This window comes from Eubalaena glacialis, chromosome 3, assembly GCF_028564815.1.
Source record: "Eubalaena glacialis isolate mEubGla1 chromosome 3, mEubGla1.1.hap2.+ XY, whole genome shotgun sequence".
Lineage (NCBI taxonomy): Eukaryota > Metazoa > Chordata > Mammalia > Artiodactyla > Balaenidae > Eubalaena > Eubalaena glacialis.
This window is the reverse complement of record NC_083718.1, coordinates 23,374,276-23,446,364: the sequence shown is the minus strand read 5'-3', so window position 1 is coordinate 23,446,364 and position 72,089 is coordinate 23,374,276. Positions and strand designations below refer to the sequence as shown.

Genomic DNA, 72,089 nt, shown 5'->3' with positions numbered 1-72,089 from the left:
GCGGCCTCTCTTGTTGCGGAGCACAGGCTCCAGACGCGCAGGCTCAGCAATTGCGGCTCACGGGCCCAGTTGCTCCGCGGCACGTGGGATTCTCCCAGACTAGGGCTCGAACCCGTGTCCCCTGCATTGGCAGGCAGACTGTCAACCACTGTGCCACCAGGGAAGCCCTCATACAGTATATTTTTTGTGCCAGACCTATAATAATACATTTTTCTAAGGTGTCCTGATTTTTTTTTTAATTGAAAAATGGTATTATAAACCAAGTTCAGGGTGTTAGGTGTGTTACTACTTGGGCATCACTGTTTCTAGGCCCTCTCAGCTGACACAGCAAAGAAATTTATGTTTGTACACTAACTCTTGTATATTCATATATCTAGAAATATTTCTATATGCAGCCATCTACATTAAACTAAACATATATTCAACTGATGTCTTCAACTCTATTACTATATGGCTCATTTTAGCATCTTCCCCTTGCTTGACTGTAACCTCTCACTCCAACAATGAGAAAACTCGCTCCCCTCATGTGCCATCCTATACTTTATTTTATATATATCTATGTAGTAGAATCAGAATGGTTAACCTTACTCCTATTGGAAACTATGAACTAGGGTACAGTGCTTATAAACAGTTTCTTTTGCCTTTAGTCTTACAGACTCTACTCATTTCCAAGTTTCCTTAGGTGAGCTCCTTTTCCTCCCACTCTCAGTGAAGTTGTTTCACACATTTGCAACATAGTTTGGTCGCATTATGCATTCCATCCCAGAATCCCCAGACCTCCTAAATTATTTTTTTAAATTGCATACATTAAGGTTCACTCTTTTTGCTGTGCAGTTCTATGGGTTTTAACAAATGTACAGTGTCATGCATTCACCATTACGGTATCATACAGAATAGTTTCACAATCCTAAAAAATAATCTCTTGTGTTTCACCTTCTCTCCTCCCTCCCAACCCTTGGCAGCTGCTAATCTTTTTACTATCTCCATAGTTTTGCCTTTTTCAGAATGTCATTTAATTGAAGTCATACATTGTGTAGTCTTTCCAGACAGTCTTCTTTCACTTAGCAATATGCCTTTGAGATTTGCCCATGTCTATTTGTGACTTGATATCTCATTTCTTTTTATCTCTTGAATAATATTCCATTGTACCACAGTTTGTTTATCCATTCACTTATTGAAGAACATTTTTGTTGCTTTCAGTTTTGGGCAATTATGAGTAGTCACTATAATCATTCATGTATGGGTTTTTGTGAGGGCGTAAGTTTTCAAATATGTTAAGTAAATATGTGTGAGCACAATTGCTAGATTATATGATAAGACCATGTTTAGCTTTGTAAGAAGCTGCCAAACTGTCTTCCAAAGTGACTGTGCCATTTTGCATTCCCACTAGCAATAAATGAGAGTTCCTGTTTCTTTATATCCTTGCTGGCAATTCCTATTGTCAATTTTTTTTTTTGTCATTTTAATACTTGTGTAGTGGCATCTCATTGTTGCTTTTCCTAATGGCAGATTATATTAAGCATCATTTCATATGCTTTTGTGAGGTGTCTGTTTATTTTTAATTGAGTAGTTTGTCCTTAGGATTTTCTACAAACAGGATTATGTGGAATGTGAATAAAGACAGTTTAACTTCTTTTTCCAATCTAGATGGCCTTTCTTTCCTTTTATTGCCTAATTGCACTGGCTAGAACTTCCACTACGGTGCTGAATGGAAATTGTGAGAGACAGCATCCTTGTTTTGGTTCCAGTCTTAGGGGAAAAACATTTAGTCTTTTGCCATTAAGCATGAGGGTAGCTCCAAATTTTTCATAGGTCCCTTTATTAGGTTGGTGAAGCTCCTTTTGATTCCTTTTTGCTAAGAGTTTTTTAAAAAAATCATAAATGGTGTTGGATTTTATCAAACACCTTTTCTGCATCTATCGAGATGATCATGTGGTTTTTGCCTTTTATTCTATTATTATGGTGTTACATTAATGGATTTGGGGATGTTAAGCCGAACATACATTTCAGGAATAAATCTCACTTGGTCATGGTATATAATACTTATAAGTTGTTGTTGCATTCAGTTTGCTAATATTTTGTTCAAAAGATTTATTACTATATTCACAAGGGATATTGGGATGTAATCTTCTTTTTTCATGATGTCTTTGTATAGTTTTGGTATCAGGGTGATACTGGCCTCATAGATTAGCTGGCAAGTATTCCCTCTTCTATTTTCTGGAAAAGTGGTAAAGGGTTGATTTAATTTTGCCTTAAATGTTAGAATTCTTCAGTGAAGCCATTTGGCCCTAGGCTTTTCTTTGTGGGAAGTTTTAAAATTCCTAATTTCAATCTATTTATTAGTTATGTCTATTCAGATTTTATATTTCTTCAGTTCAGTAATTTGTGTCTTTCTAGTTAGGTGTCCATTTCATCTAAGTTATTTAATGTGTTGGCATATAGTTGTATTCTCCTATAATCCTTTCATTTTTGTAATGTTGGTAGTTATGTCCCCACTTTAATTACCAATTTTAATAGTTGGAGTGTTCTTGCCTTTTTTCTCTTGGTCAGACTCGCTAAAGATTTGTCAATTTTGTTGATCTTTTCAAAGAATCAATTTTTGTTTTTGTTGATATTCTCTATTCTTTTTCTATTCTCTACTTTCTTTTTTCATCTTTATTACGTCCTCTTTGTGCTTGCTTTGGGTTTAGTTTTCTTTCCTTTTTGTAGTTTTCTGAGGTGGAAGCTTAGGTTATTTATTTGAGATTTTTCTTCTTTTTAAAATATAGGCATTTATAGTGGTAAATTTCCCTCTAAGCACTGCTTTAGGTATGTTGTGTTTTTGTTTTCATTCATTTCAAGGTATTTTCTAATTTCTCTTGTGACTTCTTCTTTTACCCATTGGTTATTTGGGAATGTATTATAAAAGAAAAGTTCCACGTATTTGTGAATACTCCAAATTTCTTTCTGTTATTGATTCCTACAGTAATTCTATTGTGATCAGAGAACTTACTTTGAATGACTTCAATCCTTTTAAATTTACTGACATTTGTTTTCTGGTTTAGCATATGGTCTATCCTGGAGAATGTGTGCTCCTGAAGATGCGTATTTTGCTGTTGTTGGGTGGAGTCCTCAATATATGTCAATCAGTTGAAATTGTTTACAGTATTGTTGATGTCTTTACATTCTTGTTGATTTTATATGTAGTTGCTCTATCAATTATTGAGAGTGGGGATACTGAAGTCTCTAACTACTACTGCTACTGCTTATTTCTCCCTTCAATTCTGTCAGTTTGGCTTCATGCATTTTGGGGCTTAGTTGTTAGGTGTGTACATGTTTATAAGTGTTACATCTTCTTGGTGATTGATCCTCTTATCCCTTTTTTCTCAGTTTTTTAAAATTGAATAAAGTTGCTTTACAATATTATATTAATTTCAAGTGTACAGCATAGTAATTCAGTGTTTTTACAGATTATACTCCATTAAAGGTTGTTACAAGATAATGCCTATAATTCCCTGTGATATACAATATATCCTTGCTGTTTATCTATTTTATACATAGTAGTTTGTATCTCTTAATTCCATACCCCTATTTCGCCCCTCCCCTCTTCCTTCTTCCCTCTGGTAATCACTAGTTTGTTTTCTATAACTGTGAGTCTATTTCTGTTTTGCTATATACCTTCTTATGTTTTATTTTTTAAAGATATAAGTGATATCGTACAGTATTTGTCTTTCTCGGTCTGAGTTACTTCGCTAAGCATAACATTCTCTAGGTCCACCTAGGTTGCTGCAAATGCCAGAATTTCATTCTTTCTGTGGCTGAGTAATATTCCAATGTATATGTACACCACATATTCTTTATCAATTCATCTGTTGATGAACACTTAGGTTGGTTCCATATCTTGGCTATTGTAAATAGTGCTGCTATGAATATTGAGGTGCATTTATCTTTTAGAATGAGTGCTTTTAGTTTTTCCAGATGAATACCCAGGAGTGGAATTGTCGATCACATGGTAGTTCTATTTTCAGTTTTTTGAGGAACATCCATACTGTTTTCCATATCGACTGCACCAATTTCATTCCCACCAACAGTGTACAAGGGTTCCTTTTTCTCCATATCCTCATCAACACTTGTTATTTGTAGACATTTTGATGCTAGCCATTCTGACAGGTGAAGGTGATATCTCACTATTGTTTTGATATGCATTTCTATAATAATTAGCGATTCTGAGCATCTTTTCATGTGCCTGTTAACCATCTGTACGTCTTCTTTGGAAAAACGTCTATTCAGGTCTTCTGCCCATTTTTTTTTTTTTTTTTTGGACTGGGTTTTTCTTTTTTTGATATTGAGTTGCATGAGCTGTTTATATATTTTGGATATTAACCTCTTATTGGCCATATCATTTACAAATATTTTCTCCCATTCTGTAGGTTGTTTTTTCATTTTGTTGATGGTTTTCTTTGCTGTGCAAAAGCTTTTAAGTTTAATTAGGTTCCATTTGTTTATTTTTGCTTTTATTTCTTTTGCATTAGGAGACATCTAAGAAAATATTGCTACAATTTATGTCAAAGAGTGTTCTGCCTATGTTCTCTTCTAAGGGTTTTATGGTTTAAGTTCTTACATTTAGATCTTTAATCCATTTTGAGTATATATTTTTTTGTATATGGTGTTAGAAAATGTTCTAATCTTGTTGTTTTACAGACCCACTTATTGAAGAGATTGTCTTTTCTCCATTGTACACTCTTGTTTTCTTTGTCAAAGATTAATTGACCATAGGTGTGTGGGTTCATTTCTGTGCTCTTTATTCTGTTCCATTGATCTGTGTGTCTGTTTTTGTGCCAGTACCATGCTATTTTGATTACCATAGCTTTGTAGTATAGTCTGAAGTCTGGGAGGGTGACACCTCCGGCTTTGTTCTTTTTCTCAAGATTGCTTTGGCAATTCGGGATATTTTATGCTTCCAGTGGGGTGTTACAGTCTCCTAATATTATTGTATTACTGTCAGTTTTTCCCTTTATGTCTGTTAGTATTTGCTTTGTATGTTTATGTGCTCCTATACAGGGTGCATATATGTTAATGAGCACAATAATATCCTCTTCTTATATTGATCCTTTTATCATTATATAATGCCCTTCTCTTCTGTTATAGTCTTTGTTTTAAAGTTTATTTTATCTGATTTGAGTATTGCTACCCCCACTTTCTTGTCATTTCCATTTGCATGAAATATCTTTTTCCACCGCAACAGTTTCATTCTGTGTGTGTCTTTCGCCCTGAAGTGAGTCTCTTATAGGCAGTATAGAAAAGGGTATTGTTTTTTTTTATTCAATCAGCCACCCTATGTCTTTTGATAGGAGCAGTTAGTCCATTGACATTTAATGTAATTATTGATAGGTGTGTACTTATTGCCATTTTATCACTTGTTTTCCAGTTGCTTTTGTAGTTCTTCTCTGTTCTTTTCTTCTTTTTGTTTCTTCCCTTGTGGCTTGATGATTTTCTTTAATAGTATGCTTGAGTTTCTTTCCTTTTAGTTTTCGTGTATTTATTGTAGGTTTTTTTTTTTTAATTAATTAATTTATTTTTGGCTGTGTTGGGCCTTCGTTTCTGTGCGAGGGCTTTCTCTAGTTGGGGCAAGTGGGGGCCACTCTTTATCTTGGTGCGCGGGCCTCTCACTATCGCGGCCTCTCTTGTTGCGGAGCACAGGCTCCAGACGCGCAGGCTCAGTAGTCGTGGCTCATGGGCCTGGTTGCTCCAGGCCTGATCTTCCCAGACCAGGGCTCGAATCCGTGTCCCCTGCATTGGCAGGCAGATTCTCAACCACTGCACCACCAGGGAAGCCCTATTGTAGGTTTTTGATTTGTGGTTACCATGGGGTTCATATGTATTGATCTATAACTACATCTACTTGTTTTAAACTGACAGTCATTTAAGTTCAAACACATTCTAAAAGATCTACATTTTTTACTCCCCTTCCCCACACCTTGTGGTTTTGATGTCATATTTTACATCTCATGTTTATCCCTTAAATGTTTATTGTAAAGTTGCTTTTACAATATTTTGTCTTTTAATCTTTGTACTGACTTATTTAAGTGGTTGATCCTCAGTCCTTACTACATATTTGCCTTTCCTAGTGGAACTTTGCCTTCTCTATAGCTTTTTTACTTCTTTTCCACTTAGAGAAGTCCCTTTAACATTTATTCTAGGGTAGTTTCAGTATTGATGAATTCTTTTAGTTTTTACTTCTCTGAGAAGTTCTTTATCTCTGCTTCTTTTCTAAATGATAATCTTGCTGCGTAGAGTATCCTAGGTTGTAGGTTTTTCCCTTTTGGGACTTTAAATATATCATGCCCCTCTTTTCAGCCTGTAAAATTTTCTGCAGAGAAATCAGTTGACAGCCTTATTGGGATTCTCTTGTATATGACTCTTTGGTTTTCTCTTGCTGCCTTTATAATTCTCTCTTTATCTTTGCCTTTTTAATTATGCTATGTCTTGGTGTGGGTCTCTTTGGGCTCATATTATTTGGGACCCTTTGTGATTCCTGTACCTGGATATATGTTTCCTTCTTGAGGTTTCTGAAGTTTTCAGCCATAATTTTCTCAAATACATTTTTGATCTCCTTCTTTGTCTCTTCTCCTTTTGGGACCCCTATAATGCGAGTGTTGGTATGCTTAATATTATTACAGATATCTCCTAGGCTGTTTTCGTTTTTAAAAATTTGCTTTTCTTTTTGCTGTTCTGATTTGGTGATTTCCATTATTTTATCTTCCAGATGTCTTATGTGTTCTTCCGTATCACTTAGTCTGTTATTCATTCCTTCTAGTGTGTTTTTCTTTTTCAGCTATTGAATTCTTCATATCTGATTGGGTCTTTTTAATATTTTCTAGTTGTGTAGATTTATTCTTTTCCCTAATTCAGTTAACATCTTAATTACCTGTGCTTTGAATTCTTTATCTGTTAAATTGTTTATTTCTATTTCATTTATATTTTCAGGTTTTTTTCCCCCTTGCTCTTTCAAGTGAGAGCAAAAATTCCTCTGCCTTTTCATTTTGTTTGTTTGAATTTAGGTGAAACAGTTATCTATCGTGGTTTTGAAGGGGTGTTCTTATGTGGGAGCATCCCTATATAGACTGTGCATGCCCAATGCCTTTGGCAGGAGAGCTGGATTTCACATGGATGCAAGTCACATCTTTCCTCAGGGTGTGTTGGTAGCTATCACTTTAGTAGGTGGTGGGGCTGGAGTTGGAGGGACTAGAGCTGGAACTTGTGAGGTGAGACTTCCCCTGAGTTCAGTGGCTGTAGCCACCCTCTGGAGAATAGTGTCTGATCCCGCATTGCTGGAGGAGAAGCCCTGACGGTCAGCCCTGAGCTGGCTGTGTTTCCTTTAAGTGTGTATTTTCCCCTCTCCCCATACTGGGACTCTTGCCCAGGAAGGGCCAAGAGCTGAAGCAAGTGGGGCGCTTGCAGGCTCTCAGCTTGTGTTGGTCACAGAAAGAGGCTTGAGCTGTCTCCAATGTGCTGCCTGTGCAGGTACCCATATTTGTTTCCTTCACTCTGCTCAGATGCAGCCTTGGGTGCAAGACCCCTTTGTCCCTCACGGCTGATCACTGCACCCAGCCTCCACTAACCCTGCCTTTTATACTTGTTGTGGAGCCACACACAGGGCTGGCAGGGCCCACATGGATTCTAAAGGTGTAGTAGGAGGTGAGCTGTGGTGGAGCGGCTGCCATCAGAGAACTGGGCTACTTCTGATGCACTGCTTGAGTAAGCACCAACAATGGCTGTCACAGTCTCACTCAGGCTCTGCCCTGGGACAAGGTCACCTCTGTTAATAATTGAAATAAGATAGACAAGATCATAGCTCTTATAGAGCTTTATTCTAAATATGGAGATGGATAGTAAATAAATAAAAATTAATAGATAAGATCAGATAATACTAAGGACTAGGAAGAAAAATAAGGCAGAATAAAGGGATAGAATGACAGGCACTGAGAGGAGGGAAAGGGACATGCTATTTTTGATAGGGGGAGCAGAGAAAGACTGTTGCAGTAGCTCTGGTGGAGATGATGTTCACTTAGATAGGGTGGTGGCAGTTGAGATGCAGAGAAGTGGGAAGATTTGAAATGTATTTTGGAATTTGTATTGCCAGGACTTGTTCATGGATTAAATGTGGGGCATAAGAGAAAAGTGTCAAGAACGAGGGGCTCCTGGGTTTCTGGATAGAGTAGTAGATATATGGTGGTGCCATTTATGGGGTGGGAAAGGTTAGCAAAGGAATAACTTTGGTGGTGGGAAGATTTGCCGTTGTATTTTTGCCTTAATTTTATTTTCCAATTTTTAATTCCTTTTAATTAGTCCTGTACTTATATCTGTTTAAATAAATGACTGTTTGAATAAAGGCTTAATTGTTCTGAATGCAGAAAAAGTCCTTTTTGGAAAAAAAAAAAGGTATGTATTATATAACTAAATAGTTATAAATAAAGTATAAAATAAATAAAATTATAGGCATAAATAATAACTTAAATTGTCATAAATCATGTGATTTTATATAATTGGCTGAATATGTTGGATTATATTTAGCCTTCTGAAAGCTTTTCTCTTTTAAGGTATTTGGGGATTTTCCAAGAATTTAATTTTCATTTGACTTCATGAGAAGTAAAACTTTGTGCAACGACTCATGTTTCTAAATAAATATTCAAGTAATTGTATTATATTTGAAGTCAAGATTCACCTGCACAGATACTGTATTAATACTGAGGATATGCTAGAGACGGTGCCAGATCCGTCATCTTTTTTCACATCAAATGCCTTCCAAAAACAAATAGCACTTTTATGTGCTGATAAATTTCTTATGCAAACTCTTGAGAGGACAAGGATCTTGTCATATGATTCAATGAATATGAGCTTTCATAAATGGGAAGTCTGGATAAATAAAACTTCTGTAAGCAGAGTAGATTTTATTGGATTTCCTTAATTTTTATTTCACAGACTTAAAAAATTTGAAAAATTTAAATTCTTACCAGTAACATATGACTTCCTGGTTGTCGAAGGATCCTTGTAGCTCTTGCGATGTGTTCTATGGCTTCCTTGAAGAACACCATGGAATGAGAAATCTACCAGAGGAAATGAAACAAATAAAATGATTACAGGCATAGAAAAATTAGATGTTCATTGTGGTTTTACATACAAGATATAGGAGTAAGAATGACTATTCTGGTAATCCAGTAATCTAGACCCAAAAAACTAGTTTACATTTATGGAAAATAAATGTGCACAGTGAGAACTGTCCTCCTGCCAGTATTCTGATGAGCAAGATTGGGAGGGGATCATGAGCTAGAGGGAAGAAGATGGAAAAGGGAACAGCAGCATGCAGGCTGCTTTTCTATTGCTCTGTCTTGGGATTGAACAAGTGGTGGGAGGAAGAGTCTTAGGAAACCAGCTTATGGTATCTGATTTTGTTGATGTATGTGTTCCAACACATCTCTGTCCATGACGACAATGGGAAAGGTTGTAAATGAGTCACATCCATATTGCTGCTACTTGTTGCTACTCTGACTCTGTTGCCACAGTGTCTCTTGCATTTCTTAATTTTACTAACTTTAATCATTCGACATTTTACAGCCTCAGTTGTGTACCTTGTATTTAAAATTATACCCTATTAAATGAGACAAAATAAGATGAACAATATAAATCTACATTTCTACTGGTCTGCTTTAAAATTTGAGGGCACACTTCATTTTTTTGATCTCTCTCACCCTTACACACAGACACACATCTTAACAATATTTGATTTTATATACACACACATATATGTGTGTGCATATGTAAATATATATAAATAAAATATATGTGTATATAGTACTCCTTAGATTTTTATACAGTGTATGTCTCTACCTCCAAAAACACTGAATTCAACTTCATTTGGAATTCATTAAGTACTTTGGCAAGTTTATTATAGTTATTGGTATTCTGATAGGTCTTCTTTCTATGAGACTTGTTTACATCCAAGAAATCCACAAATATAGTTGAGTCATTCATCAGTTTTTCTTCGGTCCATTGGATCTATTGCAAGATAATAATTTAGTAGTATCTATTAATAGCACAATTCTACTTGTTATCAAAGCTAATGCAATATACTTGTATCAGAGAACTTCTTGGCTCAATAGATTTAGGCCTCAGGGGTTCCTAACCGTTTTTGTGTTATGGACCCCTTTTGACAGTGAAAACTGTGGACTCCTCATAAGAATAATATTGTAAATGCATATATATAGTAAAATGCAAGTGTTACGAAGGAAACCAAACATATTGATAGAAGCAATACAGTTCTATCTTAGGACTCTCTGAGAGTCTACAGGCCCCAGGTTAAGAACCGCTGCTGTGGGAATAACATGTTGATACCATGAGGTCTCACCAACAATCTGAAAAAGAGAATCTTTCCTTAATTAATTGTTAATCACCACCATAGATCTGCAAGCTTCCACACTTGCTTTCCTGGTCCACTGGGCAAACTCTTGCCGTACCAAGGTCATGGGCTACCCCTTCTTTGAAGTCTGACCATTTCCCTCTCCCCTAAAACCAGGTAGAGAAAATTATTCTTTGTTCCACTACTGTGGTGTGTGCATAGGCCTGTCATAGCACTTACAGAAATGTATTGCACCTGTTAGGCTGTAAGGTGCTTGGAGGCATGGCCTACATTAGTTCCATGTAGGTCTCAAAACTTACCCCACTTGGCGGCTGGCCCTGGAAATTCCTAATAGGCTCTCAGAAGATGTTTGCTTAAGCAAATGGCTAAAGGAAGGCTGAGGGGCAGTATGATATGATGGTTAAGGGAATATGTGGAGTCAGATATCCAGGATTTGAATAATGACTCCACTACTTAACTAGCTGTGTAAACTTGGGCAAATTCTTAATCTCACTCTGCCTCAGTTTCTTCATCTGTAAAATGAGGATAATAACAGGACTTATATCACAGGGATGTTATGAAGATTTAATTGAGTAATGATATGTAAAGCTCTTAAAACAGTGCCTGGCACATTGTAAGTGTTAACTATGATTAGAGTTATCACATTTTACTTTTTAAAAAGCCAACCAGTCAAAAACAACTGATTAAATGGTATTGTATAAACTCAAATTCTTACAGGAGTAATTTACATCCTTATGTCCTTAAAGAAAGTTTGGTTACTATGCCTTTAATTTGGGGTATTGTACCTGTTCTTGCCATCCATAGGACTGACTCCTACTAGGGAAAGACCTGTCTCCCCTAAGTATTTGCTTGCTCATTTCCTACTGCCTCTACATCTATTCCTTGGTCTAGCAAAGTCTTAAAACTAAATTGCAATTGGAATTTACAGGGTGAGAACTTAGGCTCTTCTCCCAGGACAGGAATAAGCTCTCTTTAGATGGTTATTTTAGCAAAGTCTCTGCATTCCTTCATTCATTCCTTTATTCATTCATTCATCCCAGATATATTTATTAAGTACCAACTAGGAGTAAGGGATGATGTTAAACTCTGTAGACTTAGGTAGCGATAAAAATCAATGACTGTGTTCTCATGGAACTCATAGGTTAGAAAGAGAGATAGCAATTACATTCTAATAAGTTCTATGATAGGAAAAGCCCACAGTCTTATGACAATACAAAGAAAAGATATTTAACCTGGAAAGAATGTGATGTTGGCTAGAAAAGGCCACCGAGAGAGGAAGCATGAGCTGAATCTTGAAGGATGGTCAGGAGTGAGCCAAGGGAAGGGACATGTATGTATAAAGGAAGAGGCAATAGAGACCATGCTGCATTGGGTAAAGTATGAGGTGAGATGCTCAAATTTCTGGCATGGATGGAAGCTTGAGTGGTAAGGCTAGTCATTGAGGTAGGAAACACCAGGGCAGGGCATCAAGACCTTATCATTTCCATCGTACCAAATCTATAATTATTTAGACATTTTTAAGTGAAAAATGGAATTGTTAGTCAAGTTTTTAAATTAATATTATAGAAATGTCCAAGGATGTTTATAAAACAACATTTTTGCCCAAGACATCATTTAAAATAATTTTTTAAATATAATAATTTTACCTGAAAATAATTCTCAAGTTCTTTTGAAAGAAACTGATAGAAAAGCCCCTTTTCAGTTTGCTCAATTAAGCAATCATGAAACACTCGGGTGGCTTCATGAACAAAGAACAGAGCAGCCATCTCTTTGGAGTTAACAACAAACTTGTCAGGTTGCAGCAATCCAAGGAGAAGCTATTAGGGATTTAAAAATAACATTAAACAAAAAAAAACCATTATCAGGTAGATTGCAAAGTAAAGCCTCAGTTTTTGCAGGTTTATGTTTCCATAAAAATAGAAGCAATTGTGGAAGGTAAGGCTTGTCAATTCCTGCAAGTGATGAGATGGGCAAGTTATAAATCAGAGAAAACTGGTATAGCGTCACCCTTAGAAGGAGAGGGCTTAAAAACTTAAAAACTTAAAAACTCCTCAGGGGATTGGTGGTGATACAGAGGTGCTTCTTAATGTTCTAAGACTCTTAATTTGGATTTAAAAACTTATAACCCATTTCAAATATTATATGTGCTATTTTGGGCTAAAGTCCCATAGCAAGATCAAACCAAAAATTGTTTTTCTTATTTTAATTCTAAAAATTCTTTGACTAAATCAATAGTGTTGGCAACATTCCCTGGAGTAAAAAAGCAAGGCTTGTGAAAATTCAGCATGCTTATGAAATGCATACATGCTTTCATTTTCTGAGAGCTGCAATAAAATCTCAGAAATAAAGCAAAACCAAAATCTATGTTATAACCTTGTCACTTCTTTCCCAGATGAGAATCTTAGCCAGTATGTAACTGAGCAAGACCCTATGGGGCCTTCCTGGGACAGAACCCTCCCCCATATTCTCTGCTTTAGCTCCTCTCTGAAGTACCTAGATAATAGTATCTGATGCACATTTCCTGAGTTGTTTTACAGATGTTAAAACCCCCACAAAATGGAAGAAATTTACTACTTGATGACCAGGAGCACACAGGCCCCAGGCCTATTGGAGCGTGAGGATTAATAATGTTAAGCCCTGTGACATGGCCCTGTTACGTCACCATCAAGCACTCAGAGCACTGTGCACAGGCTCATCACATTCCCTACTACTCCTCCCCTCACCAGGCTTTTAAAAATGCTTGTCTGAAACCCCCTGGGGAGTTTGGGCTTTTTGAGCACGAGCTGTCCTGGATTCCTTGTGTGGTGCCTTACAATAAACGCTGCACTTTCCTTCACCGTAACCTGGGTGTCAGTAGATTGGCTTTACTGCGCACAGGCAAGTGGACCCAAGTTTGGTTTGGTAACAAATATTATAACAGTCTTAGTGGTTTCATCACTGAATTCTCTGCATGGAATTATTTTAATGATTCTTTTTATAATAACTGGCTCATGGGATAAGCTGCTAATAGATAGCAAAACTAATCAACTTGAATTTCTCTGTTTTTCCCCTTCTAACAATTAGTGTTGACAGTATCAGTGAGTAGGGAAATGGAGAGAAAGAGAGAGAGAGAGAGGAAGTCAATTCAGTAAAATTACGTTTCCTCAACTTGAATTTTAAAATTAACCTAGAGAATGAATTTTAAAACAAACCTTAAATATATCTCGAAGATTAAACATGTAGTGACATTTCACTGGAGTTGGTAACATACTCTGACATACTTGATAGTATACAGCTAGAGAGCAAGATATTATTTGATCCTTAGTTTTCTGAACTTCGGGTATGAAGTTATTGACGGAGAAACACATTCCCAAATGAACCTTTAAAAAGAAAATTTATAATTTAGTTTGCCAAAACTTTTAAGCACAGACTATTTCTAGTTAATCCCTATTAGAAAGGAGAACTATAATGGAATTAAATTTCGTTTTAAGTGTTAGTAATTAGAATCCATTTTAAACAGATGGCAGACTAGTACAAAGACACTCTGGATGTTGAGAACTGAGGAAAATTTCAATTGGTCCTAGTTTGGTGAATGATCTAGAGGCAAGTGTTATGTGTTCTCTGGGGACAATCGATGCCCCACCTGTGCGTATACCAGGTATACTGAAAATTCTTCCATATCTTTGTTGCTCAGCACATGTGACTAGAAGAAATACAAAATGAGAGAACTATTATCTCAGTTAAGATTGGTATATGTATATATTCTATATCAGGTTTTTTTTGAGGTGTAGATTATTGATCATCTGTAGAATTACTAAGTGTTCTTTGAAAAATGGACTTTAAAAAATAATCTTTAAATTTTATGTTATAAAGAAGAAAAAAAAAGTTAGTTTTGAAGAATTTAGTAATCTTGCATAAGATTTATTTTTCTAGTCAAACCAGATTTCAAGTTGAGCCATTTTTCTAATAAGATATTTCAGATTTTTTTCTCTCATTATTTTTTATTCTATAAGGAAATGAAAAGAATACCAGCAAAAATCCAAGTGTACTTGTTAATAATGCAGATTCCTGAGCTCCATCTCAGATATATTGGATTAGAATCTCTGAGAATAAAGTCTTGGGATCTATATTTTAAACATTCGTTAAACATGCCCCACATGTGTTTCTTATGCACACTAACTTATGTTTTTGATATTTAGAGACAAATTATAACAATAGGCCAGAAAATACATGGGAGAACAAAATCCATCCCCTTAAGAGAATTTTCTTTTTATATTAGTGGTTTTAAGTTCTCACATTTTCCCTTGTACTATGGAATTAAATTTGTTTTTCTGTAGAAAATGAATTAGTTGTATTACCTGGAAAATAGTATGTAAGGCAATTTGTGGGAGATGAGGCAATACCAGAATGGAAAAATGTTTGAGCAGACGTGGGCTAATATTCCTCCTACCAACTGGAAAAACACAAGCTGCAACTAGAGAGAGATCTTGGATATTCTATGGGAAGAGTAAAAAGGAAGAGTAACTGAATGTATCTGTAGAAATTGAAATATATACCCATTTCCCAGCTCCAAAAGGACAAAAGATTTTAAAATGTTTAGGCAAAAGATCATTATTTAATGCAAAATAAAAATTATGATGAAACCACAGAAATGTGTCTCAGGGGTTCCAAAGGAGCTCTGATTCTCTATGTCTCAGTGCAGAAAGAATTCAGCGAGAAGACAAAGTGATGGATAAGAAGTGATTTATTAGAATAGGACGCTTCTGATTTAGTTCAACATAAAATAATTGCACAGAAATATCTCTCTGGAATGTTTTTTGACTTTGCAATACTTCTGAAAATCCTGTACATTCTTGGAAATACAGATGCAGAGTAGTCTTACATAGATATTAAGGATGTATTTGTTAAACCACATTTTCACTAGCTTTTCTCATATGCATTAGCTGCTGATACATTGAAAAATTTGATTAACTATTAACGTGCTTAATAATAGTGAACATTTTTTTTGACTCAGAAACTAAACCTATAGGACATACTTGCAATTGTTACTAAGATTGAATCCTACTAAAAGTAGAATTTCTATGAACTCATGGACTTGTGCTGAATTGCTAATATATAATTAGCATGGTTAAATTAAGGTCTAAACTTTGCTCTTCATGTACATCTGACCAGATTTTCTAAATTTCACACTTAACTCACTCAACATTGTTATAAATATTTAATTTATTGTTAAGTAACAATGTTTAACATGAACAAAATCTTAGTATGTACTGCACCTTCCATGCAATTTTTTCAGTATCATAAATTCCTCCCATATCTAATAATTGTCTGATTAATTCCAGGGGTGGCTGTGCTCCATACATATCTGATTCAGGCATATTCAGATCATCAATAAATATTACAATCTTAAGGAAGACAAAAGGTTTTTTAAAAACATATTAAACTTTATGAATTAGGAATATTAACTATGTTATGCTAAGAATATGCTAAGAACAAAATTATATGCAATGACATGTCTATTTTTCTATTAAAAAGCAGAAAACCAAATTCTATTTTGAAGATATGATGTTGGAAAACAGTAAGTTTTCAAAATAGCAGAAACTCTACTCTCTATAGACCTCCAATAATTATGTCTAATAACAGTCAGAAATGTATTTGATGGTGGACAAAGTAATCTAATCATGGCTATTACATAGGAATGTGGTTATTATTCATTCAGCATTTACCTATTGCATGCCTACTATTGGCAATGCACTGTTTTAGGTATTTCAGTATTTATTTCATATATGTCCTGGTTTAGGAATAAAACTGTCATCTGGAACTAGACTTTTAAAATTCTGCTGCAAATGCAGTTGTCATGGACAACCAGCAGAATATTAAGATACATTTCCAGTTTTTAAACCTGTGTTAATTTCTACCTTTGAAAATATTATGCATTTAGGCATACTGATTGTAAGCTCTGTGTGAATTAGCCCCTTTAGATTGTATTTATTTTGTAAAACAAGTAAAGATTAAAAAAACAGCCATTTTTTTTGAATTATCTAATTACCTAATTTGTAACTGTCAATATCATTTTTTTTTTTTGATAAGACACTCAGTTTCCCCTCTCTTGTATCACAAACTGGACGATTATAGATAAACCCGTTTGACCAAAATTTCTCTTACTTGCATTTTTCATTTCTGTGATTAGGTTGACCAGTTATTATCCTTTTCAAAATCCCTAATATGTACCCAGTTAAGCAAAGACCCACCAAGTTTATCTAAATCTTCAGTTAAAATTAAGGAAATTTGAAGCAAACCTTAAAAGCTCTTGAAATTGATGGGCATAGGGGTTAAACCCCATGTAATTTTCTTATTAATCAATCCTGCAAATCTTGAACTTCAGCTTATTTTATGGAACTGAACTGGAATCATTGACTGTAAATTTTGGTTGTGAAAGAGGGTTTGGTTCAACAAATGGACAGTTAATAATGTACCAAACAGACCGAGGGTAAGAATAAGGAATGCCCAATACCATTTCAAGAAAGTAGGAGTAGTCCAAGTTATAACAAAGCTATTCTCTTAATATCTTTCCCTGAGTCTGTGGATATCACAAGTTTCTCTCCCTTTCGTTAGGAAGAACATATGCTAAAATATACAGTAAAAGGCAATTGACATCTAACTCATTTTCTGGCCTTCATATTTGCTCACGTTTAATTCAGATTCCAGTAGGTTTTTTTGGCTTTGATAATTCTGAATTCATGTTGTAAACTGAATTATATCGATTTGAAAACCAAAGTTTCCATTATAAAGTGCATTTCCTAGTAATGTTCAGGAGTGTAAGTTACACTTGTCTTTTTCTATTTATTAGTATTAATTAAAATAAGTCACTTTATCACTTGAGTAGTGTAAGCACATTAGACAACAGGTACGGGAGATGTTTTACCCTGTTGCTTTTTGGTGCTCCAAGAGTGTCTTTAGGTCTTCTTACTAACTTCTTAAGGATCATCTCCTTAGTTTTGGCAGCTGTCGTACTGATGTTAAAATTTATTGCAGAGACTATAATTCCTTTATTAGTATTTTTAAATGAACTTTCATCAGTTTTAACTTCTGCTTTTTTAGTAATCTTGTCTATGATGCCAGATATAGAAAAAAAACCAAGTTAGAACACTTTAAGAACATCTTTGCTCTATTTTAAGGTGTTAAGAAATATGAAAATTACATAATTTTACTGTATCATTGTCATTTTCAAGAAATTACTCTGAGGATATTTCAGTGAGAGAAGGAATACCAACTTTGAAATGTTTCCAAGTATTTCCTTACTTTTAGGTGGTTAAGAGTGTCTCTTTACAGCCATAGTCAAATGCAACAGTAATGAAAACTCACAGAACCATCTTTTCATTTATGCACAGTACACACATGTAACTTTCTCTGCTTTTAAAATATTTAGTTTCCAACATGCTATATTTATAATGAAATTATAAATGAAAGCTCTAAAAGCAGCATGGAGGTGTATCCACCAAAGGCACTGAAATTAGGGTACGTTCCTTGAGTGAGGGTTATCCAGAAGGATTATCTGGGATGGTGCTCTTGTAAAAGTAAAAGTAAAAACAAAACCAAAAACTCTTCTGGCAGGAATCTTGGGGCCAGGCTCCTTTTCCCTTTCTATAGCTATCTCTGGGCCACCGATCTTTTCCTCTTCAGACGTGGAGTTGCTGCTCCTAACACTACTAAATCAGACTTTTCAAGGCTGAGGCTCCTGAAGTTCCACATGTGTTTCTACTGTATAGCTTAATTTAAGTAAGAACTCCTACGGAATCACAACTTTCCTACTGCATTATTTCTAAAAGCATTGAAGAGCAGAATAGATATTGCCTTCAGTTACTTCTAGACTTAGGCTAAGTTTCCACTGATGAGTCAGGATATTGGCTTACTGATGAGTCAGGATATTGGCTTTCTGGTAAGCAGTTATAGTACCCCTCTACCATAACCATTCTAGCTTTCGAGTAGGGTAGAATAGTTTGAGATGATAGTGGATATTTCTCAGAAATAAATTTTAAACTAACAATTGAAAATTTTATTCTGAGATATTTGACAGTATGAAATGATATGCATATGGTTGAGATAGGAAGGTTTCGAAAATACTGTAATACATACCTAGACTTCCAGTTGCTGTCTTATGAGTTTCAGAAAAAAAGATGCTGATATTCTGCTTCAGGCTATTGGAATAAAATGTTTTAAGGATTCAAAATTAGCTTATTTACTATAGTAGCCAACTGAACAAAATATAATGAAAGTATCAGGGTATGGCTGATTTTACTTTTATCGCCTACAAGGAAATAAATATATATTTTTTCCTGTTCACGCTTTTAAAGATAAAATTAGTTTTACCATTAGAACTGATACCCAAATTTAACAAAACGTGGGCTTGTTCTTAAAAAACAAACTGGGCAAATTCCTAGTATGCCAGGTATTGGATATTTTCTATGGATAGTAAGCCGTTAACTCACTTGTCCCTTTATAAAATGCATTTTGCCTTATGGCTCACTCAACAAAAGGCCCATTCACCTTTATTTTGGTTTTGTCTTCAGGGGTTTCTTTTTTATGTTATCTTTCGTTATGGTTAAAATCCACTTCAGTTTAAAAACTGAGCACCAGTAAAACTAATTTTTTCAGACTCCATTATTTATGATTATTATAATTTAGATAAGGAAAGATTCTTATTTTATTAAATGTTTCAAAAACTATTTCTCTGATTTTTTAAGGCCTTATTAAAGTGTAGTAGGGTTTTATTCCAAAATCATTAGTGTAAGAAGTTAGATGATGGTGACATTGAAAAAAGAGAAGTAGAGGAATTCAGATATATTGTGAAGATAGGACAGACTTGACTACTAGAAGATTGGTCATGGGGCAGCGGAAAATGGGGACACAGGGGTTGGGAGGAATCACATGGGCTATTGGAGATGGGCTGGTGAGGGGAAAAGGGGGAATTCAAGGGTGATCCCTAGGTTTCAGGCTTGAATAACTGGGTCTCATTTATTGCAATGAGAAACACTGGAGGAAGAATAGATTTGGAAGAGGAATCAAGAGTTATGTTTGGCTATGTTAATTTTGAGATATTCATGAGATATCCAAGCACACATGTGACATAAGCCGTTGGATATATGAGACTAATGATTAGAGGAGGGGTCTGATATGAGTCTCTCCACAATTCCATCTTCTTATTCAATTCAAACAACATTGGGCTTCTCCAATATTTTAACAGAATTAGAATTAACTTAAAACATTTACAGTTTTTATTTGCACAATTTAGATTTCTTTTTCATTCCTTTTTTTCCTCAGGAAGAGACACACAGAATGGAGACAAAGTTCTTTGTAGAGAATACTTTTTATATTTGATAAGAAGGAAATATATTTCTAGTGCAAAAAAACCCCAATTATACGCACACTTTATTTGTATGTTTTAGGCACATTTTTCCAGAAAGGAAAGTAGCTTATAATTGTACTTTGTTATGTAAAACAAATTGAGATTTTAAGTTTAGTTAAATATCAAACAAACTGATATTTAAAATAAATGTAAAATTTTTTCACTTAAAGAAATTAATCTAGTTGTTAATACTTTGGAAAAGTAAAGATTTTCTTCTTCTCTTTTGAGTAATTCTGCATTTTCACAGAACAGTTTTCCTTTTTAAAATCAGGCACATTTATATATTAAGGCCACCTGTGTTTTTACCAGACAAATCAAGTTTAGAGTTTACTATATACAACCTTGATTTTTTAATTTCACTGTATAATAGGACTTCTCCTAAAATTTACCCACATTTCACATCGAATGCTCCTGAGTCCTCCAACTTTTCAAGCGTTTGATTGATGGCAGTGGTTTTCCCAACACCAAAGTCTCCTAAGGGAAAAAATACATTAGGTTAGATTTATACACAAGAAAATGAATAGATGTTAATATATACAAATGAAACAATAACATTTTATATCATTTGAGAATCGCACGGAAAGTATATTTTTGCTCTTCCCTTTTAAAAAATGTGGTTGAGAATGGGTAAACAAGGAAGTTAATATGAAAACCTCTCAAAATCATTTGAATTATTTACATCTCTTAAAAAAGAATAGATTAGGAGTTAGCCATTATTTTTATCTAATGTTCATTTAAGTCTATAGCTAATCTTTTTGCTTATAGCACAGCAGAACTACTACATGAAATTAATTTTCCCTGAAGATTTTTGCCAACACAATCTGCGAGACAAATTTGATGATAAACTCTTCATTGCAACAGAACAGGGAGTCACGACTTTATAATTCACCAAATATTAAGTAAAACTAAGAATTTCCTTAGACCAATTTGGAGGAAAGGTATGGGTTATCTCAGAGTTCCAACTTCATTTTGCTTGAATACTTTGAGTATAGAACAGGGGAAGTGATACTATTGCCTTTGATGAAAGGCAACACAACTTAGAGAGTTGGAAAAGATAACTGAATGGGTTGAAATAAATGTTAAGGAAGAGTAGAAGCTGTGTTGAATTGCTCCTTTGATAATGGTAAAGGATTGAAATATTTTAACTTTGGGTTGAGGAATTATGTGTGTAAATTTTTTTTTCAAATCAGGCAATTTATTTTTATTTTTTTCTTGCATGTAGTTATGTGTGCAAATTGAAGTAAATCAATCAATATGACACCAGTGGCCCTCTGAGGACCTTAGCCCAGAGGCTATGTAGGTCATACATATTGCTATATTAATCCAATAGTTCTACTTCAGGAATGTCTTGAAGGTAATGAAAAGATGAAAAAGATTTATAATGTCCTATACTGGCAAACATGTGGGGAAATGGGCATTCATACACTGTTAGTAAGAATGTATATTGAAAGAATCACTAAATCTTTTCAGGGCATATTTTCTCCCACTTGTAAAATAACATGGTTGGACTAAATAACTACTAAGCCTCTTCCTAACTCTGAAATTCTCCTTCTTTAAATATTTTTAATACCTGTGAGAAGTACAGGGCAGGAATTCTTTAAAAGGACGCTTATGAGAAAAGAAAGGCACGCTGTGTCTCTGGTAGCAATATAATTAATGTTCTTTCCACATTCTGTTATCTTCAAGAGGTTTTCACTGGATCCTTGAGGATCAGCTAGTATTGAAGTTCCAGTTAAAAATTTTTTAAATGTTTCAAATTACCTATAAATAAATGTTAACCTCATCTTTTAGGTACTAAATACTTTCTGGAAAAGTCTGTACATTATAAAACAATTTAAACAAATACATATAAGCCAACATTGTTGCAAGTGCCTGGATGCCTCTGCTGATCTCAGAAATTTTCCCTTTCATTCAGACTCTCAGCTGGTGAACTCACCACACACATTTCTAAGTCCACCATATGCAAACTCTGATTTTTCTACCACCAAACCTACTCATCTGAACTCATATGCAATGTAAGTGTCTCCTCTACTTTCCCTCCAGTAATAATGAAAGTAGCTCTCCTGCCAGAAACTCCTGCAGTCCTTTTATAAGAACATCACTTCTTTGGTAACCTTCTCCCTCATCATTATCAGCCTTTTCCTTTCTACTGGAATTTGCCATTGTACAAACACATATGTATTTATTAGTCCATGCCACTCTCTCACTTCGTCCCAGCTTACCCTTCCCCTTCCACGTGTCCTCAAGTCCATTCTCTACGTCTGCGGCCAAATGTAAAATAGATAGCTGGTGGGAAGCAGCCACATAGCACAGGGAGATCAGCTCGGTGCTTTGTGACCACCTGGGGGGGGATAGGGAGGGTGGGAGGCAGATGCAAGAGGGAGGAGAAATGGGGATATATGTATATGTATAGCTGATTCACTTTGTTATAAAGCAGAAACTAACACACCATTGTAAAGCAATTATACTCCAATAAAGATGTTTAAAAAAAACCAACAACATATATATGCTAGTATCGCCAGTCTCTTCACTGATTGAACCATGTGAAATTGACATTTTTGTTAGTAAAAACCAGTTGAATATGGACAATTTTATGTGAAATAAAACACGCACGCACACACACACACACACACACACACACACACATGCCCCAAAACTAAACCAAGTCTCTCTTGATCCCATAGCCTCCTATTTCACAGCCAAAACTCTCAAAAGGGTTAAATACTACATAGCCTCACTTCGTCTTTCATTTTACTCCTTTTTAAATTAAAAATTAATATATTCATGTGGTACATAATTCAAAAGTACATAAAGATATACAATAAACAGTCTCTTTTTCATACCTATATCCTAGTTACCTAATTCCCATACTGTGTATACTGTTCTGCAATTTTTTAAAATTTAGTGCATTTTAAAGATCCTTCTATAACATTAAAAACTTTTTTTCTGATTAATATTATTTCATTTAATGAATGTATTATAAAATATCCACCAATGTCCAATGATGGATATTTATGGTGTGCCCAATCTTTTGCTATTACAAATAAAGCTGAGTTTATGTAAATACACATGTCATTTTGCACATGTCTAATCATTTCTTATAAGTAGAGTTGCTGAGACACTATAAACTTCCATATGATTTATAGTTTTGATAGGTATTGACAAATTGCCCTCTAATGTTTGAAAGTCTTTGAGTCCTCACAACTTTGCCAAAGATATCAAACTTTTGGATCACCTCATCAATATTATAGGTAAAAAAAAATGTATCTAATTCTAGCTTACTTTGCATTTCTCTCATTATGAGTCAACTCTTTTTATATTTCAGAGCCATTTCTTTTTCTATGAACTATTTATTTATATTCTTTATCCATTTCTTTTCATAGAAAATGGGCAACTGGTCTTTTATCTTGAATTGTAGAAGCTACTTATATATTAAAGAAATTAGCCCTTTGTGATATGTATTTACTTAGTTTTATGTAGATGATATTCAACTATGTTTCTTCTTGACTTGTAGGGTTTGTGTCATATCTATAAAGATCTTCCTAATTCCAATATTATTTTAAAATTTTCATACAATTTCTTCTAATACTTTTATGTTATTTTTTTAAATTAATTTTTTTGGAGTATAGTTGCTTTAGAATATTGTGTTAGTTTCTACTGTACAGCAAAATGAATCAGCTATATATATATACATATATCCCCTCTTTTTTGGATTTCCTTCCCATTTAGGTCACCACAGTGCATTAAGTAGAGTTCCCTGTGTTATACAGTATGTTCTCATTAGTTGTCTATGTTATACATAGTGTCAATAGTGTATATGTATCAATCCCAATCTCCCAATTCCTCTCACTTTTATGTTTTTTAAAAAAACATTTTACTTTTTTGATTCACTGTTAGCTGGTTGAACTAATACCATTTGTTCGCTAATCTACTCCCCACAGCAATTTGAAATGCCATCGTTGTTATTTGGTACAATTCTGATTACAATTGTGTTTATTGCTGGGCATACTCTTTTTCATTGACCTTTGTTCTTTTCTTTTATGTCTCAGTACTATGTTTATTACATTTGGTTGAGATGATCTGCCCTCATTATTTCCTGGCTATTCTTACTTGTTTAGCTTTTCTATATGGAATTTGGAATCAGTTTCTCTAGTCCCCATATGACCTACTGGCATGCTTATTGGGATTATCTTTACTTTATGGATTAATTTAAGAAGAATTAACACCTTTATGATGTTGAGTCTTCTTATCCAGGAACATGGCATGCTTTTTTATTTGTCTTAGAAGTGTTTTCAAGTTTTCTGCATATTGGTTTTGCATATTTCTTGTTAAGCTTAGTCTTAAGCATTGCATCTTTTCTTCTTGAGCTTTGTTTTTGCCATTAAAACAAGATCTTTTCTTTCATTTTTATCTTGTAACTGGTTATTGCTTGTATATATAAAGAATATTGATTTCTATGTTATTTTATATATATATATATACATATGTATATATATATATGAATTCTCTTAATTGTTTATAGCAGTTTGATCCTTGGGTTTTCCAGATATTTTATTATAACATCTGCAAATAATGAAAATTTAACAACCTCCTTTCCAAATTTTGTATCTCTAATTTTTCTCTTCTCTAATTGCATTGGCTAGTGTCGCCAGAACAATATTAACTGAAAAATATTGGATTTCAATGGTAATGCTTCAAGTGTTTCCCCTTAAGTATGATTTCCTTGTTGTTGTTCAGTTCTTAACTTCTGTTATGTTTTCATTTCTAGAAGGTATATTTGGTTCCTTTTCAAATAGACTGTATCAATTTTTTTATAGTTTCTCATTCTTTTTAGGTATTTTCAAGCTTACATTTTATTTCTTTAAACATAGTACCATGACCATCTTAGAATATGCACCTAATAATTCAAGTCATTAGAGTTTTGTTAATTTTTGGCTGTAATCTCGTTTCTGCTAATTACTTTTAACTGATTAATAAATTTGAAAAATAATTCAGAGATAATATAAAGCTTAGGATAACAGTCTTATTCTATAGAAAATATATCTATTGGTTTCTTACTGGATGCTTGGAGCTACTTTAATCCCAATTTAAAATTTGGGATTACCTTAATCCCAATTTAAAATTTGAGGTTCCTTAATTCACTCAGGATAGTGTATCTGGACGCAAATTATGTGTACCTGAAAATGTAACGGTTGGCTTACTAGTTTATTTTTACACAAAGGTGTAGCACTTCATTATCCTAGATTAAATTATGTGTATATGGTACGTATGAGAAAGAGTGGAGGAAAGGGAGTTTTGATTTTTTGTCCACCTTGACCATTGAATAGCCAAAATAACTGATTCAATAACCTGACTCAATCAAAATTACATATAATTGGGATTCAAGTTCAAGATGGCAACATAGGAGCTCCTGAACTCACCTCTTCCACAGACATATTGAATCTACAACTACAAATGAAGCAATTCCTTCTGAAAGAAATCCAGAATGACTCATACACATTGGGCAAATGAGAAAAAACCCACATTGAAATGGGTTGCCAATATCTCCCTGGAAGGAGATTGTGTCCATGCCTGATGCCCAGCTTCTGAAGCTGATGCCTGGAGGACCCATCCCTCGATAGCCTGGCTCTGGTGGCCAGAGGGGCTCATGTTTATATGTTCAGTGTGACTGCAGGCTACAAACAAACAGTTTTAAAGCAGCTATCCCTCCAGGGCTCAATGCAGAGGCAGCAGACAGAAATGTCAGTCTCCCAGGCTTTCCCTAAAAGAAGCTGATTTGCATATCTAAAAAGCTGCAGCCTGAGGTCCAGGCTTCTAATTTAAAACACTCTTAAGGGCTGACTCCTTTCTCTCCAGAGACTAGGGAGACTGGTGTCATAGTCTCCTCTTTCTCCCTCTGACCCACTCCAGGTCGTCAGTATCTCCCTGGAAGGAAGGATACTGTGGCGCAAGTCTGGTGCCCCAGATTTTGTGGCTGCCACCCAGGGGACACACCCCTAAATCTCTGGAGGCCATTGAGGCTTGTGTTTGTAGATCCCAAAGGACTGCAGCAAACAAAGAATCAGTTCTTAACTGGCTATCCTGCTAACCCCCAAGGGCTCAGTGCAAAGGGAACAGACAGAAACTCATTTCCCACCTTTCCCTGAAAGAGATATATTTGCATACTTTAAAAGCTGCTGCACACCCACAACTACTGGGAGCCACTAAGAAAAAAGAAGGTTGCTAGGACAATCACAAAGGTTTGAAAGACAACGAAGAGCTAGGGCCAGGTCAAATGATAACTTTCATCTTGTACAGGAGACCACTCATTCAAGGCTAGGAGAGGTGGCTGTTTCATCTAGCACACAGAAACCAACACAGAGTAAAGGAAAATAAGGGGCACAGGAACATGTTCCAAATGAAAAAAGAAGTTAAAACTGGAGAAACAGAACTTAACAAAACAAAGACTATAAACAGCTCTTTGCAGAAAAGAGCTCTTTGTAGGAAAGAGCTCTCTGCAGGAGGCCTCTTTTGTCTTGTCCCTTTAGCAAAGCTACACTTTAACTAACCTCCAGCCCAAGCACATCTTTCAAATCTTTTGATCGCACAAACCTTCACCTAACCTGTTGGTTCTTTCCTTAGATTAAAGAAATAGAAATGAATATATACACCACCAGGTATAAAACAGACAACTATTGAGGACTTGTTGTATAGCACAGGGAACTCTACTCAGTGCCCTGTGGTGACCTAAATGGGAGGGAAATCCAAAAAGGAGGGGATATGTGTATACATATGGTTGGTTCATTTCGCTGTGCAGCAGGAGCTAGCACAACATTGTAAAGCAACTATACCCCAATAAAAAAAAATTAAAGAAATAGAAATGAAGAATAAGTAATTAACAGATGATTAGATCTTTTCCCCAGCTTCCCCTTCAGTAATCTCATGAGCAAACTGTATGAACAAGATAACATCTAAAGAAAGATCACAAGAAGTCGACACCTACACACGGTGGGAGATGGTGATGAATCTGATCCCCTATCTCAACAACTAACTGGGATTACCTTCCCTTTCACCCTTTGAAATTTTCATGGTCTAGCAGAATCTTCAGAGTTGGCTTTGGAACACGAGCCTACCTTCTCCCCAGATTGCTGGCTTTCTGATTAAAGCAACATTTCTGTTTCTACCAGCACTTGCCTTTTGAGTATTGACTTTTGAGTGGCGAGCAGCTGGACCTGAGTTTGGTAACAAGATAAGTAATCTACCTGATAAAGAGTTCAAAATAATGGTCATAAAGATGCTCACCAAGGCCAGGAGAACAATGGATGAACAAAGTGAGAATTTCAACAGAGATAGAAAATAAATGAAAGTACTTTTGGTAGGTGGAGATATTGAATAATATCCTCTGAACTGAGAAGGAACCTTGAGACTGAAAAATAAATGCAGGCAACTCTGTAAAGTGCAGTTATGAAGTTTACTGTGCGTAACTTACATACAGGCAGGATTGGATAGACAACAATCCAGAGGCATTCACAACTGCACTCTGTACTGATGAAACCAGTACAAGCGAATTTAAAGGGGCTAGAGCTTAAAATAGAATCTGGCTACTAGGGAGATGCACATTCACAGTGATGACAAGTGGGGTTTTTCCTCCCTCTAGGAGTCTCATGACTGTAAAATAAAATTCATATTTTATGGCAAGGCAAGAAAAAACTTTAACATAAAAAAATTTCTCTGCCCTTTGGTTTCCTCTCTTCCCTCTACTGTGCATTGTGTATCTGCACTAGGCATCAACCAAACCTTCCACATTGGTAGAAATACCTGCTCAACCATAAACAGCAACATTCTCCTAGTAACAACAAGGCAATTCCTTAAAATAAAACATTCCTTCTTGATCTTGTAAGGAGCCACAATGATAGTTAGATCTAAATTACATATGTAAAATAAATAAATAACATATGTAAACAGTCATTAATATGTCATTTAATGTACAGCTGTTTGTCTCAAAAAACTTATATGACTGTGTTTTGACTTCTAATGGGTGGAACAGTTCTTGGAGCTTTCTGAGATGCTGTTCCTGGGTTATAATCCTCAATTTGGCTCAAATAAAATTTTCTTTCTTAGATTGACTGATTAATTTTTTGTCAACATGACCACTAACCCATCAGGAAAAGGTATTCTTCCATTTTTCATATTGTATCAAGGTGGAGTGAAAGTTGATAGAGAATTTATTTGGCTTGGGTGCATTCCTTGTGAGTAGGTTAAAGTTCAGTCATATAGAAATGGGAGCCTCAGATGGAGATGACAAAATTGAGTCAGGGTGATCCAGCCACACAAGTACCAAACAGAAATCACAGAGCTGGAGAATATAATAGCTGAACTCAAAAATTCAATAGAAGGATTCAACAGCAGACAGATGAAATGGAAGAAACAATCAGCAAACTCAAAGACAGTTCAGATGAATTCATCCAATCAGAGTAGAAAAAAGAAAAAAATTAAAAGAGTGAAGATAGTTTAAGGGACTAAAAGGACAACATCAAGGACCAATATTTGCTTACAGTAGTCCTAAAAGAGAAAGAGAGAGAAAAAGGGGGGCAGAAAGCTTATTCGAATAAATAATGGCTGAAAATTTCCCTAACCTGGAGAAAGAAACAGATATCCAGATTCAGGAAGCCCAGAAGTGTCCAAATAAGGGTAATACAAAGAACCCACACCAAGACACATTATAATTAACTTGTCAAAAGTTAAAGATAAGAAAAGAATCTTAACAGCAGCAAGATAAAAACAACTTGTTACATACAAGGGACCCCCATAAAGTTTTTTTAGCAGAAACTTTGCAGGTGAGAAGGGAATGCCACAATATGATCGAAGTGCTGAAAAAAAAAAAAAAACACCTGCCAACCAAGAATAATCTACTTGGCAAAACTGTCCTTCAAAATTGAAGGAGAAATAAAGATTTCTCCAGACAAGCAAAAGCTGAAGAAATCCATCACCACTAGACCATTTTAACAAGAAATGTTGAAGACATGTCTTCAAGCTGAAATGAAAAGATGCTAATTAGTAACAGGAAAACGTGAAAGAATAAATCTCATTGGTAAAAGTAAATAAAGTTAAATTAAGAATACTCTAATGTTGTAATTGTGATGGGTAAAAAATCACTTATAAATCTAGTATGAAGGTTAAAACACAAAAGTAGTACAAATATAACTACAATAATGTGTTAGTGGATATAGAAATAAAAAGATGTATATTGCGACATCAAAAACATAACACTTGGGGAGAAGGAGGAATCAAGATGGTGGAATAGGAGGGCGTAGAGCTCACCTCCCCCTACAAACACATCAACAATACATCTACATGTGGAACAGTATAATGGAAAACTAACTGGAAACCTGCAGAAGAACTCCTATACAACCAAAAATGCAAGAAAGATTTTCACGTAACTTGGTAGGGTGGGAAAAAGGCATAAGGCCAGGACCTCTGCCCCTGAATGGGATCTGAAAGGAAGAGAAGGTTCTCATGGGTGGATCCTTGCCCTGGGGGCCTGTGTGGAGGAGACAACCCCCCTTGGCTGTTGGGAGAACTGCTGGAATAAGTAAGCCCGAAGAAGCCTAGACTCTACTCAGAAGGAGTGCTTACATGTTGGCTTGCCAACAATCAGGGCATGGAGGGCTTTGCACTGGCAGTTGCCACCTTGCCACACTCCCTAATCCAAATGGGATGAATACCACAGCCCTGCTCAATCCACACCACAACTTGGTGTGAGATCTGGGCAAACTGGGCCCTGGGAAAAGACTTGGTCTAGCTGCACAGAGACAGTCTGGGGGTCTAGGGTGTGGTTTGGGTAGGGTGGCAGGGGTCACTGTCAGTACTCACTCAGACAGCACCACAGGAGCACACCATGGTTTATCTCCCAGCCAAGTGAGAGTGTTCTGGCACCACCCACTCCACATTGCAGCTTAGTGCTGGAGCTGGGGCAGACAGGTCCTGGGAGAAGAATGCCACAGAGGCAGCCCAGATCTCTGGCATCAGTGCAGCCATCTCAATTCCTGAAGCCACAATGCCCTGACCCACAGCCTGAGCCTAGTGAATCCTCCAGTGCTGCCCACTCCATACCACAGCTTGCATTAGATCTGGGACGAACACATCAAGGGAGTGGAGCCATGGACACCTATGTCTGTACACGTGGTGCATAGGTATTCTGTGATCACTTGGGCCTCATTTCCTTCAGCAAACCCCTCCTTTGGGAGTGGACACATACTCAAGGGGAACAGAGCTTGATTGAGCCTGAACTTCAGAGTTTCTACTCCAACAACTGGGGAGTAGACCCCACCCCTGACAGGAAAGTGACAGCCACGGAGAAAAAAGGAAGTCCCACATCACACCCTGTGCAGGCTTGAGATCCCCCAACAACAACCACACCACCTATCAAGGTGAAAACAGCTAACACATCAGGAGGAAAGAAATGGCTGGCATCCGTATCAAAACCAGCCCTCACACCCAAAATATTAGATATACAGTGTCTACACAGGGATGCTCTTAAGAGGATAGAAATTACATCAAGCATATTTACTGACCACAGCAGTATGAAACTAGAAATCAAGTACAGAAAGAAAAATAGGGAAAGAACGAGCACATGGAGACTAAACAACATGCTGCTAAAAAGGGTCAATGATGAAGTCAAAGTGGAAATCAGAAAATATCTCAACACAATGAAAATGAAAACACAACTTTACAAAATCTATGGGATGCACCAAAAGCAGTTCTAAGAGGGAAGTTCATAGTGACACGAGCCTTCCTCAAGAAACAAGAAAAATCTCAAATAAAAAACCTAACCTACCACTTACAAGAATTAGAAAAAGTAGAAGAAAGACAGCCCAAAGTCACCAGAAAGAAGGAAATAAGATCATAGAGGAAATGAATCAAATAGAGATAAAAAACCAATAGAAAAGATCAATAAAACCAAGAGCTAGTTTTTTTTTTTTAAGATAAAATAGACCAACCTCTAGCCAGGCTCACTAAGAAGAAAAGAGAGTGGACCCAAATAAATAAAATAAGAATTAAAAGAGAAGAAATAACAACTAATACCACAGGGGGGAAAAAGGCATAGAGAATACTATGAACAGTTATATGCTAACACACTTGACAATCTAGAAGAAATAGACAAATTTCTAGAAACATATAGCCTGCTAAGACTGAGTTAAGAAGAAACGTAATCTGAACAGATGGATTACTAGAAATGAAATAGAATCTGTAATACAAAAATTCTCTGCAAACAAAAGTCCAGGACTGGATGGCTTCATGGGGAAATTCCTACAAACATATGAAGAAAAACTTATACCTATCCTACTCAAACTAATCCAAAAATTTGATGAGGAGGGAACACTCCCAAATTCATTCTACAGGGCCACCATCACCCTAATACCAATACCAGACAAAGACAGTATCAAAAAAAGAAAATTACAGGTCAACATCTTTGATGAATAGAGATGTAAAAATCCTCAACAAAATATTAGCAAACCAAATCCAACAATACATACATACACTATGATTTAACAGTGTCACAAGGATGGTTCAACATATGTATGCAAATCAATCAATGCAATACACCACCCTAACAAAAGGAAAGACAAAAACTACATGATTATCACAATAGATGTAGAAAAAGCATTTGACAAAATTCAACATCCATTCATGATAAAAACTCTCATCAAAGTGGGTATAGAGGAAACATATCTCAACATATAAAGGCCATTTACAACAAACTCAAAGACAACATCAAACTAAATGGTGAAAAGCTGACAGCCTTCCCACTAAATTCAGGAACAAGACAAGGATGCCTACTCTCATCACTTCTATTCAACATAATACTGGAAGTCTTCGCCACAGCAATCAGACAAGAAAAAGAAATAAAATATATCCAAACTGGAAAGGAAGAGGTAAAACTGTCACTATTTGCAGATGACATGATATTCTATCTCATGATACTCTATCTATATTCACCATGATACTGTATCATGGAGAACCCTAAACTCTTCACACAAAAATTATTAGAACTAATACATTCAGCAAGGTAGCAGGTTAATATTCAGAAATCTGTTGCATTTCTATACATTAATAATGAAATATCAGGAAGAGAAATTTAAAAAACAATCCTGTTTAAAATCACATAAAAAATACCTAGGAATAAACTTAACCAAGGAAGTGAAAAACCTATACCCTGAAAACAATAAAGCATTGATAAAGAAAATTGAAGATGACTCAAAGAAATGGAAACATATCCCATGTTCTTGTACTGGAAGACCTAAACTTGTTAAAATGTCCACACTACCCAAAGCAATCTACAGATGTAACGCAATCCCTATCAAAATGCTCATGACATTTTTCACAGAACTAGAACAAATAATCCTAAAATTTATATGGAACCACAAAAGATCCAGAATTGACAATGTTATACTGAGAATAAAGAACAAGCTGGAGGTATAACCCTTCTAGACTTCAGACCATACTGTAAAGCTAGGGTAATCAAAACAGTGTGGTATTGGCACAAAAACAGACACATAGATGAGGGGAAGAGAATAGAGAGCCCAAAAATAAACCCATGCATCTATGATCATTTAATCTTCGACAAAGGAGGCAGGAATATACAATGGAGAAAAGACAGTCTCCTCAACAAATAGTGTTAGGAAAGCTGGACAGCTACATGTAAACAATGAAATTAGAATATTCCCTCACACCGTATATAAAAATAAACTCAAAATGGCTTAAAGACCTAAATATAAGACATGACACCATAAAACTCCTAAAAGAGAACATAGGTGGAACCCTCTTTGACATAAATTGTAGCAATGTTTTCTTAGATCAGTTTCCTAAGCAAAAGAAATAAAAGCAAAAATAAACAAATGGGACCTAATCAAACTTAGAAGCTTTTGCACAGCAAAGGAAACCATCAACAAAATGAAAAGACAATCTGACAAGTTAGAGAAAAAAATATTTGTAAACAGTGCAACCAACAAGGGCTTAATTTCCAAAATACACAGACAGTTCATACAACTCAATATTTAAAAAAAAAAATCAAAAAATGGGCAGAAGACATAAATAGACATTTTTCCAAAGAAGACATACAGATGGCAAACAGGCATATGAAAAAATGCTCAACATTGCTAATTATTAGAGAAATGCAAATAAAAACCACAATGGGGTATCACCTCACACTGGTCAGAACTGCACTCATTAAAAAGTCTACAAATAATAAATGTTGGAGAGGATGTGGAGAAAAGGAAACCCTCCTACACTGTTGGTGGGAAAGTAAATTGGTGCAGCCACTATGGAAAACAGCATGAAGAGTCCTTAAAAAACTAAAAATAGAACTACCATATGATCCAGCAATTCCACAGCTGGGTATATATCCAAAAAACCCAAAAACACTCATTCAAAAAGATACATGCACCCCAATATTCATAGCAGCACTATTTATGATAGCCAAGACTTGGAAGCAACCCAACTGCCCATCAACAGATGATTGGCTTAAGAAGATGTGGCACATACATTTGAAAATTACTCAGCCATAAAAAGAATAAAATATTTCCATTTGCAGCAACATGGTGGGATCTAGAGAATATTATACTTAAGTAAGTCAGACAAAGACAAATATTATATGATATCACTTATATGTGGAATGTAAAAAATGACACAAATGAAACAGAAATAGACTCACAGACAGAAAACAAAGTTATGGTTACCAACGGGGAGTGGGAGGGGGGAGGGACCAATTATGAGTATGGAATTAACAGATATAATCTACTAGACATAAAATAAATAAGCAACAAGTACTTATTATATAGCACAGGGAATTATACCAAATATTTTGTAATAACCTATAATGGAATATAATCTGCAGAAAAACCCAAACAATTCACTATGTTGTACGCCTGAAACTAACACAATATTGTTTATTAAGTACACTTCAATAAAACAAAACAAAGAACCAAAAAAACCAGAACACTTCCAGAGTGGAGTAAAAATGTAGGGCTTTAATAAGCATTTGAACTTAAGTTGTTATCAGCTTAAAATAGACTCATAAATATAAGATTTCTTATACAAGCCTCATGGTAACCATAAAGCAAAAGCTATAATACGTACACAAAACATAAAGAAAAAGGAATCTCAGCATACTATTGTAGAAAATCATCAAATCACAAAGGAAGAGAACAAGAAAAGATGAAAGGAAGAAAAGAATAAAAAATAGCTAGAAAATAATTTGCAAAATGGCAATAAACAATTTACAAAGTGGCAATAAATACCACTTTAAATGGAATATATTCCCCAATCAAAAGACGTAGTACGGCTGAATGTATAAAAATACCAACTATATGATGCCGACAAGAGACAAACTTCAGTTTTAGGACACATATAGACTGAACGTGAAGGAAAAGACAAAGATATTCCACATGAATGGACATCAAAATAAATCAGGGGTAGTTATATCAGACAAAATAGACTTAAAGCAAAAGGCTGTAATAAGAGACAAATGATACAGGAGTCAGTCCAACAAGAGCATATAATATTTGTAAATATATGTGCACCCACCATAAGAGCACCTAAATATAAAACAAATGTTAACTCACCTGAAGCGAGAAATAGAAAGCAATACAATAATAGTAATGGACTTTAATACCCCACTTTCAACAACAGATAGGTCATCCAGACAGAAAATCAATAAACAAAGAGTGGACTTAAAGTACATATTGCACCAGATGGATTTAACAGACAATTACAGAGCACTCCATGCCAAAACATAAGAATACAAAGACTTCTCACATGCACATGGAACATGCTTCAGAATAGATGATATGTTAGATCACAAAACAATTTTCATAAATTTAAGAAGACTTAATTCATATTAAGCATCTTTTCCAACCACAATGATATGAAATCATAAACCAAATGCAAAAATATAACTGAAAAATTGACAAATATGTGGACATTAAACAACTTGCTACTGAATGACCAATGGGTCAAAGAAGAAATCAAAGGAAAAATCAAAACGTGTTTTGAGATAAATGAAAATGGAAATATAACATACCAAAACTTATGGAATGCAGCAAAAGCAGTCCTAATAGGGAAATTCATAGCAATAAAGGCCTACATTAAGAAACAAGAAGGGGCTTCCCTGGTGGCGCAGTGGTTAAGAATCTGCCTGCCAATGCAGGGGACACAAGTTCGAGGCCTGGCTGGGGAAGATCCCACATGCCGCGGAGCAACTAAGCCCGTGTGCCACAACTACTGAGCTTGCGCTCTAGAGCCCATGAGCCACAACTACTGAAGCCCACGCGCCCTAGAGCCCGTGCTCTACAACAAGAGAAGCCACCGCAATGAGAAGCCTGCGCACTGCAACGAAGAGTAGCCCCCGCTCGCCGCAACTAGAGAAAGCCCGCGTGCAGCAACGAAGACCCAACGCAGCCAAAAATAAATAAATTAATTTATAAAAAAAAAAAAAAAAAAAGAAACAAGAAGATCTTAAAAGTTACAATCACAAGAAAAAATTATAACTATGTGTGGTGATAGATGTTAAGTAAGCTTATTGTGGTGATCATTTTGCAATATATACAATTATCAAATCATTACATCATACATTTGAAACTAATATAATGTTATATGTCAATAATATCTCTATTAAAAAATAAATAAGAAAGATCTTAAATAAAAAACCTAAATTACACTTTCAAAGTACTAGAAAAAGAAGAACAAATGAAGTCCAAATTCAGTAGAAGGAAGAAAATAACAAAGATCAGAACAGAAAAAAAATAATAAAATAGAGACTAAAAGGCAGTAGGAAAGATCAATGAAAATAGAGATGGTTCTTTGAAAAGATAAACAAAATTGGCAAACCTTTAGCTAGACTCACCAAGAAAAAGAAAGGACTCAAATAAAATCAGAAATGAAAGAGGAGAGATTACAACTCTTATCACAGAAATACAAAAGATCATAAGAGACTACTCTGAACAATTATACACCAACAAATTGAACAACCTAGGAGAAATGGATAAATTCTTAGTCATAATCTACCAACACTGAGTTATGAAACAACAGAAAATTTTAACAGACCAATAACAAATAAGAAGATTGAATCAGTAATCAAAAACTCCCAACAAGCAAAAGTACAGATCAGATGGCTTCGCTGGTGAAACATTTGAAGAAGAATTAATGCCAATCCTCTTCCAACTCTTTCAAAAAATAGAGGAAGAGGGAGGAAACACTTCCAAATTCATTTTATAAGACCAGCATTACTCTAATACCAAAACCAGGTTAGGACACTAAAAGAAAAGAAAATTACAAGCCAATATCCCTGATGAATAAAGACACAAAAATCTTCAAAAAAAATTAGTAAACTGAAATCAACAGTATATTAAAAGGATCATACACCATGGTCAAGTGGGGTTAATTCCCAGGAGGCAAGGATGTTTCAAATACACAAATCAATCAGTCTGAAACACCACATTAACAAAGTGAAGGATAAAAGTCATGTGATCATCTCAATAGATGCAGAAAAAGCATTTGAAAAATTTCAACACACTTTCATGATAAAAACTTTTATAAACAGATATAGAGGGAATTTACCTAACTACAATAAAAGCCATATATGACAAGCCTGCAGCTAACATCATATACAACGGTAAAAAACTAAAAAAAATTTTCCTTTAGGATGCCCACTCTTGCCACTTTTATTCAACATAGTATTAGAAGTCCTAGTAAGAGAAATTAGGAAAGAAAACATAACAAAAGACATCCAAATCAGAAAGAAAGAAGTAAAACCATCACTATTTGCAGACCACATGATATTATACATAGAAAATCCTAAATATTCCACTGAATAACTGTGAGAAGATTTAACAAATTCAGTAAAGCTGCAGGATACAAAATCAATATACAAAAATCAGTTGCATTCCTATACACTAACAATGAACTATTTGAAAAATAAATTAAGAAAACAATCCCATTTACAATTGCATCCAAAAAATGAGAATACCTGAGAATAGATTTAACCATGGAGGTGAAAGATCTGTACACTAAAAATTATAAGCCACTAATGAAAAAATTGAAGAAGACACAAACAATGGAAAGATATTCTGATGCATAGATTTGGAGAATTAATTTTTAAAATGTCCATACTACCAAAAGCCATCTATAGAGTCAATGCAGGCCCTACCAAAATTCTGATAACATTTTTTATAGCAGTCAAACAAACAATCCTAAGATTTGTATGGAATCACAAATGTCCCTGAATAGCCAAAACAATATTAAGAAAGGACAACTTCTCCCTGATTTCACACTATACTACAATATTATAGTAATAAAAACTGTATGATACTGGCACAGAAACAGACATATAGATGAATGGAAGAGAATCAAGAGCCTAGAATTAATCAAGAGCATATAATTAACGTATATGGTTAATCAATTTATGACAAGGAGCTGTTAACCTTATGTGTGATAAGGGGTTAATAACCAAAATATGTGAAGAAGTCATACAGCTCAATAGCAAAAAACAAATGATCCGATTAAAAAATGGGCAGAAGACCTGAATACACATTTTTACAAAGAAGACGTACAAATGGCCAACAGGTATATGAAAATGAGCTCAACATCATTAATCAACAGGGAAATGCAAATCAAAACCATGATATATCACCTCACACCTGTTAGAATGGCTATTATCAAAAGCCTGTCTCTTGATAGGAAGTACAGGCAAGGATATTGAGAAAAGGGAACACTTGTATACTCTTGGTGGGTATGTAAATTGGTGCAGCAACTATGGAAAATAGCATGAAGTTTCCTCAAGAAATTAGAAATAGAACTACCATATGATCCAGTAATGTCGCTTCAGGTATATATCCAAAGGAAACAAAATCACTGTCTCAAAGAGATATTTGCATCGTCATGTTTATTGCAGGATTATTCACAATAGCCAAGACACAGACACAGTTTGTCTAACAACGGACAATGGATTAGGAAAATGTGATACATACACACACAAAGGAATATTATTCAGCCATAAAAAAGAAAGAAATCCTGTCATTTGCGGAAACATGGATGGACCTTGAAGGCATTATGCTAAGTGACATAAGTCAGACTGAGAAAGACAAATACTGTGTGATCTCACTTATATGTGGAATCTAAAAAACTAGAATTTAGATACAGAGAACGGATTGATGGTTGCCAGAGATGGTGGGTTTGGTGTGGGGAAAATAAGTGAAGGTGGTCAAAAGGTACAGACTTCCAGTTATAAGATGAATAAGTTCTGGGGAACTATGTACAGCATGGTGACTATAGTTAATACTGTATTGTATGTTTGAAAGTTGCTAAGAGAGTACATCTTAAAAGTTCTCATCACAAGAAAAAAATGTGTGACTCTGTTAAGTGATGAATGTTCACTAAACACATTGTGGTAATCATTTTACAATATATACACATATATCAAATAATTGTGTTGTACACCTTAAACTAATATTATATGACAATTACATCTCAATAAAACTGGCAAAAAATAGACACTATGTATTCATCGATTCAGAAAAAATTATGCATGGTTCTTTTAATGTTGTATCCTCCATAAGTCCTATAAGGTATAATTTTCAGCACTATTAGTAGTGGATTGAACATTAAAACAACATTAAATTTCAAATGTTATTAAAAATCAAAATAAAATATATACTATTTAATCTGCAAGCAAAATATTTCCTTTTAATAACCACTCCATCATGAGAGTGGGAAAGAGAACTCTTGTGTCATGGTCTGTTACATCACTACTCAATGTTGGGATTATATATCAACATCTTACAACCCTTTTAGAATTTGGATTCCATGAGAGGGGGTTTCAGGTCTCTTCATTTTCAATCAATTACATATGTGAGCAACCACATCCAAAGGTCTTACCTAAGCATGATTCTGACTACTCTATTCACTGTTTTCTATACCCAGTCCATTTTCTACCTTTACCCCAATTTAATGGAGGCCACCATGAGGCCATCTGAAACAACAGATTTGGTGGCAAGGCAACACCTCAATCTGATTACCTTTGTTGTTGACCTGGCTCCTGTCTAGAAGAAAGCATTTAATGTGAAGCTCCTGAGAAAAACCTAAGGCAACGGTCTTATCTTCTGATGTTTGGGAGAAAGAAATAGCTAACATTTTTAAAACTGTGACAGCCCAATTTAGTGGACTCTCAATTTAGATTGTAGGCTTAAAGTAGAGAGATCCTCCTTTACCAGAGTGATTATTTTTCATCTTTGCTTACAAACTAGTTTTGTTTGTTGTTTAATCAAAGTTCATCTCTCTCTTATAGGACTTCAGTAAAAGTGGCAAAAAATCCACACCAAATTTCTGGCCACTTTTCCTAGAGCTACATGCTTGGTAAGCATGTGGTTTGCTTCCAAGATATCACAGGTAACAGTTTTGCCAAGTGGTTAGCCATGGCATAACAAGGGTCATCAGCATTCAAGTCTTTAACTTGAGTCCTTACTGCCACCATCTGACTTTTAAGTCGGTGTCAGGTATTTCAGGATTTTTTTCATGTCACTGCCTTATTTATAGGTACTAAAATCTATATTAATTATGATACAAGTTCTGTCTGCTCTAGCAAAGATACAAATATAACAATGGCTTTTAAAAGGTGGAATTTTATTCTTCTCTTACGTAACAGTCCAGGGCTTATACGTAAGCTCCACAGTATTAGGAACCTAGGCTTGGCTTCTTTTATCTTTTTTTCTGCTATCCTCAACATGCACTTTCCATATCTAGGTCCCAGGTGGTTATTTTAGGTCCCTGGGACTCTCTGAGCCTCAGTCCCGCCTACCAGCAGGCCTAAATACCAGCTCCAGGAACCCTGGGCCCTGTAGCCAGAGACCTCGAGTTCTGGCATTGCCCACCAGAGGGCCAGCATGTGACCAGCCTCACACACCAGTTGGCTGACATTAGAGCCAGGACCACTGCAGTCCCACAGCCTGCCATGGCAGGACCCAGACCACCCGCCAGTGGGCCAACACCAGCCCTAAGACACATTGGGCCCCTCAGCCAGCTGTGTCAGGTACCAACCCTGCCTGCCAGCAGGCCAACACCAGCTCTGGGACACTTTGGGCCCTTCAGCCAGCAGCCCCAGGATCCAGTCCCACCTACCATCAGGCTGACACCAGCTTCAAGTCCCCCAGGACTCTACAGCCAGCCACCTTGTGACCCCAACCCACCAACCAGTGGCCAGCAACCTCTACACAAGCCAGGGACTGCCTGGCAACCAACCAGGCCAGTGGCCAGCCACGCCTACTAGACCACCCACAGTAGTCAGCTCATCACAACATAAGGATTCATGCCGCCCACATAGGGGGCACCCTTAGACAATACAGCTCTGGTGACTAGGCGCAGGCTCTGCTGGGATACACAGGACATCTCCTACAAAAGGCCACTTCTCCAAAGTCAGGAAATATAACAAACCTACCAAACACGTGAAAATAAGAGCAGCAAGTTAGGCAAAATGAGGAAACAGAGAAACATGTTCCAAACAAAGGAACAAGATAAAACCCCAGAAGAAGAACTAAATGAAGTGGAGATAGGCAATCTACTCGAGAAAGAGTTCAGGATAGTGATCGTAAAGATGATCAAAGAACTCAGGAGGATTTTGGATGAGCAGAGTGAGAAGTTAGAAGTTTTTAACAAAGAGTTGTAAAATATAAAGAAGGACCAAACAGAGATGAATAATACAATAACTGAAATGAAAAATACACTAAAAAGAATCAACAGTAGACTAAATGATACAGAGGAACAGATCAGTGAGCTGAAAGACAGAGCAGTGGAAATAACTGAAGAGGAACAGAAAAAGAAAGAAAAGAGGACAGTTTAAGAGACCTCTGGGACAACTTCAAGCATACTAACATTCACATTGTAGAGGTCCCAGAAGGAGAAGAGAGAAAAAGACAGAGAACATATTTGAAGACATAATAGCTGAAAACTTCCTTAACTTGGAAAAGGAAACAGATATCCAGGTCCAGGAAGCAGAGAGAGTCCCAAACAGGATGAACACAAATAGGACCACATCAAGACACATGTAATAAAAATAGTAAAAATTAAAGATAAAGAGACTATTAAAAGCAGCAAGGGAAAAGCAACACGTTACATACAAGGCTACAAGGCTATCAGCTAACTTTCAGCAGAAACTCTGCAGGCCAGAAGGTAGTGGCATGATATAATTAAAGTGATAAAAGGGAAAAACAGGAATAATCTACTTGGTAAGGCTTTCATTCAGATTTGATGGACAGATCATAAGTTTTACATACAAGCAAAAGCTAAAAGCGTTCACCACTACCAAACCAGCTTTACAAGAAACATTAAAGAGACTTCTCTAAGTGACAAAGACCACAACTAGAAACATGAAAATTACAAAAGACAACATGTCAAATCAGTGGGAAAAACTGATCTAGAAAAAAAAAAAGATCATATGGGAATAAAATGAAATTGAATATTTCCTGATTCACACCAAATACACAAACAAAACAAAACAAAAATTTTAACTCCAGTGTAATTAAGTACTTAAATGTCAAAATTAAAACTTTAAAATATATTCGAGTATTTTTCTGGTTTGGGGGTAAGGAAAGATTTATAAACAAGAGCACAATATAAAAGTCTATAAACTGAATTGTATTAAAATACTTTTTTGATAAAACCTCACATTTAATGAAGACAAGCTGTATACTGTGAGATATCTGAAAAATATATGTGGTACATAGTCTCCAAAGATAACCACCATTAATTCCTTCCCTCCTTGTACATGCATGCCTCTCTACTCATCACAAAATGGAGTCTATTTCTCCTCCTCTTGAATCTGAGTTGATCTTAGTGACTTCTTTTGACCAACAGAATGCTGTCAAAATAACTTTATGCCAGTTCCAAGCCCAGCCCTTAAGAGCTGTCAACTACAAATTGGCACTTGCCATGGGCACTTGCCATCTACCTCTACAAGGATTAAATCAGGTGCCACTGCAGCTGCTGATCTTCAACACCCCCTGAAAGGAATTCAGGGTGGAGATCAGGAATGAGGCACTCTGTGCTCTGAGAAAAACTGGCAGAGCAGGTCTTCACATAGATATTTTCAGGAGCTGATTTTAGGAGCCCAGTTCTTGCATCTCCTCATATCTAGAAAAGCACTAAACTCCTTCATGGTGACGTCTGCACCTCGTGACTAGCAGAAATCTTCTGCAAAAAAATATGTGCTTGATTGCATATACTCCCCCCTCACCAAAATCACATGTATACTGACCTTCCCCCCTGCTTCTTTGGAACAGTTTCTCAGAGCTATCTGAAATGCTACCTCCCTGGCTATAGTCTTCATTTTGCCCCAAATAAAATTTAACTCGCAACTGTCACATTGTACTTTTTTTTACATCGACAGAGCCCTGCCAGCTTCCACTTTCCCCCTTGAAGCCAACAACTGTGTAAGAAATCCAACTACCCTGCTGAGACAACCATGCTCCAAGTCAGCCACGTGGAAAAGCTCTGAAGCGCCAGACATGAGTGAAGACATTTTGAACCTTCCAGCCGAGCCCAGCCATCAAATAAATGTAGTCAAATGAGTGACCCAGGGCCACATGAAGCAGCAAAAACACCCAGCTCAGCCTAGAGCCTAGAGAAATAATATATCATTCTTGATTTAAGCCACTGAATTTGAGCGGTTTGTTAAACAGCAACAGATAACTGAAGTGACATCTAACATACATATCACAAAGGATTAGTCTCAAGAATCTAAAAAGAACTCCAGCTGCCTGCCGGGAACCCTCGCTGCACTCTCTCTTCAGCCAAGGAGCCGCTCATCCGCCAGTGATTGGGAAGGTAAAAGAAAGGTCGGAGGAGGAAAAGGAGGCAGGGAAGAAGTCTCAGCGGCTGTGTGACTCCAAAAATTTTGTCTCCCACAGGCCCCTGTTGAGGCTTCACTTGGCGGCACTGTCAGTGCGGTCGTGGAGCATCGTGGGTGGGAGGGAGATTTGGTCTCGCAACTCCGAAGGATGGCGGACGGTTTCCGGGATGAGCTCTTCAGCGTGTTTGGGGACGACTCGACCACTGCGCCAGCAGCCAAAAAAGACAAGGAAAAGGAGAAGGGGAAATGGAAGGGGCTGCCAGGGGCTGCGGAAAAGGCTGGAAAACGTTTTGATGGTAAAGTACAATGAGTCAACTAATATTGGAAAAAAAAGAGAGATGCAGACTTCGAGGGCACAGATGAACCCATTTTCGGAAAGAAGCCCAGGGTAGAAGAGTCAATAACTGAAGACTTAAGTTTGTCAGACTTGATGCCCAGAGTCAAGGTACAATCAGTTGAAACTGTAGAAGGGTGTACACATGAGGTTGCACTTCCTGCAGATGAAGATTATCTACCACTTAAACCTCGAGTGGTTAAATCTGTAAAGGAATACCCATCCATTCTTGATGCTTTTCAAAGAGAAGCCATTCAGTGTGTTGATAATAATCAGTCTGTTTTAATATCTGCACATGTATCAGCAGGAAAAACTGTATGCGCTGAATATGCCATTGCATTGGCCTTAAGGGAGAAACAGCATGTAATATTTACTAGCCCAATTAAGGCCCTCAGTAAGAAATACCGTGAAATGTATGAAGAATTTCAAGATGTTGGTCTGATGACTGGAGGTGTTACTATTAATCCTACAGCATCTTGTCTTGCTGTGACCACAGAGATTTTGAGATGTTTGCTGTACACAGGTTCTGAAGTTATGCGAGAAGTTGCTTGGGTCATATTTGATGAAATTCATTACATAAGAGATTCAGAGTGTGGTGTCGTGTGGGAAGAAACTATTATTTTGCTTCCTGATGATGTTCACTATGTCTTTTTTTCGGCTACTATTCCAAATGCCCGACAGTTTGCTGAATGGATTTGCCACTTACATAAACAGCCTGGACATGTAATTTACACAGATTATCTGCCTACTCCATTACAGCACTACATTTTTCCAGCAGGGGGAGATGGTCTGCACCTTGTAGTTGATGAAAATGGTGACTTCACAGAAGATGATGCAAGTACTTCGAGATGCTGGTGATTTGGCAAAAGGAGATCAGAAAGGGCCAAAAACAGGAATAAAAGGACCATCAAATGTGTTCAAAATTGTGAAGATGATTATGGAAAGAAATTTTCAACCTGTAATTATTTTCAGTTTTAGTAAGAAAGATTATGAACCGTATGCACTTCAAATGACCAAATTAGATTTCAACCCAGATGAAGAAAAGGTGTGTGAAGAAGTATTCAGTAATGCAATTGACTGCTTGTCAGATGAAGATAAAAAGCTCCCCCAGGTTGAACATGTACTTCCTCTCTTGAAGTGAGAGATTGGTATTCACCATGGTGGTTTACTTCCTATTTTGAAAGAAACTATAGAAATTCTCTTTTCCGAAGGATTGATAAAGGCCTTTTTTGCCACTGAAACTTTTGCTATGGATATTAACATGCCGCAAGAACTGTTTTATTTATGAATGCCCAAAAATTTGATCAGAAGGATTTCTGATGGATTTCCTCTGGTGAATACATTCAGATGTCTGGTTGTGCTGGAGGGAGGGTAATGGATGATACAGGAATTGTAATTCTTATGGTAGATGATTGGAAAACAACTACTTAAGGGCTCAGCTGATCCTCTAAATAGTGCTTTCCGTTTGACCTACAACATGGTTTTGAACTTACTACGAGTAGAAGAAATTAATCCTGAGTACATGTTGGAAAAATCCTTCTACCAGTTTCAGCACTATAGAGCAATTCCAGGAGTAGTAGAGAAGGTAAAGAACTCAGAAGAACACTATAATAAAACAGTAATACCAGATGAAGAAAGTGTAGTCATCTACTACAAGATTAGACAACAGCTTACCAAATTGGGTAAATTGAAGAATATATTCACAAACCAAAATATTGCTTACCATTTCTATGACCAGGTTGTTTGGTAAAGAATGAAGGAGATGATTTTGGCTGGAGTGTAGTGGTGAATTTCTCAAAAAAATCAAATGCTAAGCCTAATTGTGGTGAACTGGATCCTTTATATGTAGTAGAAGTACTTCTGCGCTGTAGCAAAGAGAGCTTGAAAAATTCAGCTACTGAGACTGCAAAACCAGCTAAACCTGATGTGAAAGGAGAGATGCAGGTTGTTCCAGTTTTGGTGCATCTCCTGTCTGCTATCAGCAGTGTTAGGATTTACATTCCTAAAGACCTTCGACCATTGGACAATAGACAGTGTTTTAAAATCAATACTGGAAGTTCAGAAACGTTTTCCTGATAGTGTTCCCTTATTAGATTCTATTGATGACATGGGCATTCAAGATCAAGGACTGAAAAAAAGTCATCCAGAAAGTAGAGGCTTTTGAGCGTAGAATGTATGCTCATCCACTTCACAATGATCCAAATTTGGAAACTATGTATACACTTCGTGAAAAAAAAGCACAGATTGCAATAGACTTCAAATCTGCAAAGTGAGAACTAAAGAAAGCAAGAACTGTCCAACAAATCGATGAATTCAAATGTCGCAAACGTGTTTTAAGGAGGTTGGGATTTGCTATGTACATCTTCTGATGTCATAGAGATGAAAGGATGAGTGGCTTGTGAAATAAGCAGTGCTGATGAGCTCCTTCTAATTGAGATGATGTTTAATGGCCTTTTCAATGACGTATCTGCAGAACAGGCAACCTAAGCTGCTTTGTGTTTCAAGAGAATTCTAGTGATATGCCCAAATTAACAGAGCAGTTAGCAGGACCACTTTGTCAAATGCAGGAATGTACTAAAAGAATTGCAAAAGTTTCAGCAGAAGCCAAATTGGAAATTGATGAGGAGACTTACCTAAGCTCATTTAAACCTCACTTAATGGATGTAGTATATACCTGAGCAGCTGGAACTACATTTGCCCATATCTGCAAAATGACGGATGTCTTTGAAGGCAGCATAATTCATTGTATGAGGCACCTGGAAGAACTACGTCGACAAATGTGTCAAGCAGCAAAAGCCATTGGAAACACTGAGCTGGAAAATAACTTTGTAGAAGGAATCACCAATATCAAGAGAGATATTGTGTTTGCTGCCAGCCTCTACTTATAAAGAGTCAGCTAAAGGAACGTGGGATTTTAAATTGTTCACCACCTGTCTGATTACAGTTCACTACAAATGCAAAAAGTAAAAAAATAAAAATAACTCCAGAGAGTAAATCCACTAAAAAAGGACTAAAACAATTACACAGATAGGCAAATGACATGTACAGGCATTTCACAGAGGAAGAAATAAACATAAGAAGAGATGTTCAATATCATTACTAATCAGAATCATGCAAATTAAGATCACAAGTTAACCATTCTGTAATTCAACTGGCAAAAGATAAGAAGTCTGACAGCATCAAGCAGAGAGGATGTACATCAGTAATATCTCTTATATTGCTGGTAGGAGTGTATAACCACTCCAGAAAAGTTTGCCGTCTTCTTTAAAAACTGAACATTAGAGTACCCTATAAATAAGCAACTACATTCGGATATACCTACATACACAAAAAAACTTTTCCACATGTGCAATAGAAGAGACATGCATAAGACCTTCCACAGTAGCCTTGTGCGTAATATCTAAAAGCTGGAAACAACACTAAAAGCCCATCACTAAGAGAGTAAACAAATTATGATCTAGTAATACAATGAAATTTTATACTACACTGAATATACAAGATTAATCTTGGTAAAATATCATTGAGGGGAATTATTAGAAAACTCATTCAGAATATTATTCTTTTTTGTAAACTTCAAAAACAATTAAGCTTAACAGTATACTGTGTAGACATACATATGCGTGATTAAAAAATTTTTTTAATACTGCAAGATAATTTGAAAGGAACTAAATCAGGAATGATGGAGACCTGAGGGCCTCCATGTTCGCTGCCCTTGCTGAACTCTTGCTGAACACTCTAAAATAAAACGGCTGAACAGTTGCTGAGTTGCCAAAATAATGCTGAGAACTGGACTTCTTCTAAACTAAAGAAAACATACCTTTCCCTAGTAACAGATGAGATGTGCTCAATAACCCAGTCGTATATATAGAACAGATGTGTCTTCCAATTCAAATTGTTGGTAAACAATTTGTTTAAACATGCAAGAACTTCCCCTTTTTTCCCATAAAAATCCCTACCCATTTTCCTCCAGTGGGACACTCTTCTGGCTTCCTCCAAGTCTGTGATCCCCCAATTGCAATTCTAAGACTCCCAAATAAACTGCCTTTTTGCCTCTTGATAGTTTGTGGTCCTTCCGGTTGACAATAATAAACACAAAATTCATGAGGAGGTATAGGAGGCAAGGAGATAAAATAAGGGAGATATTTGTAGACAAAAGTTGCTAATATCCTAATTCTTGTCTTACGTGGTGAATTTGCAGGTGTTTGTTTTATAATTTGAACATATAATTTATTAGTTTTAAAAGGCCCATGCAAGGATCAATGATGACAGGGTGTCATCAATACAGTACAATACAATACAATCTGGTGCATATGAAAGTCCTACCCATTCTGTCAAAAAAGAGGCCACAAGTTTATCAGTTTACTGGTTTGTTAGAAAAGTTGCCAGAAGACAATAGATTAATATCTTAAAAATGCTGAGAAAAAAAAAACTGCCCCTCAAGAAGTTTAAAGTATTGTTCAACATATAAAAAGATTGAGATTATCATCCACAGACCCTGACTAATAGAACAATTAAGGATGTACTTCAGTACAAAGAAAAGTGACACAGAGATGAGGTATGAAATAATACTAATAATAGTGTAGACTTATACAGGGTGGTAGACTAAACAATGGCCTCCCCAAAGATGTCCACATCCTAACCCCCAGAAGCCGTGAATATGTTACCTTACATGGTAAGAGGGACTTTGCAAATGTGATTAAATTAAAATCTCAAAATGGGGAGATTATCCTGGATTATCCAGTGGGCCCAACATAACCAGAAGGATCCACCTAAGAGGGTGACAGGAGGATCAAAGTCAGAGAAAGAAGATGTGAGGATGGAAGCCGGGGTCAGAGGAGAGAAGATGCAATGCTGCTGGCTTTAAAGATAAGAGAAAGGACTACAAGCCAAGGAATGAAGGCAACCTCTGGGAGGTGAAAAAGGTAGGGAAATGGATTCTCCCCGAGAGCCTCCAAAAGGAACGCAGCACACACATTTTAGACTTCTGACCTCCAGAACTGTAAGATAATAAAATTTGTGTTGCTTTGAACCACTGAATCTGTGGTAATTCCAGTAACAATAGGAAACAAATACATAGTTACATATATTCACTTATTAAATCCTCACAAAGTCTCTCTGAGTTAGGCACTAGTCTTAAACCCACTTTACATGAGTAAACTGGTATTATACTCACTCCACATGGGGAAATCAAAGTACAGAATAAACGGTGGACATGGGTGCAAATCCAGGGTCCACACCTTTAACCATCATAAAAGTGGTCTTTTAAAAGAAATAACACTGTATTAGAAAAGATTACCAAAAAAAATTTTTTTACATATGTATTATGTCAGTAAACATAATGAACAATTACATTTTAAAAGTTAAAATTAAAATACTAAAACAATAACAGGATTGGGTGGGAAGAAGTTCAATGAGTATTGTACATAAGATCCTTGTTACAGGCAACAGAAACAAATACTAAAAAAATTACTGACTTTGTCAGAAAAATTTATGGACAAATATGTATTAAGGGTACACACTAAAATAACATAATCTATGGGGCCTAAACAGAGGTGGAAAAATAAATAATACATAGAATGATTGACTGATAGATAGACAGACAGGAGGGGTACAGACGACACAGAAAATTGTATCAATCCAACAGAAGACAGGGAAGTGTGGTATACAGAAAACACAAAAGAGAAGTAAATTTGGCCTGTTTCTTCAGTAATCACAATAATACAAGTGGATTCATCCCATTTATTTAAAGACAGATTGAACAATCAAACTAGATGATGTAGCTATATACGCTGCTTACAAAATACATCCATAAAACAAAACCATATCAAAAAGTTAAAAATAAAGAAATGGATGCTGGTGAGAATAGAAAATGGTGCAGTTGCTATGGAAAACAGTCACAGCAATTCCTCAAGAAATTAAACAGAGAATTACCACGTGATCCAGCAATTCCACTTCTAGGTATATATACCAAAAGAATCAAAAGCAGTGATTCAAACAGATATTTGTACACCAATGGTCACAGCAGCATTATTCATAAAAGCCAACAGGTAAAAACAACTCAAATGTCCATGCACAGATAAATGGTTAAAGAAAATGTGGTATATACATACAATGGAATATTATTCAGCCTTAAAAAATGATATTCTGACACATACTACAACATGGATGAACCTGGAAGACATCATGCTAGGTAAAATAACCCAAACACAAAGGACAAATATTGTATAATTCCACTTGAATGAGGTTCCTAGAATAGTCAAATTCATGGATACAGAGTAGAATAGTGGTTATCAGGAGCTGGAGGGAGGCAGTAATGAGGAGTTATTGTTTAATAAGCACGGAATTTCAGTTTCAGATGATGAAAGCTGTGGAGATAGATTGTGGTAATGGTCACACAACAATGTGAATGTACTTAATGCCACTGAAATGTACACTTAAAAATGTTATGTTATGCATATTTTACCACAATTTAAAAAAAAAACAAGAAACAGAAAACACTATACCATGCCAATGGTAATCAAAAGAAAACTGGTATAACAATATTCTATCAGACAAAATAGAGTTTAAAGGAAAAGCATTAATAAGGAGAATTGAGACTCAACATAATAGAGGGGACAATCCATCAAAAAGCTACAATACTTGTAACTTTCATGTACCTAAGACTGCCTCAAAATATACGAAGCAAAACCTGACAGAATTACAGAAAACTTGACATTTCACAAAAACAGTCATAGTGAGATATTTTCACACACCTATCTCAGTGATTTATAGATCAAGTGAACAAATAAAGTAGAATGTATACACAAGATTTGACCCTCAAAATGAATAGGCTTGACCTAATAGATATATAGAGAGCCCTGTACATAATAAATAAGGAATTCACTTTCTTTTCGAATCACATAAAATATTTATAAAAATCGACCACATCCTAGGTAACCAAAGACAACACATTTCAAAGAAACAATATTATGCAGATCACATTTTGCAATATAGTGCAAATAAATAAGTCAACAATAAAAATACATTTTTTAAAACCGTCTAGTTTGGAAAGTTGAAATAGCACTCCTAAATAAACCATAGATTAAAAAGAAAATAAAAATGGAAATTACTCTCCAGTTAGAACCATCTGAAAATTAAAATATCACATATTCAAAGTCGGTGGACTTACTTCACTCTGTATAACACACTCTAGGTCCATCCACATCTCTACAAATGACCCAATTTCATTTCTTCTTATGGCTGAGTAATATTCTATTTATATATATGAACCAGATCCATTCATCTGTCGATGGACATTTAGGTTGTCATACAGAGTGAAATAAGTCAGAAAGAGAAAAGCAAGTATCGTATATTAACGCATATATGTGGAATGTAGCAAAATCGTACAGATGAACCTATTTGCAGGGCAGGAATAGAAATGCAGACATAGAGAATGGACATGTGAACACTGTGGGAGGGAAGGGGAGGGTGGGATGAATTGGGAGGTTAGGTTTGACATAAATACACTACCATGTGTAAAACAGATAGCTAGTGGGAACCTGCTGTACAGCACAGGGAGCTCAGCTCAGCACTCTGTGATGACCTAGATGGGTGGGATGGGGTGGGGAGGGAGGTCCAAGAGGGAGGGGATATATGTATACATATAGCTGATTCACTTCATTGTACAGCAGAAACTAACACAACATTGTAAAGCAATTATAGTCCAATAAAAAAAAAATAGTTGGTGGTTGCAGCTTTAGCAGTTCTTAGAACTTAGAACTTAAAATTTAGAAGAGCATTAAATGCATTTAGTATTTTAAAGATTGAAAATAAAGTATTCAATAAAGAAGCTAGAAAATGAACAAGCTCAAAGGAGGAGAAATTAATAGAAAATAATCAAGATCAATAAAACTGCTGAAAGCCGATGAAGGAAAAAAAAGAAACAGTACACAGAAGGCTCTCACTTACCCCCCAAAAGTAAAATACATCAAAAGAGTTTTACAGGTGAGTTTTATCAAACATGCAAAGAACAGAAAATCCTTATAATATACAAACTCTTCAGAAATAAAGAAGAAAAGCCACTGAACTCCTTTCTTGAAACTACAATAGCAATGATTCCCAAACCAGACGAGTACCGTATACTGCACCAAAAAAATGATAGACAATAACACTTATGAACATAAACGCAAATATCCTAAATAAATTATTAGCTAATCAAATCCAACAATGTGTCAATGTGCATATGTGATACATACACATATACATGTACATATCTTAGTGGAGTTTATCCCATGAATGCAAATTCAGTATCTATGAATGTTATTAATGTAATTCAATATATTAACTTCTTCGAAGATAATAGCTACCTACAAAAAATCACATATCTACTCATCTATATTTGTGTCGTGTGTCTACACATATGTGTTATGTATATTTTATGCAGTAAATCGTGGCAACTAAGGAGTTCATTACTCACTTACTGGGGAAAAAAACGCCAAACTCTCATTGAGGTGGGAAGAGGAGAGAGCTCACTGACAAAGAGCAACCAACAAGCCCTGCGCCAGGAAGGCAAGCTCCTGGAGGGCAGGGACAGCTGTCCGACTCGTGCCTGGGCACCGCGGTGCTCAACTACTACCTGCGGCGCGAATACTGAAGGCGGTATTCAGAGGCAGGGAGCTGGGGAACTTCGACGCCCTCCGTTTCCAGGCAGCCCAGCAAACCAACGGTCAGCGGCCCTCTCGGCCCCTCGCTCGCCGGTGTGTAAAGGGGGGGGGGTCCCCGAGGCACTCACCTGCCGCGCTGTGGTCCGATGGCCACCTGGGCCCGTCTTAGGGCTCAGCGGCGAAGGTTCGGCCTGCACACGCTGGAAAGCGCCAGGCGAGGACGACCCTGAGGGACGGAGGAGGGACGGCCACACTGCGCCCGGCCCCTACCCTTCCCTGCTGTAACCACCCCACCAAGGCCCCAGGCGCCCGAGCCGCCTCAACCCCGGCCTGCAAACTCCAGGCCCGCTCGGCCAACGGCTTCCGGGGGCGGGGTTTCAAGGCCTGCGCAATGGATGCTGGGGGCATGGGGCGGGGCCAGGGCACGAATTGAACCCGCAGACAAAGGAGGTGGTCGGCTGCTTCAGTAGGCCGTCGCCAAAGCCCCAAAGGGTATCGTGATACTGACCGTACAGGAAGAGGGGTGGGGACAGAAATGTGCACCAAAGGCAGATCTGATATCTTGCACAAGTTAAAGACCCCAGTCTAACATAGCTACCACTTGCACAAGAAAAACAGGGACTTTGCAGAAAGAGTGCCTCTGGGGAGCTTTGAAAGGAACGACTTATGTTTAATCTTTTCACAACCTGTGGGCATAAACTTATCATTTAAAAGTCTCAGTTATGAGTAAAAGGTTATATATGGATATAATATGAATCTCAGAGTTTGTGGACTGAAAGAAATGCACAGAGTTGTGAGTTAAGTTTTACTTGGGGCCTTATGAAGACTGTAGCCCAGGACAGAGCCTCTCAGATGGCTCTGAGAAACTGCTTGGCAGATTATGGGGGTCTGGGGGAGGGCATATATATGTGATTTTGCTAAAGGTGGATACATGCAGTCAAGCACACATTTTGGCGGAGGCTTGCTGCTAGTCACAAGGAGCAGATGTCTCTGTTAATGATTTTAGTGCTTTTCTAGATGTGAGAAGATGCAAGAAATTGGGCTTATAAAATCTCCTGAAAATATCTAACTGTCTGAAGGCCTCTTCTGCCAGTTTGTCCCAGCGCACAGAGTGCCTCATTCCTGATCTCCACCCTGAACTCCTTTCAGGGGGTGTTGAAGGTCAGCGACTGTTTCATTCTTGTAGAACCAGAGGGTGAGCAACAATTTTTAGTTGGCAAGCTATAGGAATTCTAAGAAATAATTGTATGTTTGTGTGTCTATGTAAAAATACCTCGTTTCTTTTTAAATGTCTTAGTAGGTGAATGTCCTATATGTCACTCACTCAACAACTATTTATCGAGCACTTACTATGTGCCAGGCACTGAGCTAGGCACACAGGACACATGGGTCCCTTCTTTACATTTCTTGGTAGGGGCCGCAGAAGAGAAGTAATATAGAGTTTTGCTGGATTCTACTATAGCTAAAACTGTGTTTAATTTAAGAATAAACTTCCCACTTTTTATATTAATAAGCTTGAATATATAATCATTCAGCATGTCACAATAAAATTTGAGTATGAATTTGAGTCTGAGAAGCTGTTAAGAGTTTGAGTGTCGAGGGTGAGGAAAGATACCACTTTAAAAGGGAAAATCATTTTGGAAATAATGTTACCTTATGTGCCAATAATCATTTCTATTTGATAAACTTAGCCAAAAAGTTGAGAGTTATAACTCAATAAAATACCAGTCAACAAACTGTCTAAAACAAAATAAGATAAACAAAAAAACTATGAGGCTATCTTCTCTGTCTCAACAAATAGCAGCTCGACTGTGGAGTCTTCCTTGACACTTCCCTCTCCCTTACTCTCTACCCTAATTCAATTTATTATCAAATTCTGTGGATTCTATCCCCAAACTATGTTTTGTCCGTCACTTTGCTCCACCTCTACTGTTTTGCCTATAGACAAAGAAATGGTCTTCAAACCAGAACCCCCAGAAGAAGCACAGACTTTCAGGAGTGTGAGGCTAGTGATGGTTTTAAAGGAATCCATTTATAGATCCAGATCTTTATACATACCCTTTGCTAATCGTCATGAAGATTTGCCTTTCCTAACCTTTCTTTCGAAATCTTTCTTCACCCACTTTACAAGAAAAGACAAGTCCTCTCCCATCTGGAATCCCACTGTGGTGCTTTCCAGGTGTAAAAACTCTCGAGAACACCGCAGAGCCAATGCAAAAAAAAGAAAAAGAAAAAAAAAATTTAAAGGAAGGAGCACTTCTTTCAACGATTGATTAAAGCATGTATAAGGGCCGGGAGTTCATGTGCGCAGTGGCTCGTGGGCTCCAGGGCCCAGCGTGCGCACGGGGGCAGGGCGTGCACACCATGTACGCGGGCGATGTGCTGGACGAGGATCCCCCCGTGTACCCCGGCCCCGCCAGAGCCACCAGTCTCGGCCTGGGCCCACAAGCCTACGGCCTCCCGCCCCCACCTCCGGGGCCCCCGCAGTACCCCGACGTTACCGGCTACTCACGTGGAGCGCGCCCTTCTCTGCGCCGAAGGACGAATAGGCCCCAGCCGCCAGCCTGGCCCCGCTGGCATTCGGGCCCCCTCCGGACTTCAGCGCGGTGCCCGCGCCCCCCGGGGCCCGGCCCTGGTCTCCTGGCGCAGCCCCTCGGCTGCCCAGGCACACCGTCCTCACCCAGAGTGCAAAGCCGGACACCCTGTGAGGGGATGCGGTGCAGCCTGGCGGCCAGAGGCGGCGTTGGCAGCGGTAAGACCTGGACCAAAGACAAATACCGCGTGGTCTGCCCTGACCACCACTGCCAGGAGCTGGAGAAGGAATTCCACAACAGCCCAGCCGTTACATCACCGTGCGGCGGAAATCAGAGCTGGCCGCCAATCTGGGGCTTACTGAACGCCAAGTGAAGCTCTGGTTCCAAAGTCGGCGGGCAAAGGAGCGCCAAGTGAACAGGAAGCAGGAGCAGTCACCCCTGCCAACCCATGATGTCACCCCCACTCCAGATGGGCCGCCCCTGAGGGGCCTGTGCCCCTGCTCCGCCAGCCTCCTGGGCGCCTCCTCCCCAAAAGTGCCTGTCAAGGAGGAGCACCCGCCGTAGCTCCCTGACCAGCCTTGTGGGCTGGGGGCCTTGGGGACTCAGGTGCTGGGAATGTGGCTCATGTTGGGGCCCAGGAGGCCTGGTGTAAGTCCCAGTCCTGCCACTGACCTTCTGAGTAACCTTGGACAAATCACCCACCCAGCCCCTGCATCCCCTGGGCCCATCAGTGCAGTGAGCCTTCTGGATAAGGACCTTTTCCAGCTCTGGTGTTCTAGGCCTCAGGGGGATTAGGGAGCCTGGGGTGGGAGGTCTTAATCCCCAGCGGGCTAGGGCCACCCAGCTCCTCTTCCATAGGCTCAAAGATGGGAGGCCCCTGTAGGGACTAGACTCCTGGAGAAAGGAGATGGAACCCAGAGAAGATGGAAGGCTTGCAGACCATGACCTGAGGTGGGAGCGGGGGGTGGGGGGGTAGTGTGAGCTTACACCTGCCTTTTCCTGCAGCCTCACCTCTACCTGCCCCCATTGTAACATGCCTTGAACCCTCTCCAGGATGCAAAGCACAAAGCCCGCAGGATGGGTCTGAGCAAGAGGCTCTGATGACCGTCCTTTCTGCATTGCAGAGCCATATCCCCTCACTCGCATTCTCAGTGGGGTCTCCATATTGCAGGGGAGGCCCCTGAAGGGGGACACAGGGGCAGAATCCACCCTGCCAAGTTTCTGCTACCTCACCAGGCTGTCACACAGGGCCCAGGCCCCAAGGAACCCCCAGAGGACTTTCTCTGGATCGAGCAGACCTCACAGCTGGGCAAGCATTCCACAGAGAGTGGAATCTCTGGGATGCAGCTTCAAGAATAAATTTTTTTCTCTTTTTTTAAAAACGCATCTATAAACATATTCCTATTTTTCTCTATCTTTATTTCTGTGAAGAATGAAGAGTGGTGCTAGAAATGGCAGCTATTGGGATGTCCTGGAATCAGATTATTGAGCAATGTGGACATTGGATTGATGAGGACTTAATTAATGGACTCCTGTCTTCCACACCCCAACCAGTGTCCGAGAATTCTTTACTCTTAATGCAGAGGCGAATGAACACAAAACAGAGAGGATTGGTAAAAAATATTCATTACTAAATAGGGCTTTTTTTAATGTGTTAAAATGTAAGCAATATTTTCCAGCTATTTGTAATACTCATTCCTATCAGATTTCATTAGCTGGAAATAAAAGCACTTTCAAAGAGTGAAGCAGTACTCGTTAGTGACACATTCTTTTAATGTAACTAGAATATTTTACAGAACATCAGATTCTTTAAAACACACTGCATGAAACCAGAGGACTGAAATATTAAGTGATTTCTTTTAAATTCATCCTCTTATACAGTAAGTTAAAACATTTAATTATATCATGAACTATATATTCCAATTACATTCAATCTTCATCTTACTTCATTTCATAATATATGTAATATTTTTTATCTGCTATAAAAAATTACTTCCTAGATGCTGGACTAAATAGATTTTTTAGCTTCATATGCTGTTCTCTCTTATTAAATACAGGGATTATTTTGACCTTGATGTATATGACATGAACAGAGCTATTTCTGAAGTAGTGTCTATGATTCTTACTTTATAGCAAAAGCTGATGACCAGCTTTCAATACTAAGGAAATATCATGCTTTTAATCACACACCTTCCTTCATATACAATTTATATTTTAACTACATATTACATTTCATCATTACAATTTAAGTAATGAGAAATGTATATAGGTTTATTCTTATTTAACTTATTAAAATGAATAAATTATATCTACATTATTTATCATGATTTGACTGGTTTTATCAATCCATTTTAAAAATGCCTTCATAATTTCTTTCCCAGTGATTTCTATAGCTTCTGTAATGTTTATTAATGAATTTATTTGAATTGAAAGACGAAGTCAGATTTTATGATCAGAAGTCAGTCTGATTTAGCTAATTGATTTGGCAATGCTAATTACTCAGCTGACAGAATTTCCATTAGGATTCAATGAGCTAAATCCACAGATACATGGTTTGACAAAAAATATTATTGAAAGACATGAAAATAGCAAGAGTCTTTAAAATTGTATTGGCAAATGTGTATTAAAACTTTAAAAAATACTTCCATTTTCCTAATCCTTTCTGAGAACACTGAGTTGAATAAGGTGCCTATTAGTGGGAAAAAAAGGTCTAATTAAGTAATTTGATAAAAAATCTTGGTAATATTTTGGGGAGAATACTTCTCAAAAATTGAGAAAATGAACAATTCTAATGACTAGGTGATCAGCACCATCTTTAGATCTCCCTCTTCTGCTGCACTGCTCGCCAAGGAGCAGGGGGTCCATAGGGCCAAGCTTGTGCCCTTCTCTTTTAGACTGGCCAAGCTGAATGGACTCTTTTCCTGCCACACTCCTGTATAGAACTCCAAAGAGTCTGAGAATTTTAAATTTAAATCTAGCCTTCCATGTCATTATGAAAGTAGATATAGCTATCGATAGATAAATTGACAGATATCAATAGAACATATTTTATTTAACTATGTATTAACTTGATTTACAGTCAATCCTCATTCATGGATTTCATATATATGAATTTTCTCACTAACTTAAATATATTTGTACCCCCCAAATCAATACTTGTGGTGCTTTTGAGGTCATTCATGGACATGCCCAGAGTGGTGAAAAATGTGAGCACATTCCCAGCTGAGGTTGAACAAGGAGACTATCTGCCTTCTCATTTCAGCTCTCATATGGTAAACAAGTAATCTTTCATGGTATATTTAGTGCCATGTTTTTCTCAATTTTATGCTTTCTGGTGGTGATTTTCTTGCTTGAATTGGTCCCCAAATGTCGTGCTGAAGTGCTGTCTAGTGTTCTGAGTGCAAGAAGGCTGTCATGTGCCTTATGGAAAAAATAGATGTGTTAGAAAAGCTTAGTTCAAGGCATAGGTTATGGTGCTCTTGACTGTGAGTTCAGTGTTAATGAATCAAAATATATATTAAAAGGTATCTTTAAACAGAAGTGCACATAAAACAATTTTATGTATTGATCAGTTGATGAAAATGTTGTGAGTAAAGGCTCACAGGGATCTAACCCTATATTTCCTCTAGGAACAATGGTTCAGTATTCACCAAGTCAGTGTTTGTGATGACCTTGTAGAACTTAACTACTGCAAATAGCGAGAATCAACTGTATATTTTCAACAGAGTGAAATATGTAGTATTGAGCCTTCTTCAGTTCTCTTGCCCCAGCCCTGCAAATGTTAGGGCCTCTACGGTTTAAATCAATCTTTTTCAATTCTTTGCTTTCAAAAAAAATTGAAGGAAGATCTAATAGAATTGTTATCTGATAGGTTAAAAAAATAATTTTTATGATAGATTACTATTTGGATTTTTGCATGTAACTCAGAGGTTCAAACAATCATGACAACAAAACTCCTTTCATTCTTACCTGTTGTATTTATCTGAACATGGTGTCACCCCTTTCACTGACAAAAATGAAAAAAGGGACCAGAATTGTTGCTGACCCGTCTCATTTCATCAATAATTCATATAAATCATATTTATCCATGGAGATGTGAAGTGCTTTAAAAAAAAAAGAACCCCATTTATCTCCTTAAAAGTTGATTTCCAAAACAATTTTATCTTGTTTAATAATTATTTATAAAAGTCTCTATTGGACCTAGAAACAAATGACAATGAAAACACGATGCCCCAAAACATATGGGATGCAGAAAAAGCTCTTCTAAGCGGGAAGTTTATAGTAATACAATCCTACCTCAAGAAACAAGAAAAATCTCAAACAACCTAACCTTACAACTAAAGCAATTATAGAAAGAAGAACAAAAAAACCCCAAAGTTAGCAGAAGGAAAGAAATCATAAGGGGCCAGATGGCTTCACAGGTGAACTCTATCAAACATTTAGAGAAGAGCTAATGCCTATCCTTCTCAAACTCTTCCAAAATATAGCAGAGGGAGGAACACTCCTAAACTCATTTTACAAGGCCACCATCATCCTGATACCAAAACCAGACAAAGATGTCACAAAGAAAGAAAACTGCAGACCAATACCACTGATGAACAAAGATGCAAAAATCCGGGCTTCCCTGGTGGCACAGTGGTTGAGAATCTGCCTGCCAATGCAGGGGACACGGGTTCGAGCCCTGGTCTGGGAGGATCCCACATGCCGCGGAGCAACTGGGCCCGTGAGCCACAACTACTGAGCCTGCGCGACTGGAGCCTGTGCTCCCCAACAAGAGAGGTCGCGATAGTGAGAGGCCCGTGCACGGCGATGAAGAGTGGCCCCCGCTTGCCGCAACTAGAGAAAGCTCTCGCACAGAAACGAAGACCCAACACAGCCAAAAATAAATATAAATAAATAAATAAATAAATAATTTTTTTAAAAAAAGATGCAAAAATCCTCAACAAAATACTAGCAAACAGAATCCAACAACACATTAAAAGGATCATACACCATGATCAAGTGGGGTTTATCCCAGGAATGCAAGGATTCTTCAATATACATGAATCAATTAATGTGATACACCATATTAACAAACTGAATGATAAAAACCATATGATAATCTCAATAGGTGCAGAAACAGCTTTTGACAAAATTCAACACCTATTTATGATAAAAACTCTCCAGAAGGTGGGCAAAGAGGGAACCTACCTCAACATAATAAAAGCCATATATGACAAACCCACAGCCAACATCATTCTCAATGCTGAAAAACTGAAAGCATTTCCTGTAAGATCAGGAACAAGACAAGGGTGCCCACTCTCACCACTATTATTCAACATAGTTTTGGAAGTTTTAGCCACAGCAATCAGTGAAGAGAAGGAAATAAAAGGAATCCAAATTGGAAAAGAAGAAGTAAAACGGTCACTGTTTGCAGATGACATGATACTGTACATAGAAAATCTTAAAGATGCCACCAGAAAACTACTAGAGCTCATCAATGAATTTGGTAAAGTAACAGGACACAAAATTAATGCACAGAAATCTCCTGCATTCCTATACACTAACAATGAAAAATCAGAAAGAGAAATTAAGGAAACACTCCCATTCACCACTGCAACAAAAAGAATAAAATACCTAGGAATAAACCTACCTAAGGAGACAAAAGACCTGTATGCAGAAAACTATAAGACACTGATGAAAGAAATCAAAGATGGTACAAACAGATGGAGAGATATACCATGTTCTTGGATTGGAGGAATCAACATTGTGAAAATGACTATACTACCCAAAGCAGTCTACAGATTCAATGCAATCCTTATCAAATTACCAATGGCATTTTTCACAGAACTAGAACAAGAAATTTTACAATTTGGTTGGAAACACAAAAGACTCCAAATAGCCAAAGCAATCTTGAGAAAGAAAAACAGAGCTGGAGGAATCAGGCTCCCTGACTTTAGACTATACTACAAAGCTACAGTAATCAAGACAGTATGGTACTGGCACAAAAACAGAAATATAGATCAATGGAACAGGATAGAAAGCCCAGAGATAAACCCACACATATATGTCACCTTATCTTTGACAAAGGAGGTAAGAATATACAATGGAGAAAAGACAGCCTCTTCAATAAGTGGTGCTGGGAAAACTGGACAGCTACATGTAAAAGAATGAAATTAGGACACTTCCTAACACCATACACAGAAATAAACTCAAAATGGATTAAAGACCAAAATGTAAGGCCAGACACTATCAAACTCTTAGAGGAAAACACGGGCAGAAAACTCTATGACATAAATCACAGCAAGATCCTTTTTGATCCACCTCCTAGAGTAATGGAAATAAAAACAAAAATAAACAAATGGGACCTAATGAAACTTTAAAGGTTTCGCACAGCAAAGGAAACTATAAACAAGACAAAAAGACAACCCTCAGAATGGGAGAAAATATTTGCAAACGAAACAACTGACAAAGGATTAATCTCCAAAATATACAAGCAGCTCATGCAGCTCAATAACAAAAAAACAAACGACCCAATCCCAAAATGGGCAGAAGACCTAAATAGACATTTCTCCAAAGAAGACATACAGATTGCCAACAAACACATGAAAGGATGCTCAACATCACTAATCATTAGAGAAATGCAACTCAAAACCACAATGAGGTGTCACCTCACACCCGTCAGAATGGCCATGATAAGAAAATCTACAAACAATAAATGCTGGAGAGGGTGTGGAGAAAAGGGAACCCTCTTGCACTGTTGGTGGGAATGTAAACTGGTACAGCTACTATGGGGAACAGTATGGAGGTTCCTTAAAAACTACAAATAGAACTACCATATTACCCAGCAATACCATTCCTGGGCATATACCCTGTGAAAACCATAATTCAAAAAGAGTCATGTACCACAATGTTCGTTGCAGCACTATTTACAATAGCCAGGACACAGAAGCAACCTAAATGTCCATCAATAGATGAATGGATAAAGAAGATGTGGCACATATGTACAATGGAATATTACTCAGCCATAAAAAGGAACGAAGTTGAGTTATTTGTAGTGAGGTGGATGGACCTAGAGTCTCATACAGAGTGAAGCAAGTCAGAAAGAGAAAAACAAATACCATATGCTAATGCATATATATGGAATCTTAAAAAATGGTACTAATGAACCTAGTGTCAGGGCAGGAATAAAGATGCAGACGTAGAGAACGGACTTGAGGACATGGGCGGGGGGGGGGATGGGGAAGCTGGGACGAAGTGAGTGAGCAGCATTGACATATATACACTACCAAATGTAAAAATAGATGGCTAGTGGGAAGCTGCTGCATAGCACAGGGAGATCAACTCGATGCTTTGTGATGACCTAAAGGGGTGAGATGGGGGGGTGGGAGGGAGGCTCAAGAGGGAGAGGATATGGGGATATATGTATACATATAGCTGATTCACTTTGTTGTACAGCAGAAACTAACACAACATTGTAAAGCAATTATACTCCAACAAAGATGTGAAATATATATATATATATGCCTATACTAGAAAAGAAAAAAGTCTCTATTGGATTTGTGTTGTTTTGATCAATTGCGTACTGGTGATAATTGTAATTACTCAATCCTTATTGAACTTATAGCCTTTTGATAATTTACATGCATATTTTTATTACAGAGACACATAATAGGTGACTCAGTGAAAGATCTCAAGCATAATAATATAGTAAATTAGGATAGAAGTTTGTGGGGAATTTGGAATGGAATTGGAAAAGAAAAGGAATGATATAAAATTTCCACTGTTAAAGAAAAGCTACTTCCTGGAATTTTTAAATGGATATTGGTGGGCATCAAATGACAGCTTTTAGATTCTCATTGAACCCATTTAAATAGAGATGTACCATCAACAAAGTGAAAAGACAACCTATAAAATAGGAAAAAATATTTGCAAACCCCATATCTGATATGGGGTTAATATCTAAAATATATAACTCAATAGCAAAAAACAACTAACCCAATTAAAAAATGGGCAAAGGACCTGAATAGAAATCTCTCCAAAGAAGATATACGAAAGGCCAACAAGAACATGAAAAGATGCTCAACATCAGTAGTCATTAGGGAAATGCAAATCAAAACTACAATGACATATCATCTCATGCCTGTTAGGATGTCCATCATCAAAAAGACAAGAGATAACAAATGCTGATGTGGATGTGGAGAAAAGGGAACCCTGTGCACTGTTGGTGGGATTGTAAATTGGTACAGTCACTATAGAGAACATTTTTTCCTCAAAAAATTAAAAATAAAACCACCATGTGATCCAGCAATTCCCCTCCTGGAAATATATCCAAAGGAAATGAAAACACTAACTTGGAAAGATATTTGCATCCCCATATTCATAGCAGCATTATTTACAATAGCCAAGACATGGTAACAACCTAAGTGTCCATCTATGGATGAATAAATAAAGAAGTGGTGGTATGTATGTATGTATGTATGTATTTATATGTTATTCACCCTTGAGAAAGAAGAAAATCCTGACATTTGTGACAATAGAAGGACATTGACAGCATTATGCTCAGTGAAATAAGTCTGACAGAGAAATACAAATACTATATGGTATTACTTACATGTGGAATCTAAAAAAAAAATAAATAAATAAATAAATAAACTCATTAAAAATAGATCAGAATTTCAGAGGTGATTTTCAGAGGTGGAGTTTGGAGGGGAAGGGAAATTGCAGAAAGGTGGTCAAAAGGTACAAATTTCCAGTTATGAGATAAATAAGTACTAGGGATGTTATATACAACATCATGACTATAGGTAACACTGCTGTATGATATACAGAAAAGCTGTTAAGAGAGTACATCTTGGGCTTCCCTGGTGGCGCAGTGGTTGAGAGTCTGCCTGCTAATGCAGGGGACACGGTTTTGAGCCCTGGTCTGGGAAGATCCCACATGCCGCAGAGCAATTGGGCCCGTGAGCCACAATTACTGAGCCTGTGCGTCTGGAGCCTGTTCTCCGCAGCGGGAGAGGCCGCGACAGTGAGAGGCCCGCGCACCGCAATGAAGAGTGACCCCCCGCTTGCCGCAGCTAGAGAAAGCCCTCGCACAGAAACGAAGACCCAACACAGCCAAAAATGAATAAATAAATAAAATAAAATAAAATTAAAAAAAGATAGCATCATGTAATGGCAATTCTATAAATCTGGGTTTAAAAAAAAAAAAAGAGAGTACATCTTGTGAGTTCTCATCACAAGGAGAAATTTTTTTCTTTTTGCTTGCTTTTTTATTGTATCTATATGAGAAGATGGATGTTAGCTGAATCTATTGTGGTAATCATTTCACAGTATAGGTAAATCAAACTATCATTCTATATAACTTAAACTCATACAGTGACAGATGTCAATTATTTCTCAATAAAACTGGAAAAAATAACAAAATTTAAAAATAAACAAAATAAAATGAAATTGTAACTTTCACATTAGAAAATAAAATAAATTAGATGTAACAATTCTATTTTAAACGATCAATAATTAAAATACAGCAGAAACATATTCTTTGTAACTATTAAACATGATGAAAAATGTAAATGTTATCTTAAAAATATGTGAGAGGACACATCATTTTTCCAATAATTTGGGGGAGACATGAGAGAAAAGTTGGAAGATGACTGGGTCATTATCCCTTATCTTGGTCTACTGAAACATCCTTCTGACTTGTTCTCCTGTGTCCACCTTTGCCCTCCTCCTGCCCATTCTACCCGTAATTCCAGAGTAAATAGAATCATGTCCCTCCTCTGCTTATAAATCTTTGAGTGCTTTCTATTTAAGCTATCTTAGGTAAAATCCACAATCCTAGGGGTGCCCTAAGCCCAGTGTGGTCAGACCTGAGCCTTTCTCTCCAACATCTTCTTGGTCCACTCTCCCTCTCTCAGCTAATCACAGTGACCTTCTTTAGGCTTCTCACATGGGAAGTAAGTTTCTTGCTACCTCAGCCTCTGTACATGCTGTTCTCTCTGCCTGAGATGCTCTTACCCTTAGCCTTTACCTCTTTATTTCAATTGCCCTTCAGGGGACAACTGAAATGTCACTTCCTTAAAGAAGCCTTCCTTGGTGCCCCAATGTAAATTAGGTCCGTTGGCAAATTCTCTCATTAACCCCCTGTAATTTTCCTTTATGGTGCTCATCACAATTTATAATTATACATTAATTGGTATAATTATTGGTTTAATGTCGGTCACCCTCATTAGACTATGCTCCATGAGGGCCTGTTCTCTGTCTTATTCAACCCGGTATTCTCAGCACAGTGCCTAACACATAGTTGGTTCTCAACAAATATTTATTAAAGAAATGAAATAAGATAGCTAAATAAATTAGCATTTTTTTTTCTGGCAAAGATATCAGAACCCATGTAGGTCTCATACTTTTCTTCCATTTTTTAGCTCTAGTTTTTAAGACCGAAATTCATCTATTTTTGAAAAGTTCTCCTTTTTCTTCTTTGTTAATTCCTACTTTACCACAATCTGAACACACCTCAAAACTCACCTTTTTGTTTAAATCCACAGCAGTGGATTACATTTGTAAGTGCGCTCATTTGAATTATGTTTTGTAGATGTTAACTCTTTTAAGCGTTACTGTTGTGGGTCTTTTAGATAAAGTGCTTGTCAGTTACCCTGTAATCTGCAGTATAAACATTTGCATATGCTCAGTTAGGCCCTGGATTGAGACAACCATTCTCTGTAACTTGAGCCATTTGCTCCAACACTAAATCTGTGTTTTTAGAGCCAAAAGAGCTCTTAAAGGTCATCTGGCTTTTCCTTTCCATTTTCCAAATGAGAGTGATTTTACATTTTTACATGTATTATTCTTACATTCCACAAATAATTTTATTTTACTTTCCTAAATTAAAAATTAATCAATATTAAAATTATTTCCCCAAAGGAAATAATCTTCAACTCATGAGCTTAAAAGTTAAAAGTATTGCTCTGCTCCTTTACACACTTACTTCTGGCTCATTCGCCACTTTACAAAAAAAGTATTATGGACTAAAATTTAGTTATTTTAGGTTATCTAAATACCCACGTTGCTAAAAATCTGATGGGTATCCTAAGTCTGCTTTTAATGCCTAATCTATTCTTGGTTAATCCTAATTTGAATTTCTTTTAAATGTGAGTGATGACCAATCTTTGATCTTTTTTGATATTAATTGCTTAAATCCAAATTTAGGGACTTCCCTGTTGGCGCAGTGGATAAGACTCTGTGCTCCCAATGCAGGGGGCCAGTGTTTGATCCCTGGTCAGGGAACTAGATCCCACATGCATGCCACAACTAAGGAGCCCACATGCTGCAACTAAGGAGCTGGTGAGCTGCAACTAAGGAGCCTGCCTGCCGCAACTAAGACCCAGTGCAACAAAACAAACAAATAAATAAATAGTTTTTAAAATCCAAATTTGGAATGAAGTTCATTGACAGGTTTCATGTAAAATGCTCTTGATACCGACAAGGGTTCTTGGCCTTTCCCAATCAATAGAATTGCCTAGATGCCAGACAAGAAATTCAGACAAGGCTTTATTAGGGCCCCTGCGACCACAGAAGGGAGCAAAAACAAGTAACAGTTTCCCTTGCTCGCTCCCTGAGGAGGGGACGAGCTGGTTCCTTATATGGGGTGAGGGTAGGGGTGTGTCCAGGGGTCGGGCCAGAGGGGTGGCTTAGGTGTTCTGCCCACGCCTTTGTGGCGCTGAGTGAAGGGGGCATGCACAGTACCCTGCTTTTGCTCCCAACACCCGGTTTTTCCTCCCGGTTCTTCAGAAGTGGCAGTTGGGTTTTTTGGTCTTTTTGTATCTTTTGGTCCAGAATTTGCCCCAGCTGTGTGTGCACACAGTTATTTTTAGTCCCATACAGTTTCTTTGTATTTTGTTGCTCAAGGAGAGGTTTGTCCAGGTGCAAGCATTGCAGCACTGTAGCAAAGGGTCCCAGCCTGTCTCACTCTGACTGGCTGAGTGGGGCCAGTGTTCAGCCAATACTGAGATATCATACTGGACCTCACAAACACTCACCTTTTTTATGCTCAGACATTGGTTTATTTTCCAGTCCATGTTTCAGTGTCAATGCTTCCTTCTGTTAACCCTGATGTAGTTCCCTTAGAGGCAAAAATATCACTCAAAAACATTACTCTTTTTTCTCTACTTCAAGAAAACTACTAGATATTTTAATTCTGTAACAAAAAGTGAAATTCTGGGAATTTTTTCACTCATTTCCTTTTTGGCAAGTTTACTAGACTGTTGGATTCCTTGAATAGGTATGAAAGACTTAAATTTTGTAAAGCAACTTAACATATAAGAAAATGCAAATAATGGTACTTTTAAATGTAAACTGTGTAAATGGGTAAGGAGGAAGTCACTCACATGGTACTACTTGGATTTTTAGAAAGGCATTTGATAAAGTTTCTTATGATATCCTTATGGACACAGTCGTGATACTACGCTTAGGTGCATTTGTAATTAGTGGGAAAAGGTTTCCAACATCATGTTTCTGGATTCTTCTTAGCCCAATCTCATTCAAAGTTTTTTCAAAGACTTAGACATTGATATCTATGGCATGCTGATTTAGCTGTGTACTGCATAAAACTGAGATGGGGCACATAACATGACTGAGCCAGGATCCAAGAGAACCTCACTAAACTGGAACAACAGACCACATGTATCATGATCCAATTTCACAGGAATGTATGTAAAACATATCTAAATCTTATCAGCTAACTTTCTCAAAACATAAGGGGATAGGTGTGTTTAGTAACAGTAATCATGAAAAAATCTTAACCTTTTTAGTCAATTGTGAATTCATTTAACATGAATTAAATTGAATTGGCTGATGGAAAAGCTAATCCTCAAGTATCCTGAGGAAGTGGGAGTAGATATATTCTTTGTGCCCCAGAGCATATTACTATAGCTTATGCATAGAGACTGCAGGGAGGCAGACTGACATTAAATATGAAGGAAAAATTTCTGATGAATCAAGCTATCTAATCACCTTGAAAAATAGTGAAGTCCCTGGCACTGGAAGAAAATTAAGCACAGGCCTGACAAGCATTTGAAGAGAGTGTTAAATGGGAGATTAATGCACTAGATAGGAGTTTTGAGTCAGTGATTTGTAAGGTCCCTTCTAGAGTCACAATTAGATGGAGTGCTAGGATGCTGAAGAGCCATGCATGCCTATAGCATATACTCTACCGACCCCTCTACCACTGAGCCAGGATGTATGGAAACCATCAACAGTGTAGAATTGATTCTAGATGCCTGTATTAGTTACCTGTGGCTACTGTAACAGATTTCCACAAACTTGGTGGCTTAAAACAAGAAAAAGTTATTTCTACAGTGCAGGAGACCAGAAGTCTGAAAAGAGTTTCACTAGGCCAAAATCAATGTGCCTTCTGGGCCATGTTCTTGGCAGAGGCTCTAGGGAAGAATCTATTCCTTGCTTCTTCCAGTGTCAGGTGGCTGTCAGCATTCCTTAGCTTGTGGCCATATCATTCCAGTCTCTGCCATTATGGTCGCATAACCATCTCCTCTTCTGTGTGTCAAATCTTCCTCTGTTCCCTCTTATAAGGTTAGATGTGATTTACATATAGCACCCACCCAGATAATCCAGGATGATCTCCCATCTCAGGATCCTTAACTCAATCACATCTGCAAAGCCCTTTTCACCATATAATATAACATTCACAGGTTCCAGGGATTATGACATATATCTTTTCAGGGTTGATTATTGCCTACCACAAAGCTTACACACTATTCCCAAGAAAAATAAAACAAAAATTTAGGGAATTAAAATGCAAAATAATATAGCAGTATAACAGAGAACATGTACTTCACAGTTATATTAACTTGTATTTGAATTCTGGCAACTAATTGCATGACTCTGGGTAATTTAATAAAATGTGCAAACTTTAGTTCCTTGCCTATGAAATGAAGATAATACTGCATCTCATAGTATTGTATTAAAAATGAATGAGAAATGCATGGCAACTGCCATATGGCAAGCCTTATTAAATGGTATCTACAATTATTATTATTATTATTACTTATCCTTTGAAGAAGTGATAGAAAGATGCCAAATTGTAGATTCACAATTTAGTAAAATGGCATGCTACTTGCCCCTAATATTCCTTTTCTCAGCTTCCCAGTAAAATATTTGAAAGGATACATAAAACCACAAACACTAACTGCAGCTCTGGGAATGAAATATATTGGGATATATTACTGATAGTGGAATGTATGGCAATTGGCTGAGAAATACATTCCTGGACTCTACATATCCCACCTTTTAAAACAGAAGAGCAAATATAATTTCACAAAGAAAGTAGGAAAAGGTTTGTTCTCCAGCATTGCACTGACTAGAAAACCATAGAGTTATGCACTTACTGCACCAAAATCCTTTTCTGCTTCAGGTAGACTGATGACCTCTTTCCCTGTCCCCACATTCCCATTCAGAGACTGTAACTTCTATGATACCACAGAAGCATCAGTGTCAAGCATAGAAAAGGATGTACAGTGATGTATTACATCCTGGAAGCACTGTGGGCAGGGCCAAGAAGGGATGGATCCAGGCAGCAAGGCATGTTAGGAAATGGTGTCTTTGATTTTGTATCCCCCAAAATCCTACGTATTGTATTGGCTTCTGATAATCAGGGAAATCAGCTATAAGGGTAGGGAAGGTCCAGTTAGATAAATGCCTATGAAGACAAAAATTGGGCTAAGGGTTGTCTATATTAACCTTAACACTGATTCTACATATGAGAGTATCTCTTAGTTCTCAAATTAAAGCTGAGGAGAGCTAAAGACATTCAATACAACTGGTCTCTTGGCCCACAACAGGCTTGATAGCTGTTTCCTTATTCAAAGATTACTAAACAAAGAAAAGAACACAATAATAATAGCATACGCTATCTCCAGCAATGGCATATTTACTGAGCCAGGCACAGTTTTGAGTTCCGTGTCAGTTATCAATATACCATCTCTAGCGCTGAATCACCTTTTCAGTATATGTTCTGTGATAAACAAGAATTCCTTTGAGTATTTCTCCTTTAAATTGAACACAATGTTCATTTTTCTCAGTAGAGAGCACTGGAGAATCATTGATGGAAGAAGAGGATCTCCTGCCCTTTGCTGCAGAAACGGGAGTCAATGGTATAGGTGTGAGTTCATTCAGCAGAGCCTGCCTCAACCACAGGGCCTGAACGGGTCCATCTGCGACATTGCAGCCTCGGCTAGGCAAAGCCTTTCCACAGCTCTCTCAACACAGCCCATGTGCTCTGAAAGGCTCCTGTCCCTGCAAATGCCCACATTCCCATTGCATGCCCACATCACTGGCTGCTGATTGCCAGATTGCATTCCCAAGGGTGCCTATTGCTTGCCCATCAGCTCCAGTCTGGCTAAACCAGTGAACTTCTCTGCTACTCAGTGAGCTGAACCACATCTTCTCCATTAGAGGTCTGAGCCCTTTCCACGTTTGTCTTTCCTGCCTCCCTCAGCCCTAGGGAACCATATCCTGTTTCCTTATATCATACAGTTACTCTTTGATCATAGTTAATCCTTTTTTATATCAACTTCCCCAGTTTAGTGTACTGTGTGGTCTCTATCTCCTGAATGGACCCAGACCTCTACCAGCACTTTACATGTATCAACTCATTTACTTTTTGTACCAATCTTGTGGGGGGAGTACTATTATTAACCTTGTTTTTCAGATGAAGAAATTTTGTGAGATTAGATAACTCACACAACAACTGAGGCTTTAATTTTAAAGTTTTTTAAATCTAAAAACTCAGAAGCAAATGTTCTCTTAAAACATATTTTATGTAGGATAAGGAAGAAAATTTTAGAAACCTTCTGCTTGGTTTTCTCAAGGAAACAAGAAAATACAGCCTTTAAATAGGAACGGTGAACCACAAAAAGTGAACCATCTACACTAGAGGCAGTAAAGAGCAAAATTAATACGGCAGAAAAGTGAGTAAGTGATGTGGCAGTCTAACCAAAAGAGCCCCCCAAGAATGAAGAAGAAAAGGTGAAAATAATGAGAGAACATGATAGAAATCCAAGCCAAAGAAGTGAAGGCAAACCTACAAAAGTTAGATCTTCCCAGGGAAATAACTAAAATCAAGGGATCAAAAGTACTCAGCAGAGATTCTACTAAGAAGAAATTGAGACTCATGTATTACTTTTTGGAAAAATTTTTGGAATTATTATTATATGGCCTCCTTTGAACTCCCATAGCACCTTCTTTGCACTGTAGCATTTGCTGTATTCTGTCTTGAATATGGAAAGAGCGCTAGAACTGCACTGAAAGAATCGTGTTTCAAGCCTAGGTCCTTTCACTTATTGCCTGTGTGACTCTAACAAGTCTCCACCCCTGTGTCTCAGTTTTATATCTATCTTATAATATACCTTATATCTACCTAAAGTAGTTTCTCTATCTTAAAAAGTTACTGGATTATGCAAATAAGAACAAACATACATGGAACTATCTAGAAAATGACCCCTAAACCTGAACCTTTATATCGCTTTGTGAACCTAAATATTTAAGGACAAAAATCACGTCTATTTTCTTTGTGTCTTCTTCAGTACCTAGAAATTGTAGGCACTCTATCAATATTTATTAAGCATGTTTAATTTAAAACAAGGCTAGGGTAATAATATCTAAATCTATCCAACTGTCACAAAAGGAACATTGTGTTCCATTCAGAACAAAAATGTATAGATGAGCAGAATTGATTGTGTTTATAAGCAGAAGCAAAATTTATTTATTATTGCTACTTGTTTTAAGTTCAATGTTCATAAAAGAGTGAACATTAAGCTGTTTTCATATGGATAGTAAATTTTGATAACTTTCTCCAATCCGTTACAACTGAAACATTTTAGATCAATGTACTGTAATTTACAGCTAACAGTAATGCAGAATGTGATTTGTAACAGTTTGTTTTCACAAAGAAAAACTGATTCAAAAAGGCAAAAGAAAATTACAGCAATTAGCATAACCATCCAAAGCAATACTTTCTAAGTATATGACTAGTATATTCAGCAGAAATATGCAATAATTTGGATTCACAAACATGTCAACTTTAATCAAGAAGCTTAAATTCCTAAATTAAACTGAGCTATAAAAATCAGTTTTGGGCTTCCCTGGTGGTGCAGTGGTTAAGAATCTGCCTGCAAATGCAGGGGACATGGGTTCGAGCCCTGGTCCGGGAAGATCCCACATGCCAGAGCAACTAAGCATGTGCGCCACAACTACTGAGCCTGTGCTCTGGAGCCCGCGAACCACAACTACTGAGCCCGTGCGCCTACAGCCCATGCTCTGCAACAAGAGAAACCACCGCAATGAGAAGCCCATGCACGGCAATGAAGAGTAGCCCCGAATCGCTGCAACTAGAGAAAGCCCGCACGCAGCAAAGAAGACCCAATGCAGCCAAAAATAAATAAATAAAATAAATAAATTTATTTTAAAAATCAGTTTTATCTAAGTGAAAAACAATGATTTCTCTAAGCCAGCTATAGGAATAACAGGTTTAAACCATATTGAAAGTCAATATTATCCAAATAAAGAGTTTTCTTAGGCTCTTGTCTGGTAACATGCTACTGTTGTTGGTAACAGAGGTCACCCCCAGAAAATTCATCCAAGTCCAGAATGTCCCCAAAGTTTGAATTTGTATCCACCTGTGTAGGGATGTCCTCTCAAGTCACTAGACAGATTATCCTCTGAATTGAATTCATAAATATTTCCCAGATTCACCTGTTCAACCATAAATCTCATAGACTTGGAGATTAAGTCTGGGGAAAGCCTTTTGACAAACTAAACCCTGGGAGTCATCCCAAGGTTTGCATTTCACAGTCCACAGTAGGGCTGATCTCTGTTTCTCCAGTTTTGCAACTTCTTCATTCTTTCTACACTGTATTAAATGTTCAG

The 72,089-nt window shown here is 37.1% G+C and overlaps 2 pseudogenes; both read left to right on the top strand.

Annotated features, from left to right (window-relative positions):
* The first annotated feature begins 42,805 nt into the window (after window positions 1-42,805).
* LOC133087749 (exosome RNA helicase MTR4-like) lies at window positions 42,806-45,879 on the top strand (annotated as a pseudogene).
* An 8,118-nt stretch (window positions 45,880-53,997) lies between these two features.
* LOC133087748 (homeobox protein CDX-1-like) lies at window positions 53,998-54,731 on the top strand (annotated as a pseudogene).
* Window positions 54,732-72,089: the final 17,358 nt, after the last annotated feature.